The following is a 60,948-nucleotide window of genomic DNA, read 5'->3' on the forward strand; positions in this document are numbered from 1 at the left end:
ATTATATCGAGCTGGTCTAAATCCCTTATGTGTAGCTGCAATTGATAATGTTCCCAAGACACGAAAGAGTAAAATAAAACCCTCTACTCTTAAGTAGGAGCTCTCTCTCTCGTTCTCTACGAGCATCTCCCTCCCTTAGGTCAGTCCTAAGGGTACTATTTTCCTTTTCTTTTTTTCTTAACCATCGAATATGGCGGACGATGTGATTCACTGCTTGGAGAACATGAGGTTAACGGCAGATGAAGAAGAAGTTATTGCAATCTCAGACGAAGGAAGAGAGGCTAAAATAGAGAGTTGCAATTTGAGCCTTATAGGAAAATTTCTTACGTGCAAAACCTTCAATAAAAAGGCAGCTAAGGGCACTTTAAGGAAAGCTTGGGGTTTAGAAGACAGTCTGCAGATTTTAGAGGTTGGTTCAAATCTATTTCAATTCAAGTTCCAGTCAGAGTTCGATATGATACGAATCCTGAGAGGTGGCCCATGGACTTTCAATAATCAACTGTTGATGCTTACGAAGTGGCAAAAAGGAATGAGTGTAGCGAATGTGAAACTTGATCATGCATCTCTATGGGTCCAAATATGGGGGACTCCCTTTGACATGGCAACCCCTCAGGTAGCAATGGAAGTAGGGAGCCGGTTGGGAATAGTCGAGGAAGTAGAGATGAGGAAGAGACCAGATGACCTTAATCTCTTTCTAAGAGTCCGTGTATCCCTACCTATCACCAAGCCGCTACGTCGAGGTGGATTCATAGTAGGTTCGGATGGTCAGCGCACTTGGGTGAAGTTTAAGTATGAAAGGCTCCCAATGTTTTGCCATTTTTGTGGGCTTCTTGGACATGACCTGCGCCACTATGCAAGCCACTTTGCACTAGAGAAGAATGGAGGGAAGGTGGAGTATCAATATGGTGACTAGTTAAAAGCTATGGGTGGTTATCCAAAGGCATTAGCTACAAGGGAGTCGAATCCAGCATCTTTTTCAAGCGACGATCTAGGGGACAACTTGAGGAATGTACCGAGAATGCAACCGGAGATGGGGAAACAGTTGGCGATGGCGGCACAGCAAGGAGAAAACCCTACTGTAACTGATCACGGCATTTTTGGAAAGCCCGTGAATGCTGGTACAATCACTGATTCTCAGCCGTTTGAATCCGTTGATGACAGAATTAATGATACAAACAAGGAAAGTAATGGAGCTAAAGTTACGGTAACAGATAAGGAGGATTTAAATTCAAATTTGGAAGCAAGTGCAGAGCAATTATTGGATGAAGGTGGGCAGGCCGTGGTAAGGAGTGGGCCTAACTCAACAAGGCCCAAGTCAACGTGGGTACGAATTAAAAGAATGGACTGTGGGTCCAGTTTGCATGAGAAGCCCAGCAACTCAACTACGTTAGGAAAGAGAGGTAATATGCAGTCTGAGGAGTCTGTAACGTGTGGGGACAATGAAGTGCAGAATTTCAAGCGTGGGAAGATGGAAGCACAGGCAAGCTTTGATGGTCAGATATCGGCGGGGGTGGTGGACCACCCTTGCTGGAAGCAATGAAGCTCCTAAGTTGGAATTTCCAAGGGCATGGGAACCCTTGGACAGGTCGGAGCCTTCGCAAAATTGTGAGGGAACAAGCTCCCACGGTGTGTTTTCTGATGGAAACTAGACTAGATAAAGAAGGGTTTGAAAATCTTTATGGTGACTTACCTTTTCCAAATAGGATTGTGGTGAAATATCCCAACTCCGGAGGAGGTTTGGCGCTTATATGGAAGAGAGATGTACAGTTCGACGTTTTTAATTTTACTGCAAACCATATTCTAGCCAAGGTGGTGGAGGACGACGGATTTGTGTGGTGGCTAACTTGTTTTTATGGCTGGCCAGAAGCTGCACAACGAGCTAAGTCATGGGCGCTTCTAACACATCTTCGATCTTTTGTACACGGACCGTGGCTCTGTATTGGCGATTTCAACGCAATCTTACACTCATCGGAGAAACTAAGTAGAAGACCAGCCCAATGGAGTCAAGTAAATGATTTTCGTGCTGCTTTGGAAGAATGTGAACTGGAGGACTTGGGCTTCAGGGGATACCAATATAACTGGAATAATAAGAGACCCGGTACCGCAAACACAAGGCAGAGATTGGATAGAGCGGTTGCTACTAGGTCCTGGAGAGATAAGTTTCAATTCAGCACGGTAAACCATCTCACATCCCATGCCTCTGACCATTTGCCCATAATTCTTCATTACCAGATTTGCAAGAAGCATGCAATAAAGGGAAGCTGAGGTTCTAAATTTGAGGAATCCTGGCTACTGTGGGATGATTGTGAAGAGGTGATTAAAGAAGCATGGGCTAAGGGTGGTGAGGGTGCAATGCGGTTAACTCTTGCAAAGGAGAAGATCAAAGTCTGTGGTGCAGAATTATTAGCGTGAAGTTCTTCAAAAACCAACCCAGACACTGAAGAGATCAAACACTTACAACAACGGATTGAAGCACCGAACTCGGCAGAGGCTACAATTGAGAACAGAGCAGAATTTCTAGAAGTTAGTAAGAAAATGGATGATTTACTGAGGAAGCAAGAGATTTTTTGGGCTCAGAGGTCAAGGATTCCTTGGCTTAAACATGGGGATAGGAATACAAAGTTTTTTCATGCAAAGGCATCTCAGAGGAGGCGAAAGAATTACATACAGAGAATTAAAAAAGCTGACAATGAATGGGTGGATGGTTTGGATGGTATAGCACAAGTTGCCAACGATTATTTTGAGAATTTATTTTTGGCAGGAAGGTGTGACTAGAAGGAAGAATGTCTGAGTATAGTACCTCATAAGGTGACTCCTGAAATGCAAGCAGCTTTGTCCAGTGATTTTAGTGCTGAAGAAGTAAAGGCGACGCTGTTCCAAATGGGACCCACCAAGGCTCCTGGACCTGACGGTATGAATGCTCTATTCTACTAAAAATTTTGGCATGTTGTGAGTAATGATGTAGTCAATGCTGTGTTGGATTTTCTGAATACTGGTAATATGGTGCCTGATGTTAATCACACTAATAATGTCCTTATCCCCAAGATTAAGTCCCCTGAAAAAATTTCTAATTTCCAGCCTATTAGTCTTTGCAATGTGATATATAAAATAATCTCTAAGGTTTTGGCGAACCGGTTAAAGCAGATTCTTCCCCAAATAATTTCCCCAACTCAAAGTGCCTTTGTCCCTGGGCGGCTTGTTACGGATAATGTATTGGTGGCCTATGAGACTTTACATGCTATGCATTGCCGGAATAAGGGCAAAAAAGGCTCACTTGCTTTGAAATTGGATATAAGTAAAGCCTATGATCGAGTGGAATGGCCTTTCTTACATGGGGTCATGTCTAAACTAGGCTTCCCTGAGAAGTGGATCAGTAGGGTGATAGAATGTGTCACTACGCCGTCTTTCTCCATTCTTATTAATGGCAAACCCTATGGTAATATTTCTCCATCTACAGGTCTCCAGCAAGGAGATCCTCTTTCACCTTATTTGTTTCTCTTGTGTGCAGAGGGCTTTACTTCACTATTGACAAGAGCAGAAATGGAGGGAAGCATTACTGGAGTATCTATTTGTAGGAGAGCACCCACAATCTCCAACTTACTTTTTGCAGATGACTCATTGCTCTTCTGCAAAACCGCTCAAAGAGAAGTTGAAGAAATTACTAAAATCCTCCAAGTTTATGCAGGTGCTTCAGGCCAAAGCATTAACATGGATAAGTCATCAGTCTACTTTAGTAGCAATACCCCAGAAACACAGAGGGCTTGGGTCAAGTTGACATCAGGGGTGAAGGAGGTGGAGAAATTTGAATCCTACTTAGGCCTTCCTACTTTGATTGGGAGAGCAAAAACCCAAACTTTCTCCTTTCTGAAGGATAGTGTTTGGAAAAAATTGCAAGGTTGGAAGGGTTTGATGCTCTCTAGAGTGGGAAAGGAGGTACTTATAAAAGCGGTGGCCCAATCGATCCCAACTTACACGATGGGTGTGTTTCAATTGCCCAAGTCTCTGTGTGATGATCTTGAAGCCATGTGTGCAAAGTTTTGGTGGGGACAAGTGGGGAATGAGAGGAAGATTCACTGGAAAAGCTAGAGTTCATTGACTATTTCTAAGAAAAAGGGCGGCATGGGGTTCCGGGATTTGAGATCATTTAATCTTGCAATGTTGGCGAAGCAAGGCTGGAGGTTGATACAATAGAATGGGTCACTATTGTCTCAATATTTCAAAGCAAAATACTTCCCAAGATATCACTTTCTTGATGCAGCTGTACCCCCAAATAATAGCTCGTATGTGTGGAGAAGCATTATGGCAGCAAAGCCAATTTTAGAGAAAGGTTGTTGTTGGCAGGTTGGTGATGGCTCTTCCATCAGGATTTTTTCGGATAAGTGGCTCCTAACCATCCCACAAACAAGGTTTTCGGTCCTTTGTATGAAGAAGATGAGGGGAGGACAGTTTCTGAGCTTATAGATCCGGAGCAAAGAGAGTGGAGGAGAGAGTTTATTATGGCAAATTTCCATAATGAGGATGCTAATGCTATCTGCCGTATTCCCCTAAGTCGTAGGAGTGTCACAGATTCCATTATTTGGCTTGATAATAAAAAGGGTGTGTACTCTGTCAAATCTAGGTATCATGTAGCTAGGCAGATTATGCGAGATGGTGATGTGGCTAAAAGCTCCTCAGGTCCAAGGGGCCAACTTGTCCGGGCTAAACTCTAGAATCTTCATGTTCCAACCAAGATAAAGGTTTTTGGGTGGCGAGCATGTCAAGATATACTACCAACCAGAGTGAACCTAGCAAGAAGAAAAATAGTCACAGACAACACTTGTGAATGCTGCAAGAGAGCTCCAAAGATTGGGATTCATGTTTTGTGGGAATGCGGGGTGGCTCAGGACGTATGGGCTGGAAGTCAAGTCAGATTACAAAAACACACTAGAGATCAAGGTGACACTCTGCAGTTATTTGAAAGCTTGCTTGACCGACTCCCTGTAACTGAGTTCGAATTGTTCTTAGTACAGGCTTGGTTAATTTGGAACCAAAGGAATACAATAATTTATGGGGGAAAATTAAAGGATCCTAATTGGCTAAACAAAAGAGCAGTGGAGTTTTTGCAGGACTTTCAACAAGCCCAGGACCAACTGAATATTCCAGCAACGCAACCAAGTGTGACCGTGTGGCAACCTCCCCCCACATCAGTTTTTAAACTGAATTTTGACGCTGCTATTTTTGCTGAGCTAAAGTGTTCAGGCTTTGGCACAATTATTCGAAACGAAAAGGGAGAGGTGATGGCAGCTATGACAATCAAAGGACCACCCGTTGCGAATAGTGAAGAGGCCGAGGTTCTAGCATGCTTAAAAGCCCTGGAGTTCGCAATAGATGCTGGGTTCACGGACTTGATCATAGAAGGAGATAATGTCAATGTGATGCGTTCAATCTCTTCCCAGGTTCCCTGTCTTTCCTTGCTCGGAGGTATATACGGTGATGTCCTCTGTTTAATTCATGGCCTGCACTGGAAGGCTATCAGCTATGTCAAACGGGAAGCCAATACAATAGCCTACTCTCTTGCTAGATTTGCTAGGAATGTCCATGATGAACTGTACTGGATGGAGGAGTCCCCCCACCAGCTTTACATGCTTTGTACAATGACTTTTTATCTAGTGAATGAATGAATGTTGATCCCGTTTTCAAAAAAAAAAATCCCTTATGAGTAAGTCTTACACATTTGAGATACGCATATGTTTGAAAGATTTTTATAACTATCTCATAATATATTTTACCATGAGATTGGTGTGTATCACACGGCAACAAAATTAAACTCCAAAAACAATAATTAAAACTAAACAAAAAAGGCAAAAGAAACAACCTCAATAAAAAAGACAATCTAGGAAGATTACGTCTCCATTTTGGGAACTTAAGTCAACACCCCATTTTTGGTGTTACACGTGCCAAAAGAAAACACTTTTTTTTTTTTTTAGAATAATCAAAAGTAAACTTTAGAACAATATTTTTGTAATAGAATCAGGATTATATAAATTCTATTAGTAAAAAAATAAGGAAAATGCTAACGAATGCCCTTATGGTATTAGTTAATAATCTATTTAAAGAAAGTTTTTATGGAAAAAGAAATAAAACAATTAATATTTTGACAACTTTTTTCATTTCCCATAAAAGTAATATCAAAACTTTCTTAAAATGAATTATTAACCAATACCCTAAGAGCACTCGTTAGCATGACCCAAAAAATAATTTAAATACATTGCCTAACTTAATTAAGTCTCTCCATTTTCCAATAGGAAATGTTAATTTGGTCTGGATTCATTTGATCACTCAACTCTATGTAAATTAAACTCCATCAAATTCACCTAGACTTGATGCATTAAATTCCTAGAAAATCCAACTCTGCCTCTATTTATCTATCTATAATATATTATAAAAGTTAGATCTCAAAACTGATGAATGCATGCTATGATGACACACATTAATTTTCAAAACATACTACAATGACACATGGCAACTTCCTATATTTAATTGGTATGATTAGACAAACAATGCAACATGTTAAAATATTATTTGTACATCTTAATTAATATGTTTGCCATTATACTAGACAAGTGGCATCTATAATTAAAATTTTGAATGAAATAAATGCATTTCTTCAATATGGTATTTAAGTTCACATTTTTATTATTATTTATGGTCACTAATTCTTAATTTGTCATTTGTCTAAGGAGCCGGAGGACGGCGAAGATAGCGAATCTCAGATAGGGGTCACTCCGAACGTGGAAATTGATTTTGGTGGGGAAGACATTGCTGCACACGTTACATACATTACTCATGGTGAAGTTACAGCTAATTCGTCCAATGCACAAGTGTTGAAACACAACAATGACACGGAATCATTGGCATAGCTGGAGGGTATTAATCTTGAATTACTGGAGTCAAATTTGGAAAGATTGAAACACGGCATTAAAGAGCCCAAGGTGATAAGGTCTGGTAGTGATAAGGGGAGTTTGGAGGAATTTAATGTGGAATCAATTACCGGGTCTCCTGGAATTAAGGAGTTATCCGTTAAGCCAGCCACCTTTCAATGCAAAGTAATTTCAAACGAAAAATCCCTACAAGCACCAGCTCAAGTCACGGAATCACTAAACCCTAGGGTTTTAATTCAATCATCACAATCAATGACTGAGATTGAAGAGCAGCCAACAAATGGCAGAACGTGGAAGCAAAGTACCATTGAAGTGGTCCCTTCAGAATTTTCACACAAACACATGCATGTCTCACAGGAAGTTCAATACTCAAACAAACCAGTGGTGGAGGTTGTTAAACAGCCTCGCCAAGAGCCATGAGTTTCTTAGTGTGGAATTGTCACGGGCTTGGGAACCTGGTGACAGAGAAGGAGCTTGGGGACTTAATCCGGGAAAAAGATCCCTCCGTTGTGTTCATGGCCAAGACATGGACGGATGAAGCAAGGCTAAAAACAATAAAATGCAGGTTGAATTTTGATTATATGTTCTTTGTTCCTTGGATTCACAGAGGGGGAGGACTGGTTCTTTTTTGGAAGGAGTTAATGGGCTTAAGAGTGGAGACATCTTCAAAAAATCACATTGAATGTATCATTAGGGGAGGCAATGAAGGAGCATGGAGGTTTATTGGCTTTTATGATGAGCCAATCACACACAAACGGCACGAATCATGGTCTCTACTCTGCCAGTTAAACAATCAATTTGATCTTCCTTGATTGTGTGCAAGTGACTTTAACGAAATATAGAGGGGATCCGAGAAAAAAGGTGGGTCAAGTAGGAGTCATGCCTAGATGCAATTGTTTAGGAATGCTATTGACGAATGTGGCTTTCTTGATATGGGGTAAAAGGGAAATCCTTTTACATGGAAAAAATTCTATCAAAGTGGGCAAACCATTTGGGAGAGGTTGGATAGGAGTTTCGCAAACAATGAGTGGCTTGTATAGTTTGGAGGTTCCTCGGTGCATCACTTGACATGTAGCACTTCGGACCACTCTCCCATCCTAATCCTACCTGAAATTTTGGATCCAGTAAACCTAGAGAAGCCCTTCCAATTTGAAGAAATGTGGGTGGGTGATAAAGGTTGTACAAACACTATTAAGGCCGAAAGGGGTAAGAGGGGTTTGGCTTAAGAGGGTTTGGGTATTGTATCAAAGATTGAACAGTGCGGGAAGGCTTTGAAGCAATAGAGCAGTCGGCATTTTGGGTGCATTAGAAAGGAATTGAAATTAAAGCAGAAGCTTTTATCTAAGGCAGAGTTGGAAGCACTCACTTCAAGTATTAATTTCCGAGTAAGGTAACTCAAATGTGAGGTCAATGATCTACTTGACAAGGAGACAAGAATGTGGTTTCAAAGATCTCGGGCATTGTGGGCAATTCATGGGGATAAAAACTCTGAATATTTCCATAGTCGTGCTACACAACGGTTTCAAAAAAATAAGATTGAAGGCATAAGGGATGAGGCGGGTTAGTGGAGATCAGACCCAAAAATTGTAGCTTCTGTGATATTGGAGTTTTACAGGAACCTATTCTCATCTTCTAACTCTGTTCAACCCGATTTGGCTTTGGATTCAATTCAAACCACAGTGACCGAAGACATGAATAGGCAATTGTTGGCAGAATTTTCAGAAGGTGGAGTTAAGATGACGCTTAATCAGATGGCTCCACTAAAGGCACCTGGACCGGATGGCATGCCACCCCTCTTTTATCAACACTATTGGGACTTGGTGGGTAAGGAAATCACTACTTCTGTCCTATCTTTTTTAAATTGTGCCTCTCTACCTGAGCATTTGAACCATACTTTCATCACCTTGATTCCAAAGGTTAAAAATCCCGAACTTATATCTAAATTTCATCCCATAAGTTTTTGCAATGTGTTGTATAAAATATTCTCAAAAGTCCTTGCAAACAGGTTGAAAAAGATTCTCCCCCAATCATCACTGAGCACCAAAGTGCTTTTACAAAAGATAGGCTCATCTTAGACAATATTCTTGTGGCTTTCGAGTCTCTTCTTTGTATGAAAAATCACAAATCTGTCAAGGGGGGGTAAATGGCTCCCAAGTTAGATATGAGCAAAACCTATGACCGTGTGGAATGGCCTTTTTTAGAGTGTGTAATGAGAAAAATGGGGTTTGATGAAAGATGGATCACACTCATGATGCTTTGTGTGTCAACGGTTTCTTATTCTATACTCATCAATGGTGCACCAAAGTGGTTCATTAAACCAACAAGGGGGATAAGGCAAGGAGACCCCCTATCACCATTCCTATTCCTTTTATGCATCGAAGGGCTTCATGGGTTAATCACCCAATCGACCTTGAGAGGAGACATTCATGGCTTCTCACTTAGCAAAAGAAGTCGCTCACTAACCCACCTTTTATTTGCAGACAATAGCTTATTGTTTTGCAAGTCTAATGTGGAGGAATGTCAAAAAAAAAATTGGAGATCCTTCATATTTATGAGAGGAGCTCAAGTCAACAAATAAACAAGGTCAGGACTACCATCTTCTTTAGCAAGTCTACTCGTGAAGAAGAAAAATTGTTGATTAAGGACACCTTGGGAGTGGTGGAGATTCGAAACTATGAAGCATATTTGGGATTACCCTCTTGTGTGGGGAAAAATAAGAAAGCTAGCTTCAATTATATCAAGGAGAGGGTTTGGAGGAAGCTTCAAGGATGGGAAGAAAAATTGCTATCTCAAGCAGGTAAAGAAGTGCTCATCAAAGCGGTGGTCCAATCTATACCTACCCATAATATGAACTGCTTCAAACTCCCTATTGGTTTGTGCAATAAGATCAAGGGTCTAATCCACAAATTTTGGTGGGGACAAGGTGGAGATCATAGGAAAACTCATTAGGTTAGATGGGAGGAATTATGTAAACCAAAGAATGAAGGAGGGATGGGTTTCAAAATTTTGGCTCTATTCAATGATGCTTTATTAGCAAAGCAAGCATGGAGATTATTCCAAAACAAAAACTCACTTTCCACAGAGTGTTCAAGTCTAAATTTTTCCCTTATTGTTCCTTCATGGAGGCAGCTGATTCTCCAACAGCTTCTTATGCATGGCGAAGCATTTTAAAAGGGAGGGAAGTGCTTAAGGAGGGCATGAGATGGAGGGTGGGGATGGAACTTCAATCCGGATTTGGACTGATCCCTGGCTGCCCTCTCAGTTTTTGCCATTTGTTTCCTCACCTGTGGCACAAGCTTTAGAGGAAGCCAAGGTAGTGTCCCTCATTGATCCAGACACCAAAGAGTGGCTCTCGGCCACTATACAGTCCACCTTTTATCCCCGTGATGCTGAGTTGATTTTGTCCATCCCTTTGAGCTCTATTCCTATGGCAGATAAGCTAGTTTGGCCGTTCTCTCAAACAGGTGTTTACACAGTCAAGTCGAGGTATCGGTTTCTATGTCGATCACAAAGTTTTGAGGACAATGATTATCACCCCATTGAGACAAACTTATGGAAGAAGGTATGGGGTTTACAGGTTCAGCCAAAGGTCAAAAATTTATTTTGGCAGGCCATTAAAGACTCGATCCCGTCAAAAGTAAACCTCAAGCAGCGCATGGTTATTCCTGAGGACTTGTGCAACCACTGTAAAAGCTCTCCTAAAGACACGGTGCATACACTCTGGTCATGTCCACTCCTCCAACTGGTGTGGTCCCATGACCCAAGCTGGAACTTCAGAGCATCCCAGCCATTCACGACTTTCAAGGACCTGGTTGAGCATTTAATTGAACCAGGGGTGGATTTGAATTACTTTGCAAACGTAGTTTGGACGATCTAGCATCGCAAGAATGCTCTTCGGACTAGTGACAGTCCATTTCCAATTCTACGAGTTCTGCAAGATGCTCGGTTTGCACAAGCATCTTATGTTCGTTCAATTCCTCCAAAACCTCCAGACCGTGGCAGCCTTGCTCCTTAACACACGGGGTGGACTCCTCCAGTCAATCACATGTTCAAGGTTAACTTCGACAAAGCTATTTTTAGAAAGGAGCAGAAGGCAAGTGTTAGGGTAATTATAAGGTATGAGCATGGTAGGGTAATTGCATCCATGGAAGATAGTTTTTCTCTACCCTTTTCTGTTAACGCAATGGAGGCTTTTGCAGCCAAGGAAGCACTTAAGTTTGCCTAAAAGCTTGGTCTATCAGCCGTTGTTCTCGAAGGTGACTCAAAGCGCACTATTGATTCTCTGTTGTATGAGGACATATCCCTAGCAGATATAGGACACCTCATAGATGAAGCAAAGATGTATATGAAAGTTCAAATAGTGTGTAAAACACCTATGAACGTTTAGACCCTCAATTCACAAATTACCAACACAAGTTTATAATCAAACAATTTATGTGCGGAATATGAAAATAAGCTAAAATAGAATTGGTAAAACAATCTTAACCGAAATTAATCACAACCATAGCAGTAATTAAAAGGTAAAGACTAAGGGAAGAGAGATGCAAATACAAAGACAACACAGCGATATGTTATTGAAGAGGAAACCGAAGTTCTCGACGAAAAACCTCTCCGCCGCCCTCCAAGCGGTTAATAATCCACCAGAGAATAAAGTTGGGATACATGAATAGCAGAAGACCCTCCAAGCCTAATCTACCCAGTGCACCTAAACCCTCCAAGCTTCTTGCTCCAACAAGGTTACGCCGAACCTTGTCTTCTCTAACTTACCGAATCCCGCAATCACCCATTGCATCAACCAAAATGAATTGGTCCCTTCTTAACTGCTTCCCAAGTACCAAAAATTCTTCTCACATATATGGGTATGGTGAGATAACGATTTGGCTAATGTACTTCTCAAGGATATGTCAATGGAGAGGGGGAGAGTAGAGGAATTTGGAGAATCAAATGATGAAGATTGTGGATGAGTCAATCTTGTTTTTCTCTAGGGTTTCTCTCTCAAAATTCTCTTTGGAACCTCTCTACATTTCGTGGGTATAAGGGTATTTATAGTAGGGTGTGTATGGAATACGAAGAGTCACTAATAACCAAACAAGGCATTCTGGTGACTCGAGCTCGCGACTGGAACGAATCGCGAGTTTGAGTCACGAGCTAACTGCCTGGCCAGCCGAAGGTTTTGTCCTATAGTGCAACAGCTGGCATGAACCTTCAGCTTCCCCTGCATGCTTCACACGTGTGCCTTCTTTGGCGACTCGCTAATCGCAAGCTAGTCGTGAGGCTCTTCTTGAGTGCATACTTTTGAGCTTTTCTTCACACTCTCTCACACACTACCCTTATATGATTACCACCTAAATACAGGGTTTCTAAATGCTGAATTATAAGCAAATTTGGCACGAAATAAAACCAAAAAAATGATTGAATAAATTCAACCTTATAGTATGGACGTCAGTTTGATGTAATAGAATTTAGGCATGTTAAGAGGGAAGGAAATAAGGCAACCCACAACATTGCTAGACATGCAAGACATGTTAGCGAGTTATCGATGTGGATGGAGGATGTTCCTCCACATCTTGTTGCTGTAATTCAAGTCGATTTGGCTTTCATTGATTAAAATTACAGTGTTCTTTCTCAAAAAAAAAAAAAAAAAAAAAAATCTATTGAGATTTTTAAAAAAAAACTTATTATGTGGAATCATAATTGAATACACATCACAATTAGAAAGGAAGCCTAGAAGTCATTTAATTTTATTTTTTCACTTTTTTGAAATATGAAATTAAAATGGTACTTATGGCAATAAAATGTATACAAAATTCTCCTAACTTTTAGCTTTTGATTTTTTTTTTTTTTTACACAAAGGTGTCTATATATATATATATATATATATATATATATATTTGCTTTGGATATTGATAGGAAGTGTTTTTGCTTGCACCATTATTTTAGCAATTACAATTAGATTTACTTCAATTATTACATATTTAATATTTCATCATCTTCTCCAACCTTTCATCTTCCTCATCCCTATTTTTCTAGATATAAATATATTCTCTCTTTATCCCTCTTATAACCAACAAGCTTAGGAATTTTGATGAAAATTTTGTTTTAAAATTGCATTTTTGTTTTTGTTCTCTACTATTAGATGCACCTCTCTCTCTCTCTCTCTCTCTCTCTCTCTCTCTCTCTCTCTCTCTCTCTCTCTCTCAAACATTTTGCTATTAATCCCTAACCTTATTCTCTAATTTGCTTTTAACACTTTTCATATCACATATTGTTTTTTGTATAAGGAATTAAAGATTGAACGATATTTGAGGCAAAATATTGATTTACATATTTTAATTTTAAAAAATTGTTGTTATTATTTTGATGTTGATACAAATATTTTTTTTTCTTTTGGTGTTTTGATTAGTGGGTGATTTTTTTTTTTTTTTTTTTTTTGGAGAATCAATTAATAGATGATGTTTGATTTTAATATTTATATACATTTTGTCCAATTGTGATCCAACTGTTTATTCCTATTTTCATGATTGTGGAATTCATTGTGTATATGAAAGTTTCTAATAGTTATGTCAACATTTTTGTATCCAATATTGGGTTAGAATTTTTTATATTCATCCTTAAATTATACAACTTTTTCCTTTCGTGATTTATCTTAGGGCAAAACTTATGTATAGTACCTTAGGTGATGTTCCTTAAGTTCTCTTAAAATTTTGCCATGTGGTGACTTAACTAAAAAATATACCTCTATCCCTTAAGAAAAAAACCATATGGTAGAATCTTAAGATGGAAACCTAAGGAATAGTACCTAAGTCTTGCCCGATGGGGCCAGAGAATTTGTGACCCCGGCCCACTTTGCATTAGGACCCAAGGCCCGAGCCGAGGAGAGACATTGCCGAGAACATACAACGGAAATCCAAATGGCCTAGAGATATAGCCGAGGACGATTCTGTCCTCGGCATCCCAAAGCGCTCATGGAAGAAAGGGCAAGTACAGTATAGGAACAGTTCACGGAAAAGCTAAACACCTCTGCATTGATGGGGAAAGGACCCCTGAATAGTGTGGCAACAAAGGACAAGGGAAGGGCTACCATTACTGCAATTAAGTACTCTGTGCCTGACAAAGTAATGCTTTTCAATTTTTACAGCCACTCCCAACCACTTTGGGTATAGGCTGATAAGACAAATATCAGTCCCAGAAAGCTGAGCCTACACGTGGACGTTAGGGAGAGGATAAAGACTAGTATAAAAAGGAGAGGAAAGCAATCCAAAAGAGGGGGCTGGGAAAAAAGGCCAAGAACCCGAGCCTCCCAGTCCGTGCCGAGGAGAAAGACTTCTTGGGCAAGTGCAGTTCACCCTTGTGCGATTATCATGAACACCATGACCAATCACTGTCCGGTGACCAACGCCTAGCCTTTCAGTCCACTCTCTACAAATTTATTATTTAGGCCTTTAACGTACGAACCCAACATTAGTTTGGGATCATTACAAATTGAATCCTTACAATTGGCACCGTCTGTGGGGAGGCTTGTGCGTTGCCACAACGGTAGTAGGATCAAGCCCCTGTCAAATATAAAGTCCCACTAGGGGCTACACTTCGAAGTGCCCGTGGCACTGGCAGTTCTAGGGGCTTCCAACCTCAAGTCAACGTCCCACACCTTGGCCGAGGGGCTAGTCCTTGAAACTTTAAGCAAAAAATTTAAGTTTTGGATAGAACCAAGGTATTGCATAGTTCTTGGACTCAAACCTATGGGGAAACCAACTACTTAAAGAAAATCTAAATTTTGGACAGAACCAAGGTCCAAAATTTAGATTTTGCATGGTCCTCAGACTCAAACCTATGGGGAAACTAACTATTTAAAGAAAATCTAAGTTTTGAACAGAACCAAGGTATTGCATGGTCCTCGGACTCAAACCTATGGGGAAACCAACCAACTACTTAAAGAAAATCTAAGTTTTAGACAAAATCAAGGTCTTGCATGGTCCTCGGACTCAAACCTATAGGGAAACCAACTACTTAAAGAAAATCTAAGTTTTTGACAGAACCAAGGTCTTGCATGGTCCTCAGACTCAAACCTATAGGGAAACCAACTACTTAAAGAAAATCTAAGTTTTTGACAGAACCAAGGTCTTGCATGGTCCTCGAACTTGCATGATCCTCGAACTCAAACCTGTAAGGTTGAATTTAATCAACCATTTTATTGGTTTTATTCCGTGTCAAATTTGCTTGTATTTCAGCATTTAGTAACCCTGTATTTATGTGGGTTTGTTGTAAGGGTAGTGAGTGAGATAGAGTGTTGATTGTTCAAGAGTGTGCAAGAAAACAGAGACTCGTGGCTTGATTTCGCGGGTGGCTCGCGGCTGCAAGCCGCCAGATGCAGCATACGTGCCAAGCATGCCAGAACGTGAACAGTCATGCTAGCTGGAGTACTACAGAACAAAACAGGACAACTGGCCATACGGTTATCTCGCGACTTAGTCAAGTCGCGAGGCCAAGCCGCGAGCTACCCTTGTTTTGAAAAACCTAACGTTTCACATTCTCCTTTCACCCCAGTATAAATACCCTTTATACCCACAAAAAAAAAAGAGCTTCCAGAGAGAATTTTGAGAGAGAAACCCTAGAGTAAAACAAGATTAATTCATTTACAATCTTTACATAAGAGTCTCTTCAAATTCCTCAACTCTCTTTCTCTCCATTGTCAAATCCTTGAGAGGCATTTTACCAAAACCTTGTTCTCACCATATTCATTACTGTGAGAAGGCTGTTTGGTGTTCTGAGAAGCAGTTAGGAAGGAACCAATCTACATTGGTTGATGCTACGGTCTAGTAGCGGAATCCGGGAAGTTAGAAAAGAAAAAAGTTTGGCGCAACCTCGTTGGAGTAAGAAACTTGGAGGGCTTAGGTGCACTGGGTAGATTAGACTTGGAGGGTCTATTGCTGTCCATGTATCCCAACTACATTTTCTAATGGATTGTTTACCGCTTGGAGGGTGGTGGAGAGGTTTTACGCCGAGGGTTTCGGTTTCCTCTTCGATAACACATCGTGTGTTGTCTTTGTGTTTGCATCTTCCTTCCCTTTTATCTTTGTCTTTTATTATCTGCTGTGGGTTGTGATTTTAATTTGGCTTAGATAGTTTTTCCTATTCTATATTATAGCTTATGTTCATTTTCCGCACACTAGTTGTTTGACATAAAGCTTGAATTGGTTAATTTGTAAATTGGGGGTCTAAACGTTCAAAGGTGTTTATACACATATTTGAACTTTTAATTGGTATCAGAGCGAGTACACTTGTTTTGGTTTTATTACCTAAGTGTGATCCTTGACCCCTTGTGTGTTTTGCCATGGATAATGCTTTGTATGCTTCTATGGATATTGTTGATTGTAACATGCCATATGTTTGTGAAAATGCCTCTATGAGTGTTAATCCTCATAATTGTGATGACATGTTACTTGAATCTATGGGTGTTGTTGACAAACTCTTGAAGAAAGGAGCTAAAGAATTTCAAAAGAATTTGAGCAAGTTAGTTTGTGAAAATGATGATTTGATTGCTAAACTCAATGAATCCAATAAATTGATTGAGAAATATAAGAATCTTGCTGAAATTTCTCTTGAAAAGCTGAAAGAGTTTGAATGTTTAAATAAGGACTTGGATGCTAAATTTGTTTTGTCTAACAAACTTGTTGATTATCTTAAATCTGAAAACGAATCTCTTAAGATGCATGCCAAGTGTTTGATTGTTGAACCTGTTGCTAAAATGGAAGAAAATATATGTTGCAATCATGTTGTGGTACCCGACTTTGTACCTATTGTGTGTTCTACCTCAAAGGACAAATCGGTTTACATTCCTCCACACAAAAGAAATCAAAAAGTGGAGAGAAAGGCTCTTAAGCCTAAGCCTAAGCCTCTGTTTAGGTCCCAATCTAGGGAATTGAGTGGATCTAAGTTTGTTCCTACTTGCCACCATTGCGGTGTGATCGGTCACATAAGACCCAAATGCCCCAAGTTAAAAAGAGAACAAACCTTTGTTGTTAGATCCCTTCCCAAAAAGCCTAATGGACCTAAATACATTGTTTGTCACCATTGTGGTGCTTTTGGTCATCTAAGACCTCATTACTCTAAGTTTCAAGCTCTTAAGAGAATCAAAAGAAAAGAGAAACTTGAGCTTTTTGGAAGTTGTGCTTTGAAAGCTAAACCGGATTGGATGGAAAATGGTAAGTTGTTGAAGAAAGTGGTTAATGCTTTTACCTCCTTGTCTATGTGCATCTCCGGTTTTCATTCTTCCAACCCTCGTCTCACTTCCCATTAGACACTCATTCCAAACAATCATTCCGTTTGGATGAGGAAGGGTTCCTATGGTTGAGCTTTTACTCTTTTGGTCATTGATCTAATTCTTTCGATCTTTATAGGACCCTTTATGCATTTAATGTCATATTTTCATGCATTTTGTGCATCTTGCATTTATTTGTATGCATTGTTTTGTTTTTTATCTTACTTTTATATTTCTGATTTGTGTAAGTAAAAAATCCAAAACCACATAAAAAGTGAAAAATTCAAAAAGTTTGATCATATATGTTTAAGCACATATCACATGTGAATTTGGCCTTGTACCTTTGTACAAATGGCTTTGTACATTTACGAGCTTAGCGTGTTCTTTATGAACTTATTTCTTTGTAGGAAAAATCTTGATATCTTTGTGTGATTGTTGTAAATTGATCTTCAAGCTTATCATGAATGATTAGTCAATAGTCATGTTGGTCCTTGATCTAATTCTTTCGATCTTTATAGGACCCTTTATGCATTTAATGTCATATTTTCATGCATTTTGTGCATCTTACATTTATTTGTATGCATTGTTTTGTTTTTTATCTTACTTTTATATTTCTGATTTGTGTGAGTAAAAAATCCAAAACCACATAAAAAGTGAAAAATTCAAAAAGTTTGATCGTATATGTTTAAGCACATATCACATGTGAATTTGGCCTTATACCTTTGTACAAATGGCTTTGTACATTTACGAGCTTAGCGTGTTCTTTATGAACTTATTTCTTTGTAGGAAAAATCTTGATATCTTTGTGTGATTGTTATAAATTGATCTTCAAGCTTGTCATGAATGATTAGTCAATAGTCATGTTGGTTTTGATACATGCGTAGACTTGTGCTTATATCTCTTCCCACTCTTTTATTTTTATTACTTAAAGAGCTCAATAAATGTAAATCTCAAAATGAAAAGAGATAATGAGCTGCAAAAGCCGTCGCACATACTAGTATTTGACTAGGAAAAAGGGAAAGCAACTTATATGAATATGTATGATGCCCAAAAAGCCAAAGGCTTGTTCATCAATTTCAAATATCACAAATTTCAGGCATCAATCTCAAAAATGAGATGTATTGCTCAAAATGAGTTGTATTGATTCAAAATGATCAAATGATATGAATTGTAAAAAGCCAAATGAAAAGCTTCAATCTTATGTAATCATTTTCTTGTGGGAGGTCATATATGTTCATTTCTATAATTGAGATAGACCACTTGACTTAGTACTAGTTGTGTATGACTTGATTGAATTTATCATTGAAGCTTTACTCTAGACTAAGGACTATTCCACATTTGATACACACACACAACACACATGCCTAATGTTCAATGAATGTCTTATTCATTGGTTAGATTGTACTTGTCTAAATGTGATGTGTGTGTGCTCAATCATATATGGTTCAATCCAAAAAGATTTTTGATCATTTTATATGTTTTTGGAAGTGATTTTTATCACTTTTTGTGTTCATGTTTAGTGTTTACTTTGTTTTTCATTGTTTAAACATGTTCTGTATTGAAAAAACAAGTGTTAGAGTTTTTCGCGGCTCAGCTGGCAACTCGCCAGTCGCGAAACCCCAGTGGCGAGTTCATCCAAAAACTTTTGGCGACTCACTCGCGGCTTGCTCGCGACTCACTCGAGACTCGCGAAAATTTTTGCGACTGAACCTCGCGACTCGCCTAGTCGCGAAACGCCCAGAAATAGCTTTTTAAAGGGCTTTTTGTGGGAAACCTGTTTTAAACTTCTCCCATCCTCTCTTAAACCCCTCTTTCACTATTTTTACATCAAAACCCAATCAATTTGAATGACTTTTCATTCCATTAATATCTCTAAGGTAATTATAAACTCTTTTCATTGATTTTGATCCTTAGATTATGTTTTGGAGAGTTTTGTGCTCTTGTTTGGGATTTTTATCATAGGGGTTGGGAAAACTTAATTTTTGTCAAATTTTTTTTCATGGGATTGGTTTCTTTTGTTGTTTTGTATTGGATTTTGGCCCCTTGTGGCAAAAAGAACATGTATTAAGGGTGGTTTTCATGATGTTCATGCATTGTTTCACATTATTGTTCATAGTGTGCATGCTAGGTGTTTGATAAAATGCTTCTTAGACATTTTCTCGCTTATTTGGACTCCGATAAGTACCAAACTTTGGGGTTTCTCATGTTTCCTCATTAGGAACATGTTTGGTTTATTGGTTGTGTAAAGTTGAATTTATTCAACCATCTAATTGGCTTTATTCCTACCAAATTTGCTTGTAATTCAGCATTTAGTAACCCTGTATTTAGGTGGGTTTGATGTAAGGGTAGTGAGTGAGAGAGAGTGAAGATTGCTCAAGAGTGTGCAAGAAAACAGAGACTCGCGGCTGAGACTCGCGGGTGACTCGCGGCTGCAAGCCGCCAGAAGCAGCACACGTGCCAAGCATGCTGGAAGGTGAACAGTCATGCAAGCTGGAGCACTACAGGACAAAACAAGACAACTGGCCATACAGTTATCTCGCGACTAGATCTCACGACTTAGTCAAGCCGCGAGGTCAAGTCGCGAGCCACCCCTGTTTTGTAAAACCTGACGTTTCACATTCCTCTCCCACTCTAGTATAAATACCCCTTTTACCCACGATTGTGAGAGAGTTTCCAGAGAGAATTTTAAGAGAGAAACCCTAAAGAAAAACAAGATTGATTCACCCACAATCTATACCTTAGAGTCTCTTCAAATTCCTCAACTCTCTTCCTCTCCATTGTCAAATCCTTGAGAGGCATTATACCAAACCTGGTTCTCACCATCATCATCACTGTGAAACAGTTGTTTGGTTTTCTGGGAAGCAGTTAGGAAGGAACCAATCTTCATTAGTTGATGCTACGGTCTAGTAGCGGAATCCGGGTAGCTAGAAAAGAAAAAGGTAAGGGTGTGCAGAAAACCCACCGACCCGCCAAACCCGACCCGACCCAACCCAACCCGACCCGCCGGGTTGGGTCGGTTTTTAAGGCTTGGTGGGTTGGGTTGGGTTACAAAAAAAAATTTTATGGCGGGTTGGGTTGGGTTTGGGTCATAAAATTACAAACCCGCCAAACCCAACCCGACCCACCCATATTTAATATATATTTAAAATATATTTTTATATTTAATAATTTTTTTTAAAATCAATTGTAGGACACTTTTATATATATATATATATATTTAAATATATATTATATATTTAATAATTAAAAAAAAAACAGTTGTAGAACAGCATTTCCTTAGTTTCTCCTACTAATACTAATTTAATATATATATATATATATATATAAAATATATTATATAATTAATAAATTTTTTTAAATAGCCAGTTCTTCCTATCCTATATAAAAGCCAATTAGTTCACACAAATCCTAATAAATTACTATGGTTGTTTAGTCATTAATGTTGTTTGCCTTTAAGGAGTTACATTGATACTAATCTTTAGGTTTTTTTAATATTTTAATATTTTTTTTCTACTCAATTTAATAATAATAATAAAAATTTTCAAACCCATGGGTTCAACTCGACCCAACCCGACCCATGTGGGTTGGGTTGGGTTGGGTTGGACTTATGTGATGGGTTGGGTTGGGTTGGGTTTTTTTTTACCCACCATGGTGGGTTGGGTCAAAAACTCCCCTCAACCCGACCCAACCCGACCCATGCACACCCCTAGAAAAAGGTTCGACGCAACCTCGTTGGAGCAAGAAGTTTGGAGGGCTTAGGTGTACTGGGTAGATTAGGCTTGGAGGGTCTATTGCTGTCCATGTATCCCAACTGTATTTTCTAGTAGATTGTTTACCGCTTGGAGGGCGGCGGAGAGGTTTTACACCGAGGGCTTTGGTTTCCTCTTCGATAACACATCGCGTGTTGTCTTTGTGTTTGCATCTTCCTTCCTCTCTATCTTTGCTTTTTATTATCTGCTGTGGATTATATTTTGTTTTGGCTTAGATAGTTTTTACCAATTCCATATTATAGCATATGTTAAGTTTCCGTACACTAGTTGTTTGACATATTGCTTGAATTGGTTAAGTTGTAATTTGGGGGTCTAAACGTTCAAAGGTGTTTATACACGTTTTTGAACTTTCAGGTTGTGTATTTAACACACCTTACCCCACATGTGCATTTTTCATGCATTGGTCATGCATTGCACACAGCCACCTCTTGCACACACCTTTGCTACCCTTGTCATGCATTGGTCTAGACCTTGCTTCTTCATCCTAGCATGTCATGTCTACCTTATGCTCTGTAGCATTTTACATTGTCTTAGGTTTGTGCTTCATTTTCTCATTCTTCTCGCACCCCTTATGCATCATTAGCATTGTTCGTACCTTCATCTCTTGCCCTCGTTTCTTCTTGACTCTTTGTCTATTCCTGACAAAAAGGGGGAGAGTATACTCTAGAGAGTATACCGGAGTGTTTTGTCATTTCTATATGACTCTTGTGCACATCCTTAGAGGGAGAAATTCTATTTCTCATGCACATTAGTAGGGGGAGAGATATTCCATAGGAGAGATGCATATACCAAGGGGGAGAAGATATTGAGATAATAAGAAAACTTTGTTTTGTTTGTTTCTCTTTATGTTTGTTTTCTTGTATTGCATCATGTTTGTGTTTTGGACATGCATATATCCCTATGCTATTGTGCTCCATTGAATGCATGTTCAGATGATCATTTGATTTGCTATGTGATCATTGTAGTCATTTCTATATGACTGTTTTGGTGTTTGATCAAGTTGCTCACATGTTTCACATCATTTTTACTTGATCGCAATTTATTTGGTACATTATACTTGTCCTTTTATTACTTGCTTTACCTTGAGAGTTTAATGTATTTTGTGCAAGTATTTCGGGTTACAAGTATATATGTTTCAAGTGTATCACAGCTTCTCATCACTTTGAAGGGGAGAAACTTTAAGCATTTTTAGTTTATATTGTTTAAGTCTATATTCAGTATTTTGTGGTTTGTACTCATATTGCTTTTGTAAGCTTTTAGGGTTTATATCTGTAGGCTTTATTGTCTGTACCATGCTTTTATGCAGCCTTTTATACTTTGTTAAATCAGTACTGTTAACTAAATGTCATACATTTTCTTGTCAAGTACTGTCACTCTTGTGTCCTTGTAGGATTGTTCCTAGATGCATATACTTAGTGTATTATGCATTGGTTGAGTGTTAGGCATACAAGTAACTTGCTTTGTTCTTGTTAACTTGTATGTTCTGATGTTCATTCCAAGTGTGAATGAGCACTGTGATCACTACCTTATGGTGATTACTTGGTTGATCAAGCCATGATTTGATACTTCACTTCATCTTTGCTTGATCACCTTAAGCCTGTTTCATATGCATTTCATACTTTTCTGCATACAATGATCATGGTGTATTGTTGTGTTTCAGGAGTTTCATGTTCTTATGATTCAAGTGCTTCACAGCTTCTAGAGTTAGGTGTGAGTGAGTTTTGTTTAACTGTTCCCAACTCACATGTTAAGTCTAGAGTCTGTTTTAGGGTTTTGTCACGGAATAGCCAAAGGGGCAGATTGTAAGGTTGAATTTAATCAACCATCTTATTGGCTTTATTCCATACCAAATTTGCTTGTATTTCAGCATTTAGTAACCCTGTATTTAGGTGGGTTTGTTGTAAGGGTAGTGAGTGAGATAGAGTGTTGATTGCTCAAAAGTGTGCAAGAAAACAGAGACTCGCGGCTTGATTTCGCGGGTGGCTCGCAGCTGCAAGCCGCCAGATGCAGCACATGTGCCAAGCATGCCAGAACGTGAACAGTCATACTAGCTGGAGCACTACAAGACAAAACAGGACAACTGGCCATACGGTTATCTCGCGACTAGGTCTCGCAACTTAGTCAAGTCGCGAGGCCAAACCGCGAGCCACCCCTATTTTGAAAAACCTGATGTTTCACATTCTCCTCTCACCCCAGTATAAATACCCCCTATACCCACAAAAGAAAGAGAGCTTCCAGAGAGAATTTTGAGAGAGAAACCCTAGAGTAAAACAAGATTGATTCATCTACAATCTTTACATAAGAGTCTCTTCAAATTCCTCAACTCTCTTCCTCTCCATTGTCAAATTCTTAAGAGGCATTTTACCAAAACTTTGTTCTCACCATATTCATTACTGTGAAAGGGCTGTTTGGTGTTCTGGGAAGCAGTTAGGAAGGAACCAATCTACATTGGTTGATGCTACGGTCTAGTAGCGGAATCCGGGAAGCTAGAAAAGAAAAAAGTTTGGCGCAACCTCGTTGGAGCAAGAAGCTTGGAGAACTTAGGTGCACTGAGTAGATTAGGCTTGGAGAGTCTATTGCTGTCCATGTATCCCAACTACATTTTCTAGTGGATTGTTTACCGCTTGAAGGGCGGCGGAGAGGTTTTACGTCGAGGGCTTCGGTTTCCTCTTCGATAACACATCACGTGTTGTCTTTGTGTTTGCATCTTCCTTCCCTTTTATCTTTGCCTTTTATTATCTGCTGTGGGTTGTGATTTTAATTTGGCTTAGATAGTTTTTCCAATTCTATATTATAGCTTATGTTCATTTTCCGCACACTAGTTGTTTGACATAAAGTTTGAATTGGTTAATTTGTAAATTGGGGGTCTAAACGTTCAAGGATGTTTATACACATATTTGAACTTTCAAAACCTATGGGGAAACCAACTATTTTAAGCAAAAAATCTAAGTTTTGGACAGAACCAAGGTATTGCATAGTCCTTGGACTCAAACCTATGGGGAAACCAACTACTTTAAGCAAAAAATATAAGTTTTGGGCAGAACCAAGGTATTGCGTGGTCCTCGGACTCAAACCTATAGGGGCTAGGAATATTGTCAGGAACGTGGCAAAACCTCCTAGTGCTCGGCGATCCTCTCGGATGGTTCATTTTAGGTTACCCATCCTCAGGTGATCACCCTATATGCAATACAGAGCATTTAGCAGTTATTTCGGTCAGTCTCATATGGCTAACCTACTTCAAGTCGGCATTATTGTGCCTGTCAGTTTTAATAAGTTCAAAGCGATAGCTCTTTGTTAACAAGGGTTTTGGCCCCAAGTATTGTTCAAAAGAAAAGGGTACCAACACATCTATTTACAAAATAATTATGGAAGAAATGAAAGAACACACAAAATGAGATAAAGTCATCTTTTATTAGACAAAGAAGTAGTACAGTGTACAATAAGGGACTTAAATAAGCCTATACCAGAAGCTAAATACAGAAGCAAAAAGAAAAGCAAAAAGAAAAAGAACACAGGGAAACGATAAATCCTTCAAAATTTTGCCCTAGCAGTAACTAAGCGCGTCAGAGTGGCCCTAGTGATGGAAGAGAAGAAGAAGCAGAGGCACCTCAGTGGCCCCAGTGATGGAAGAGAGGAAGAAGCAGTTGAGCCTAATCCCCATACCAACTCTGACTGCAATCAAGCAGGTATCATATTAGCAGCGCTCGAGAGAGAGCGGATGGTACCGACGATGAGAAACCTCAGTGCTGTCGCACCAAAAATTTGATGCAACCTTCACCTGCTTCGGATTTTGGCTAAAGGAAGAAGAGGCTCCTTTCTTGCCTTGTCAAGAGGAAGAAGTGTCTTGAGTTTTTGTCTTCCTTGCCCTGACCGGGCCATCTTGAGCCTCGGGGAAACCCAATGCTTCTGGAGAGGGTGTAGTCCCTTTGCCCTCATCCCAAACTTGACCATATCACTCCCTAGGGCTCAGTCACACTGGTAACAGGGGCTATGGGCACAACTGGAAAGTTAGGGATTTGGAAGGTTTAAAGGGTCTACGAATAAAGAAATTGACCTCCCACCGCACTTCTTATATGGGGGGCAAGTCTAGTGGCATTTACTCTATACAAATCACTTAGAAAAGCTACAAACGAGATAAGTCCCACCCAACTCCCAACGTCGTCTTCAAACCGTTGGATTTGCGTCGCCTTGTAAAGGGAACTTATTAAAGATGCGCCTCGTGCACCGAAACGGCAAGAACGCGGCGTGAGTAAAGCTAAGGGAATGTCTCATAACCAAGAGCATGTCCCAAGCAAATGAAGAGGCACCGGCATTGATAAAGGACGAGGCTTGGCAAGCCGTGACATAGGTCCGACGTCACCAAAACCCTCATCTCCGTCCGAGGGGCCGGATAGCAGGATTTTGAGGGGCTATTGTGGGGCCAGGGAATTTGTGACCCCGGCCCACTTTGCATTAGGGCCCAAGGCCCGAGCCGAGGAGAGACATTGCAGAGGACATACAACGGAAATCCAAATGGCCTAGAGATATAGCCGAGGACGATTCTGTCCTTGGCATCGCAAAGCGCTCCTAGAAGAAAGGGCAAGTACGGTATAGGAACAGTTCACGGAAAAGCTAAACACCTCTGCATTGATGGGGAAAGGACCCTTGAACAGTGTGGTGACAAAGGACAAGGGAAGGGCTACCATTATTGCAATTAAGTACTCTGCGCCTGACAGAGTAATGCTTTTCAGCTTTTACAGCCACTCCCAACCACTTTGGGTATGGGCTGATAGGACAAGTATCAGCCCCAGAAAGCTGAGCCTACACGTGAACGTTAGGGAGAGGATAAATGCTAGTATAAAAAGGAGAGGAAAGCGATCCAAAAGAGGGGGCTGGGAAAAAAGGCCAAGAACCCTAGCCTCCCAGTCCGTGCTGAGGAGAAAGACTTCTTGGGTAAGTACGGTTCACCCTCATGCGATTATTATGAACACCATGACCAATCACTGTCCGGTGACCAAGGCCTAGCCTTTCAGCCCACTCTCTACAAATTTATTGTTTGGGCCTTAAACATACGAACCCAATATCAGTTTGGGATCGTTACAAATTGAGTCCTTACATGCCCTTTATCTTAGTTTTTATGCAAATGTAACTTCCTAATTTTTTTTTTTTTTTTTTTTAGGGAAAACCTCCTAAAAAATTATTACATATTTTTTTAATATTCTTATTGAAACTCACTACTCACATATATGGTAAAAATTAACATTCTACATTTAGTGGAAGAATAATGCTAGAGATACAAATTATTTTACAAAAAATTTATAAACTGCTGATGTGGCAAGTAATTATTGATAAATGAAAAGGCAATATTAATGATGGGTTTAGATGAAAACCAATAAAAATTTGACCACATCAATATTTTGTAAAAATGTTGCAAACTATTTTGTGGTTGTAGCATTACTCTTAGAGGAAAACATTTTCTTAGATGTTTCATTTTCCCCTAATTTGTATCTCATTATAAAATAAGTTTTACTATCATATCTTTTTCTTTCCTTCACATTAAGAATGATATAAATATTGTAAAATTAGTATTTTATATATTGTAGTATAGTCTCAAATTATATATAATAATATTTCTAAGTGTTTTTTCTCCAAGATTATGATTATATTTCTATTAAATTGTTACTTTTATCTAATGTTTTAAATAGAAATACTTATGAGTTTCTATGCATAATAATAATAATAATAATAATAAAAAAGTGCTACTCATGGACTTATCACCAGTATATATATATATATATATATATTTTTTAGGGGAATCACCAGTATATATAAACATCCCCATGTAAACAAGAGGCACATTTGTTTCAATTATTTCCACATTATAAAAAACTAGGTACTTACAGTTCTGCAATAAAAAATGGGTAACTATGAAATTGAAATAGATGATGCAAAGTATTAAGCAAGTGTAATCAATGATTATCATGTGATCTTCATCAAAAAAAAAAAAAAAATGATTATTATGTGATCAGTTGGAAGATTGATGAATTAAAGTCTTTGTTACAAACTTCAAGAAGCCGTGTTGTAGCTCTAGTCGTTAAGAGTGTATATAACATAACCAACAAGTCATACTAACCTGAAATGGATTGAATGGACCGAACTGGACCAAATTGGATATAAATGGCCAAATTGAACCGAATTAGATTAAAGTGGACTGAATGGACTGAACTGAACCGAAATGGACCAAATTGGACTGAACTGGATCAAAATGGACCAAATTAGACCAAATGAACCTAAATGGACCGAATTGGACCGAAATGAGGGTTTATTATCTCTATCTCTTAAAGTTTATGAAAATGACATATGATTCACTAAGTAGTAGCAGAACGGGACCCTTCAATCTAAACTTAACTATTACATTAGCAAACGGATATGAATACAATTATGGAATATGATTTATTTTAGGGTAAGTATAAACTAAAAATAAATAAATGGTGTCTCCACCCAAGCTATTTGTATTATATGTATTTTCTATTAAAAATTACATTTAAGGTTAAGAATGTGTGAAATTATGGTAGTGAAAAGTAATGGTCCTATCATGATTGGTAAGTTACAATTAGTTTTGAGAATATATACAAGTATAATGCATTATATATAAATGATGACATGGTCATTTCTAATGTGACTCAACAGAAATATAATAACAATAAGTGTTACATTTCAACTTTTAAATATTATATAAATAAGATGTTTTAAGTGGTATCTATCACTTTAACAAAACAAAAAAATTACAATGTACCATATAGTTGTTGTATTGACTCGTTATGTAATACACTTGGCCCAAGCATTATACCTTTCCATACAATATTTTACAAGTAAAAAGATTTTTAATTTATTTTTTTAGAGAGTTTTAACTATCAAAAACTTTACCGATTAAATTAACTGGAACCCACAGATCTCTAAATTTTTCTTCTTTAAATACCATACAACCACATTAGTTTCAGCCTTTGAACAAACGTGAATATCATATTTCCTAACCAGCAGTGAATAAAAGGTTCAAGCCAATAAATCTATATCAATAGATCTATGAGGGTTTCTAGGTGTCTCTTAGGCAGGAAGTGGAATAGTTTGGCTAAAGGATGAGACACCACCTCCTTTCATAAAAAATAAAATTAATTAAAATAATTTAAAAAGTGGAGTATATTTAACGTATTCTGGCATGAATAACTTCAAATGGCCCTTTTCTTTGTTATAAAAATTGACCCTATTTTTTTTTTTAGAGATTCGAATGACCCACTGATATTATAATTATAAATAATTTTGTAACAAGGAAACAATATAAATTATATTGATATGGTTGCAAGAACTTGAATATATATATATATATATATATATATTTGGCTGAAATAAAAATTTAATGACCTACAATTTAATTAGTTTTGGTAAGGAATCAAAATATACGGTAATGCTATAAAAATGTACCTTACGTAACATAATTACTGTCCTTTTATATATGTTAAATACTAAATTTTACTTGGAAAAAATATTAATGCACCTTACATATATGCAAAAAAATATTCAAAAGTTCAGATTATTCACTCCTATAATTACTTAATTACTATGCCGTCAATTGCACGAGGCATGCACCTGCGATAGATACATTTATAAATGCCAAGGTGCAAGAGGAACTATTTCTAAGGAATTTTTTTTTTTTTTAAAATAGTTACAATATACTACTAACTTCACATCTCAAACCCTTTCTTTCTAAACCATCAAACACTTTATGCATAAAGAGATGTAAATAGCCAGTTTAACATCTCTTTCAACCATGAAAGTTTTTCATTATATTGATGTGGCCTTATAGAGTATATCTAGATGACATTGGTCCATCAAATATTGGATTAGTGATTTACCAGATTTGTATGTTACCTCTAGAACAAAGACTAACAGGGGAAGGCTTGAATATAACGCAGTAAGCCTTCAATTGGGTTTGTAAATCCATAATTCTTCTTCTTTATCTCGTTCAAATTATCAACACTGGAGAGCTTGTTTAACAAATCAGATTGGAGGATCCAATTCTCTCACTGAGATAGACTTTTTTTTTCAAGAAGCCCACGATGTTGGCTTGTTAAACTTGTGGTACCAAGGTACTGACCATTGAGCAATTAAGTATATCACTACTGCAAGAGCCTAGCTTGTAGCTCAATTGGTTTGCACTTTGCACTTCTTAGTATTTTTAATTAAGATATCTAGAGTTTAAATTCTTCTTGCTTCAATTATTGATTTATCAAAACAAAAATGGAGTATGCCACTGCTATTGCCTATGCAGCTGTTTATATGATTGTCATCAAGTTATGCCATTAAAACTTGATGAAATGCACGTGTTACACAAGAGAAAACTAAACTTTAGTACCACACTTGTATAACTAGATATCAAAAGTTTTGGTGTATATATTAAAATAATGATCTTTGGAGATTAAGAAGAATAATCACAATCAATACCTTGCCTTTGCCTCAATATAAAAATCCCCATGCAACTATGCAAGTGCTTTTCTTACTATAACTCTTGCAAGTACAAGAAGCATTGGTTTGAAGATGTTCAACTTCCACAAACTACGGCACTATCTTTTAAAAAGATGTATATCGGTGTATGTGTATTTGCAATACATGGTGCAAATTTAAAGTTAAGTTTATTCAATAATTCTGTTGTGGTTGTTGCTAAGGTAATTAAATGAGTTGAAGTCTTCATTGCAAAACCATATATAAAGACCAAGGATGACAATTTCGTACCATACCAGCTGGTACATAATACTAATGTTTCGTACCGATTCATATACTGGCTATATCGGACTCATTTAGGCTGTACCGAAAAATATATCAAATTTCGGCCGATAAATGCATACAGGCCAAAATTAGACAAACACTTTCCTTTGTATTTTTCTTACCTTGATATCAAATTTGTCCCCCATTATCAGGATCTAATCCCTCTCTCCTCTTCTTTTTCTTTTTTTGTTCTCTACTTTTTCAAATTTCCAACTCTGCATGTTTCTTCCGCATTGCACTATTGCATTTTCTCAATGTCTCTCTCACTGTCTCTTCAATGTTTTCTTTTCCTTTATTTTATTATTTTTTTAGAAGATTCACGTCAAAGATGCTAAAATAGCTAAAATGCATTTTAGCACACAAAAAACTAAAAACCCACTATTGTTGCTTTCGCACTTTATTGTTGCTGGATGGTAAACACTATATATATATATATATATATATATATATTTTTTTTTTTTTTTTGTTGGGGGAAAAATTCTAATCCCCTCTTTGTCTATGTGTGAATTAAAATATATAACTACCAAACAATAGCAATATTATAGAAACAAAAAAAATTCAGCAAGCACCACATAAATACAACCACACAAGAACACCAAATCTTACGTGGAAAACCCTCCAGTGTAGAGGGAAAAACCACAGGGCAACTTCGAAAAATATCCACTATGAAATAGAGATTACAAATATCAATTTTATACTAAACTTGAGTTCACAATAAATTGAATATACAATAAATAAATCTCAATGAGTAAATACAATCTCACCACAAAGCCAGTAGCAAAATCTTCCTTTGAATATTCCAACTCTCCATGGTTGTAGCACTCAAAAACTCCATGAGAACTCCACTAATTTATCTTCCTTGTGTGTAACTTGAGCAAAGAAAAATGTCTCATTTTTTTTTTTTCACTTTCTCACACTCTCACTGTGTTTCTCTCTATCTCTTCACACGGACTGCACCACAAATGGCTGAATATCTCTTTGTGTTTTTGCTTTCTCTGAAACTCACACACAATGGCCAAATATGGCTCCCTGTTTTTCAGATTTTCACACAAGGCCGAATGGCCTTAGGGTGAGTTTGGTTCAGTTTTTTGAAAAAGTACATAATGAAAAAGTGGAGTTTTGTAAAAGTGCATAATGAAAAAGTGGAGTTTCAAAAAGCTGAGTGTTTGGCAAAAGCTGTTAAAAAGTGCATAATGAAAAAGCTGAGTGTTTGGTAAAAACTGTTAAAAGTGGCTTTTTGAGGGGTAAATGACCAAAAAGGAAAATGTATATATAAGGGAATTTATTTCAAACTTTTTTTTTTTTTGTGGATGTGAGTTTATTTCATACTTATTAAATCATCTATTTCATATACTTACTAACAATAATAATAATAATATTAATTAAATCTAAATAATTTCCATCAACATGAAGCACAAAATAAAAATGTAAAAAGATGATAAAATATACACCAACAATCTAAGTTTAAATTGTACTACATAAAAATGTAAAAACCTATAAAATACATATCAATAATCTCAGTTTAAATTGTACAACACAAAAATGTAAAAAAGATGATAAAATACATACCAATAACCCAAGTTTAAATTGTACTACAGGATATTATATATATAAAATAAAAAATAAAAAAATAAAGACAACTACTAATTATTATCCCCCCAAATGGAATTAGCAATGGAATCATGAAGAACCACCATCGCAGGGTCTGTTAAAGATCCTGAATTCTGCTCATAACTGCTGTCTGCTTCATTATTATTTCCTCTTCTAGAAATTGAATCTCGATTGGCGTTTATGAAGCCCCTATCATCCCTATCATTTAGTCTAACAAAATTATGAAGAGCCATAGTAGCAGATACAATAAGCATTTGGATATGAAATGGAAAAGATGGGACCTTTTAACACATCCTCAATTGTTCCCACAATCTCCAATCACCTTTTAACACATCCCACATACTTTTTAATTGCTCCCTATCATAATTTTGACAGGTCTCATCACAAAATTTGGTCACTATAGTGGTCCAACCTGTGGGACTAAAGGCAGCACCTTTATTCCTATTCCCAAGTTGAATCTGTTCCACACAAAGATTACAAAAAGTAGTGGTCCAGCTTGAATTATTATCCCATAATGCTCTAGCCTTTTTTGCCTCAGGGTTGGAAGTTGTGTTTTTACCCATCTATAAAGTTAACCAGTGAGGTTGAAGCATATAAGCAAAACCATAAATTTTTTATTAAGATCAAAACAAACAGGTACAAGGACTAGCAGGTCCAAACAGAATTACAAAGCAGAGTTAGGCTCTTTCTACGGAGAGTTAGTCATGCATATATACATATTACAGAGGTCATGAACATCAAACATATCACAATCAGGGTAATAGAAGGTATGAGAAAGCATATACATGTATGATAGAGAGGGACAGAACTAAATCAAGTTCTGATGCATGGTTTAGCGAAACAGATTGGCAGAATCTGAGTGTTAGTGCCTAAATAAATGTAGTAAATGATATCCACTACGTAGTAGTATTATGTATGTATTTTTCTATATTATATTATATGGCATATAAAAACATACGTACTAAGTTTTGAACCTTTATAATGTGTTATATATACAGCTTCTTTTATGGGAGAGCTTAAATTAAGATAATCCACTAGGGATAGTAACAAGGTAGGGCAAGGTTTGATTAGGGATGCCACCTCTCTTCAAGGAAGGGAAAACTCACATGGGAGAAGAGTGGGACGGTTTTGAGATAGTTTGCTATCTATAATGAAGTGGCTTCGATATTAATAAAGTTGAGATAAAAGAGAAAAAGAAAAGTAGTAGTGAGGGTGCTAAAAGCAAAAAAAATTAAATATTTTGAGAGATAGTAATAATATGTACAAAAAAAATAAATTACAGATATGATTTGTATAAGAAAATAGGATAAAATTTAGGTGTAATACCTAAGCGCAATACATTAGATTTCCCCGGTAAATTTAAACACCTAATTGCATGTATTGACCAATAAACTTTGACACACACACACACACATATATATATATATATATATATATTTGTGTGTGTTTGTCTAGATGCTAATAGTATGATAAAAATTTTAACCACTTGTTTAACAATAAATGGCTAATACACAGTAGAGTTATCCTAAAAAGTTAAAAGAATCATAAACCAAGGAGCTTAATATCATACAGTTTCATTGTCTGTAGTTAAGGTTGATATATAACCAAAAAAGACAGTACTTAAGGTTGATATATAACCATCCTGGACACCATTCTAGAGAAGGCTAGCTCAAATTTACCCCTATTGCTTAACAAGCAAGATGTTAAGCAAAACTGAACTTGGCATAAATGATCAGGCTTTCGGATTGGCATTAAGTACGTAAAAAAAAAAAAAAAATGGCGTACATGTTGAAACACAAATCATGGAATTATTTTCCATTAGTTTAGAACTTTTTGGGGTAACCATGTAATGACATAAACACAAATAAACATATATACATGATGATAAGGTATTGCTCCTGATGGGAGTTAAAACACATAATAAAAAGTATACACTTTTCATTATCAACACTCAACGTAGCTTAAATATGTAAACAACCATGCATCTCCGGAGTTTGGATTTAGTTTGTTGCATGAGCGAGAAACTATGATTAGTTTTGTTGAAATAATAGGAAAAAAGAAAAGAAAAAGGAAATAGGTAGAAAGAGAGAAGGAGAGAGCGGAAGCAAGAGATTATTATACATTCCCATCAGAACTAGTTAGTGTGTAAAAGACCTCCTGTCCAAATTATGTTATGATTATTAAGTTTCTCCTGACCAGCATATGTATGCCATTGACAATTCCAACTCCTAAATGTAAATGTATCAGCAAATGGAAAGATGGGGGCACATAAACAACATAATGAACTTTTCCATTTTGAAAACTTAATTGCTAACTAATACTTCAGACAAGTTATATAACCCCTTAGCCAAATGTTCATGATTACCAACTAAAGATGGCAATTCAAAATAACAGATCATAAAATGAGCAGCAACATTCTCATCAGGATCAGATAAAATCCTCTGAGTCATCAACATTCTTATCAGGTCCAACATATTTGACCTCTTGGAGGATTTTAGGTTGTGTCTATGTCATCAAAATAGCACACTCGGTAAAATAAAAAAATAAAAAATAAAAAATAAAAAAAAATTCAGATCAGTGTTAAACACTTCATTATATATTTTTACTAACTAAACACTTCATTATATATTCCAATCAGCAAAAACAAATAACAAAACAAGTAAAGGAACAATACCCATTCATAGCAAGATCCGAAATTTTTTTTCCCACACTCGGTAAAAAAAAAAAAATTCAGATCGGTGTTGGTACCTGGTTTTTGGTAGCAGATCAGTGTTTTTGGTACTTGAGAAATCAAAACCCACACACCAAAAGTGAGAAATCAACCAAAGAACAGAGAAATCAAAACCAAAAAAACCCAAATCAAACCCATGAGAATCAACCCAGGTTCGGTCCAAATCAAAACAACCCATACCCATGAGAAATCAACCCAAAGAACACACAGAAAAATCATTACCCATAAAACAAACCACAATCCAAAACTACAGAAAGACTTACGGAGAGGAAGAACCAGAAAGAAAGAAAGAAAGAAAGAAAGAAAGAAAGAAAGAAAGAAAGAAGAAGAGGAAGACGAAGCGGAAGAAGAAACAAAGAAAAAAGACAGAGAGTAGAGAGACTTACGAAGGCAGAGCAAGGCAGAGAGAAGAGATGGAGGCGTCAAATGCGAAGGGAGAGCAGAGATGAGAGATGAGGGGCGTCAAACTGCATGGGTATTTCGGTCTTTTTGGTTATTGCAACGGTAATATAACAAAACACGCATAGCGCGTTTTGATTTATGGACCGCTCAGGGTCCATTTTCCTTGCGCGTTTTGTCTTCAAAAATTATAAAAGTTCAAAACGCAACTTTTATAAAAAAAAGTTGCGTTTTGAGCTTACCAAACGCAAAACTGGGTTTAGCTTTTTTGAAAATGCCCTTTTTGGGCTCAAAAAGTGGAACCAAACGGGCTCTTAGTTTCTTTGTTTTCTTTTTCTTCAGCCGTGTCCAACACGCTTTGGATCACTTCTCATTAAGAGAAGTTAGAATTCTCACGAGTCTTGGTCATCTCTCAATAAATGAGCAAGCAAGCTTTGAAGACTTTTGAAACAAGCTCATAAATGAGCTTGACAAATATGTGTGATGGAATCCAAGGGTGTGACATGCACCCAACATATATATATATATATATATATATATATATATATAAAAGAGATAGATTTAATATACAATAATTTATGTCACATAAATCGAGAAAAGCTTAGGGAATTATTGTTCGCGGCACTGTAGCATATAGTGTGCATGTTACATGTACCGCTCAATATGGATGAATGGATAGGCTAGCATTTCATATCCAAGATCTTGAGGCACCAGTCAGTGCTCTTAGTGCCACTTTCCTAGTGATATGTTACCATGATTAATAATTGAAAATTTTCATTTTAAGTCGAATTGTTTAGCTAGACAAGGGTAAAGTATAGACTCTGTTTGGACATGGGATGGTTAATTCCTACTTTAGGACAGGAGTGCTCAATCCATAGCACTAGCGGATCCATGTTGAGTCTAGGGTGGTCATGACCACCCTAATTTGGAAAAAAATAATTATTATATATAAATTTTTTGTGTTTTTATCCTTAAAAAATATTTGGGATCACCCGAAATTTTTTTAGGCTCAACATAATTACACTTTAGACAAAATTTAACAATAAACTTGGCTGTAAACTAAGACTACAACTCCACTCAATTTTTTTTTATGTGAATTTTGACAAATTCATCATTGGATTACACTTTTTTTTATATCTTTCATACTTGCAAAATTTCAAGAAAATCAAATATCAATAGTTATATCATCAATCAAATTTTTAAATTTTGAGTTTTTGTAGTCTAAATTATACATAAATAATAAGTTTATGAATCAAATATTAAATAACATCTGATTGACATGAAATTTGACATGTATATTAAGGAACATAAAGAACATGCATTTCAAAATTTAGATTTTGAAAATGACAAAGTTTAGCTCAAAATTGGTTGTAGCCTAAATCTATAACTTTATTTAATATCTTTTTATTGGAGGTAAATTTTGACAAATCTACTATTGGATTACTTTTTCTTCCGATATCCTCCATGCTTGCAAAATTTCTAGAAAATTAAAAATCAATAACTATGTCATTAATAAATTGTTTAAATTGTAAGTTTTTGTAGTTCAAAATTATGTATAAAATCATACCCAATTAACACAAAATTTGACATGTGTATTAAGAGCGTAAAGAATATGCAATTTAATAGTTAAATTTTTAAAATATATAAAAATGTTAATGATATTAAGTAAGGTTGTCTCCTTAGGCCACAATCAATTTTGTAGTTAAATTTTGTCGTTTTCAAAATATGTAGCAAAGTTAATTTGTTTAGTAAGAGTTGTAGCCTTAGGCAACAACTTAGCATGTAGCAAAACTCCTCCTTAAACTTTGTTCTCCTTAACAATATATTAGGTCTTTACAGACAAAAAGTTTCTAAAAAAAAAAAGGTCATTACAAATAGAAGAAAAAGCCCAAGAAAATTTTTATCGCACTAAAATTTTGAAAAAGATGTAACTTGAAACATTAATAATGAAACTATCATACAAATATTTCAAAATAAGAAAATTTGAAAAGGAAATTGTTAGACTTTATGTATTTGTATGTATGTGTGTGTGTTCTTTTCTTCTTCTTTATTTATTTGGTCAATATATGAAGTTTTCTATTTTTATTAAATTTTTTTATAATTTAAGTTTTTTAATGACTATCCTAGAAAATATTCGTGAAGCATGATTTTTCTCCAATGAGTGCAAGCTCTTAACTAATAAATTAATAAATACATTGAATTGATATCAATTTATAAATGAAAAAAAATTTATTTTTTATACTATATTATAATTAATATTTTACTCATTATCCGTTAGAGACTCCAGCGGTAAAAGAGAAAAAAAAAATTTAAATGAAATTGTAAAATAATAGAGTATTTAATACTAAGTATATCATAAAACGGGTATTTTTATAACAAAAATAATAATAATGTAGGGTATAAAAATAGATAAAGTAATATTTTAAACTCAACTTTTAGCTTTTTAGCACATTTACTTGTGATATTTGTGTATAAATTCAACTTTTAACTTTTATGTATAACCTTTTAAAAAAAAAAATTGTATTTTTAAATTTTTTTTCAACAATTTTCAAGATATAATTAGACTTTAAGATATTTTTTACATTAAAAAAATTTAAATAAACTTTTCCAAACACACATTCTTGTGGATGATTGACAGATGACTCTCACTTGGTGTGACTACGGACTTCAAGTAAATATTGAATTGTCTTCAATCTGATAAAGCAGCAGAGAAACACTTAAGAGTTAAGGCATGGGAAAGATAGGTGGTGTTTGATATATGCACTTAAAAATTGAAAATTGTTGTTTGAAAAAATGTGTGAAAATATGAGTGAAAAAGTGTGTAGAAAAACGTGTAATGTTGTTTAGGGCCCGTTTGGTACATGTGTTTAAAAACTGAAAGTTGTTGTTTGAAAATATTTATGGAAATACATATAGGTGAAAAAGTGCATTGAAATACGTGAAATATTGTTTAAAAACTGAAAATAGTTGTTTAAAACATAAACCAAACACCCCCTTAAGAACTGGAAATTGTTGTTTGAGAACTAAGACGTGAATATATGGAGGAGAAAAATAGAGGTAAAAAAAGTTAAAAGATTATGAGTGTTTGGTACAATACTTGAAAATTAAAAATATGTATTTGAAAATGTTTAAAAATACATGTGAGTGAAAAAATGTGTAAAAATATATACAATATTGTTTAAAAATTGAAAAGATGTATTTAAGAAGGGGGTAAGAAACGGGCCTAAACCTTCTTCTTTTTTTAATTAAAAAGTTAAATGGGACCATTCCTTGTTTCTCTTCTTTTTAAATTGGCCCAAAGATAAGGCCACTTCGTGCTTCTTTAGTCTGTACTCTACACTCTGTACATCTCTAGCTCTCTTGCTTTCCCTATAACTTTACTCCTTAGCCAAACGCTTTTGCAGGAGCGATCGAGAAAGATAGACAGATCTCCATTCTTATCCAAAGAAGTGAGTGTCTCTGTGATCTCTCTCTCTATTTTGTGTAGTATTTTAGCTTGTGAATTGTTTGAATATCAGGTTTCACTTGAAGCATGCATATGTAGTCAGTTAAACATCTCTCATGGAAGGGTTCGTTACTCTTTCCAGTAACATGTTTGATATCTGCTACAAAATTTTGTTTATATAATGGGCACGTAATTTTATTTGATCTGCCACAGATTTGCTACTGTTGATATGAAAAAGATATTTTAGTTGCCACCAAAATGATTTACACTTCATGTCAACTTAATTTGCCCCATTGAATTGTTATTCTTATTGAGCCTGAATAAGAGAATTTGTTAATTGGCCATTTTTTAAAAAAAAATGGTATGAAAATGTAAAAAATTGTTAAAAAATTAGTTTTTTTTTTTTTTTCATAAAAGTTTTTAAAAATATAGGGGTATTTGGTAAAATACTTAAAAACTAAAAACATATAATTGAAAACATAGTGTAAAAATATATATATGAGGGAAAAAACGTATGAAAAAATATGTAATGTTACACGTAGGAACATAGTTTCTAAAACATTCCCTTAGAGCATTCTTATTCTGTTTTCCAAACTTAAAACTTATTTTATTTATTTTACTATCTAATTTTATTATTCACCCACTATTCCGGTTTTTATTTTTATATATAATTCATTAAAATAATATAAAATATAACATTAAACAATATAAACCATTCACTCATCTCTTTCCTCTCTTCCCCTTTCCTGTCTCTCTCCGGTAAAGCCACACATCCACCTTCCACCAAAAATCAGCCACAAACACCAACTCTTCACCACCAAAATTACCCCCCCAAAAAAAAAAAAAAAAAAAAAAAAACATTTGCCACCACCACCACAATCAATACCCGTCCCAAAATCAAACCCCATAAAAAAAATAAAAAAAATCAACCACAGCAGCCACCATCCCCACAGGCCACAACCACCACCACCATCACCGACCACCAAAATCATAGAGAGGGAGACCCAAACAAGACAGAGAGACAAGTCAAAAACCACTGCTGCCAAATCCACCACCGCTGCCAAACCCAGCCACCACCACCACCTCCAATACACAATAACCCACAAAATTGACCTAACCACGCTCAAACAATCTACACCAATCTACAAAAACCCACAAAACCGATCTTTACCGATCTAAAAACCCACAAACCTTGCTCAGCCCACGGACCCACCTCACGCTCAGCCACCGCTGATCTCCACCCTTCTGAGGGTGAGAGCAAGGTCTGAGAGAGAGAGAGAGGAGAGAGGGAGAAAGAGAGAGCAAGGTCATAGAAAGGGAGCGAGAGTGAACAGTTGGCAAGAGAGAGAGAGATGAGATAGAGAATGAGGAGAGAGCATGTAATTTTTTTTAATTTATATGGAGAGAGAGAGAGTGAGAATAAAATATTATTTTCGGTTTGAGTGAGAATAAAATATTATTTTCGGTTTTACATCCATTGCTAAAGTAAGTTCTATATTTAAGAACTGACTGTTCATGGGTTGTAAATTTTTTTAGAAATGTATACCCGGATGGAGCTGTGTTTTGGCTGGTTGGTGGGCAAAATAGCAACTGGGGGTGTAAACCCCCCAATGCTAATGCTTAGCGCATTTGTTAGATTTTTCCTTTATTACATGAGTTTCTTTTTATGCACAGGCAACACTGGTTTGAATTAGTTCAACATGATGAACCTCATACCACTATCATTCCTGTCAAAAATGGGCATTTATGACATTGAAATACACGGTGCAAACGTTAAGGTAAGCATAGTCGAAAATCCTGCTTTGGTTGGTGCTAAGATGGATGAGTTAAGATCTTCGTTACAAACTTCAGAAAGGCTAGTTGTTGGACTCGACGTTAAGTTTGTCAAAACTTTTGAGAATTTAAAAGATATAGGCAAGTTTTTGGTTCTTTGTGTTGGGAGTCATTGCTTGATGATCCAAATACCCGACCCGGAGAGGATATCTGAGACCCTTGGGCATTTTCTATCTGATGAGACTATTTGTTTTCTGGGTACCGGAATGAGCAAAATAGTTTCAGAGCTGGGCAGCTTAAGTTATTTGTCACTGGTTGCAGGCTCTATAGGAGCTTTCACCTGTCGACCTGTAAATTTTAAGACAGGTGTTGAAGTAGGCTTTTTGGCTGCTAAAATTCTGAAGAAACCGAATGTTGAGAATCATGGATTAGCGGAGTTGGCAGGTGAAGTTGGAATGGATATAAAGGAACCAATTGGTGAATGTCCTGACTGGGATGCTAAGGTGTTCTCAAATGAAGAGGTCAAGTATGCGGTGCACAATGCCTATACTTCTTATGTTATTGGGAATAAGCTCTTTGATATGCTCTAAGCCTCTAAAGGCCATCTTGTCTATGGGTTTGACTGCTTTAATTCTGTGTTGTTATATATGCTATATATGCTAATGTTGCATGTGATTTGTGTAATTCGAACTACTTTAATGAAATTTCTGGTTGTGTTTGGTTTGTCCTAAATCATATATAATAATTTATTCTGCTTCAATCTTCTCATAGAGAAACGTCTCAAAATTTCTGAGTTGATGGTTATTTGTCTTGGGATTTCTCCAAAATTGTGGAAGAATAGAAATTCAACTCGATTGAAATTTTTAATGAGTGTATCAAATCATCATTGATTATCATTTTGACAACTTGAAATTTCAACTTTTGTAAGCTAGTTTAGCACATAGTAGATTGTCAATGTTTGGCTCCTAATCTCTCATATGGACATGCGCCAAACATTTCTCTCTTACTCTATACCAAAATCAATTTTGGAAATTATATTTCAACTTGCCTTCACCATGTATCACTTTACTCAAGGTTAATTAAATGCATTTTTTTTATTATCTCTTTTTGTTATATTTTATACATGAACCATGTATTTGATTCTCTGTGCAAAATTAATTTAAATTTTGTTAGTATTAATTCATTGAGTTATGCGTTGAATCTGTCTTCATTTGAGCAAGTTGAGACTATTAGGTGAATATAATAAAATTGTAATGGACTAATAGTACATAAGATAAATTAGATTATATTGTTAAATGCTTTAAACTTTATATTATTTTTTCCCCATTTTAATTTTATTTTGTAGATAATGTTTCTTTTATTTGTAAATAGTTTTTAGTTAGAAGTGTATTAGAAAATATCAATTTGATTATGATAAATGGGAGGGGGGGGTGTGTGGAGGGCAGGAAGAGAGAGAATAGAGAACTACTTGAATATGATAAACTTGTTACTTGGAACATTAAAATGTAAGATAAAATTTATATGAAAGCTCCAAGAATTCATTAAAATAAAAAATTTAGAAAATAATGAAATATGAAAAGATCATAATAAAAATAATCATAATGATATCTAGGCTTTTGATATAATCATTCTAAATTCTTTTTCCTAAATGCATGTCACTTACAAAATTTCAGTAAACTACGAATGGAAAATATCGCTAAATTACAAGACTCATTATCTTTCATGTGAGTTAAGAAAGTAACAATAGACCATTGACATGATAAATTATGCTTAGTGTTTCATTAAACAATATTTCAATTTGTGGTATGAACAAAAATAAACATGAAGTTTTAAGGAGCTCAAGCTAATAAAATATTTTCTTAATGAATACAAAGTTTAAGCAATCACTGATAACCGAAATTTCTATGAATTCTCAATTGAACATGAGTTTTACTTGGGTTGGGATAGAATTAGTATACCATATTCTTACAGAACTTCCATCACTTGTAATAGCATCAGCTCATTACAATCACTCACCCTCCAAGTCATACTTTTACCTACCATATTTAGCAATTAAATGCAATTTATACCATGATTTTCGTAAATATTTTCCACTGCATATTAACTTAGTTGGTGATTTGTTTGTGCTACCACGCGTATTGCATGTTAATTGAATTAATTAATTAACTTGACTAATTAATTGGTTAATTTATCACAAATGATCAATACATTCTTGGCCTATCAAGTGTATCAGAGCAGGCATACTCTGATTAGGGTTAATCTTTGCTGTGTGATCCATTGACCCCTGTTTGTCATGGATAGAGGACAGTCTCTAATTATACCTCATTTATTTGATGGCACTAACTATGCATACTAGAAGGTACACATGAGTGCTTTCTTGTAGTCATTAGATGAAAAAGTGTGGCAAGCTATGGAGATAGGTTGGACCAAGCCAAAGGAAGTGCCGGCCGATTGGGATGATGTTAAAATCAAGGTGGCTAACTTCAACAGCAGGGTATTGAATGTTTTATTCAGTGCGGTCACAAATGAGGAGTTTAAGAAGATATCTTCCATTGAAACTGCAATGGAAGCATGGACCATCCTCCAGACAACTTATGAAGGAACTAAGGTTGTCAATGATTCAAAACTTCAAAGGCTCACTACAAGCTTTGAAGAGATTAAGATGGAGTTATTCGATGAGTTCTATGCCAAGTTCAAGGACATAGTGAACTTAGCCTTTAATCTTAGAGAAACCATTCACAAACCCAAGATTGTTAGAAAGGTGCTCAGATCTCTACCCGAGAGATTTCATGCCAAGATCACAGCAATTAAGGAATCAAAAGATATTGACAAAATTCCTTTGACAAAGCTGGTTGGCAATCTGCAAACCTATGAGTTGGATTTGACAAGGATTGGGAAATCGAGTAAGGGAAAGAGCATGACAGTAAAGGCCAAGAGCAGTGACACTGATGAGTCTTCAGACGATGAAGATTCTAAAATGAAATCCTACATCACAAGGCAATTCAAAAACTTCATGAAGAATGCCAATGGTAAAGGATTTGACAAAGACCGCAAGCAGTCCAGTTCGTCTCAGTTCAAGAGCCAAGACAAAGGAAAGAAAGATGCTAGAGATGGCGGTCAATACATTGTTCCCTTAGGACCAAAGTGCTTTGGGTGTCAAGGGTTCGGACACATGAAACAAGAGTGCCCAACTTATCTTAAGACCATTGGGAAAAGCAAGGCACTTGCTACTACTTTGAGTAACACTGAGCCTGAGGATGATTCAGATAACGAGGATGATGGAATCCTAAATGCCTTCACTACCACTGTAAATCCTACTGAGGGGATTGTTGAAGAAGTAGATGGAGAAGAGAAGTTGGTGGAGTCTAAGTTTGAAAAGATGGATGAATAAGATGACATCCACACAGCCTATGCAAAATTATACAAGGTCTCGGAAAAGCATGAGAAGTTGTATAGATTGGCCACCAAGAAGCTCAGTGATGTGGAGCTTGAACGAGAAGAAATCTCCACGAAGTTTGATGAAGCCAATCAGACCATTGGAGCACTGAGATTTGAGAATAATTTCTTGGCTGAGAAGACCAAGAAGCTTGAAGCGAAGTTATTTCAAGTTAGAGCTCAGCTGGAGAGGACTTCAAGTGCAAAGCTTGACGAGATGCTCAGCTTTTAGAAATCTACTTCTGATAGAACCGGTTTAGGGTATGATTTCTCTTCTCCTAGTATTGCTTCTTCTAGTACTACTGTGTTTGTTTCTCCTACTAATAATGTTGAATCTGAGAACTATGATGTCAAAATTGCTTTAACTAGTGAGAACATAGACAAGGGTAAATCTATCTTAGAAGCACCTCCTTGAGCTTGATAAGAAAAAGACTAAAAACCTTAGGGCTAAAAAGGGCAATACTCAAAAGTCTAAATAGGAGAAGCAACATCTCTGCCATCACTGTGGAGTGATGGGTCATACTCGACCTAATTTATATAAGTGGTTAGCCACTCAATAGAGCAACAGTATGACCTTATTGGGAAACCAGAATCAGTTTCTATCCTATCTTGCTCCTCTTGGAGATCTTCTCAAAGCCTCATGTTCCTTTCGAACTTGAACAATTTCAATTCTTCCCCCTCACTGCCGGATCAATGGTTCGCTAAAGGGAAAGGTTCTTCCAAGGTGTGGAAAGAAAAATGCTCAGAGTGATTTAGTCACTTTTCTCTCTCTCCCTCTATTTTGCTTACATTACTTATGTGTTTTGCTTTCCTGTTTTGAGTCAGTATGGTTTTATGCTTTGCTTTGTTTAACATGTTTTTGTTTGTTTGTTTTCATTTTTGCTTAATTTGTTTTTCATAAAAAAAAATAATAAAAAAAAATTGAAAAAAAAATACAAAAATAGTGTGTGTTTTATGTACCTTGGATGACCATTGAAACAAAGTTTTCTAAACTTTGTATCTTTTGTAGCGTAGATGAGCATCTTTATGCACAACTAAGCAAGTGAGTTTTGTGGCTCGTGTTTGTGATAAGTAACATTAAGTAATCTCTTGTACTTAACACTCGTATCACTCTCTTTGATGGGAAGAACTAGAAAATTCTAAGAGAAATGCATAAATAACCATCTCACCACTGTTACCCATCAATCATGAAATAACATATGTATGCTTCAGCATAGCAAAAGTGCAATGTTAATGACATCTGTATGCTTCAGCATAGCAAAAGTGTAATGTCAAAAGCTTATCATTATTGGGTATTTCTTTTCTCTCTCTTATATACCCATGCATGGTATGCTTTACAAAAGAAAACATGCAAAGAAAAATAAAAGCAAAAAGAATCAAAATGTTTTATATATGATTGCAAGCGTGTCTTCTAGGAGATGTGGAAGTTATAGGATGTACTTCGAAAGTGATAGTCCCCATCAAGCAGTTATGATTGTGTGTGAGTTAAAGTGATTTTCTCATATCTCAAATTGTCATAACATGTAGACACTTATGCAATCTTGCGATGTTTTCTACACACAACACACAATACACAATATTCTTTACTACTTTTGATACATGTGCAGGTACAATGTGATTTGGCCATCACAAGGAATACATGTGTTAATGTATGCTCACTAAACTGTCTTGACTCATTTTTTAAATATAAAATTGGTTAAACTTGTTTAGTGTGTGTGTGTGTGTGTGTGTTTGTGTTTTGGATCTAAATGCTTGTCATTTTTCTTGTTGAGAGATGTTTTTGAGAGCTTAAAATGTTGTTTGGATCTTTAGTTAAGTAGCATGCTTGATTGCATTCATATCCATGTTTTTCTCTTCTTTGAAAAACTATTTTTGAGCATCTCAACATATTCTCAATACCTCTCGACAGCTAGACTATCTATTAAGTCTCTTGATCTTCCTTTCTCAATAGCTATTAATGCAATTTCGATCCATCAAAGTTTTTGAGAATTTGTCTCAATAGCTTCTCAACAGCTTCTCGATTCATTGAGAAAGTTTTTGTCTTCTTGATAGATGCTTGATAGCTTCTCGATCCATCAAGGTCACTTTGCTATGGACACCTCTCGATAGCACCTCGACAGCTCCATCTGTCGAGATTTAGTGCTCGACACCTTTCGATCCATCGAGATTTGTATTGTTCTATATATAGCCTTAGTACGATTTTTCTCTCATTTTTCTCAATCTCTCTCGATTGTTTCTGACTCTTCACCTCCCCAAACACCCTTCTCTCACTCTAAACCTCTTCCCCACTCAATCTTCGGCCTCAAGAGTGTTTTCTTCCTCTAGTATGATCTTCTTTCTCACATTAATCGTGCATTTCACTCTTCTTGACCTAACTTTTGGGGGTTTTGATAAATTTTGTGGTTTTTCAAAATTGATGAGGTTTTTGCAAAATTTTTGGTTTGGGTTTTGTTTAAATGATCTTAAATGTTCATGCATTGCATCACATTTACATTTTAACAATGATTCATGCATTTTAGATATGTGTTTACTATGTTGAAATCATGTGTGCTGATAGGATTGGATTGGGCTGAGCCCATGATGTTTTTATTGTTGCATGTCACATGCTCATGCATTTTTTTATGCATACGTACCATTTTCTTCTTTATCTTTTTTATATTGATCTGTGCTGGGTACTTTTCTGCTTGTCTCTCTCGCTCTCTCTCTTTCTTTCGGTTAGTTTGCTCTATGGCACCTAAGCACGAGTCTACTCCATCCCAGAACCCTCTTCGTTCCGAGGTAGCATCCTCTTCTCCCTCTGCTGATTCTACCCCCTCTCATGTTCTGTTCCATAATGAGAAGGCCCATACGGACTTCTCGGAGAACTTTTCAAGACGTAACATTCATTCGAAACGCCAAGTCATCCTATCAAACTTTTCTAATACTGACCTTCCAACTATCATCTACAGTAGGGGTTGGGAGTCACTATGTGACATCCCAGTCACTTGTCCCTCCGTGATCATATAGGAGTTCTACTCCAATATGCACGAATTCGATTACTCTATACCTCTTTTTATCACTCGCGTTTGAGGTACACGCATCGTAATCACTCTGGATCTTATATTCGATGTGCTACACATACCGAGGATAGCGCATCTTGACTACCCCGGCTGCCATCATCTTAAGACTATGTCTAAAGACGAACTCATGTCCCTATTCTGTGGGATAACATCTTCTTGAGGTGGACTTCAAAACAACCCTTGCTCGGCCTTTGCTAAAGGTCCGAGGTTCCTGAATATGGTGATGATATTTGCCTTACATCCTTTATCTCACTATAATTCTATTACGAAGCCTTGTGCTTGATTTTTGTTATCCCTACTTGAGGGACTCACTATATATTTTCCCTCTCATTTTATACTCTCCCTTATGGATGTCTATAAGGATACAACGATCCGTAATAAGCTCATTTTTCCTTCTACTATCGCGTGAATTCTTCACCATGCGTCTGTCTCCTATCTTGAGTCTCCGCACTTCTCTGTCATGTTTGCCATAGATGCAGCGACCGTTAGACGGAGAGAGGCCCAGCTTCGACCGAAGCGGCCCCAAACCGAGGCGGTGACTCCTTCAGCTTCTTTCGCTTCTTCTTATTCTGTAGGTGGTGTGACCTTCGAGGTGCTCATGGCGCAGCTTCAACGTATGGATGATTGCCTTGATACACTCACTACTGAGATATATCAAGTGAACACCCGTGTCGGTCGTATTGCTAGACGATAGGCTCGCCTTCGTCGCGTCTCCCTCTCCTTCTCTAGAGGCACCTGAGGACGAGGACAATGGTGGTGACTCTGGTGGTGCTACTGATAGAGATGAGGCTTCTAGCTCTTCCAGTGATGATGAGATGACTACTTCTCAATAACTTACCCTTTGTTATTCATGACAAAAAGGGGAAGTAGTTTTGGGTATGAGAGTAGTCATGTACTTAGGGAAAGAGTTAATATATGAGATATTTTTGGTAGGGAGAGTGTTTTTCTTTTGAGGAGGGATGTAGTGAGGAATTTTTGTATCTTTTCTAGATACATTGTTCTTACTTTGTGACAGCAAACCTTGTACTCTTTTGATATATATATTGAGGTTGTTATTACATTCTTTCACCTATCTCTTTATGTGTTGTTTCTTTTCTTTCTTTATGTACATGCTTCTTATTAATTGTATGCAATCTTTTATTTCTGTTTTACACTAAGATGCCATGATGAGTTTTGTTTAAAGTGTTTCAGAAATACAAGTTGTTAAAGTCTTTCTTGCCATGAACTCCCTTCTTGCAAATTTTTTCAAGAGTTTGTGTTAGGATAGATTTTATTGTATTCAACAAGTGAGTATGAGTTGAGTGATTTATGACTTCTCTCATATGTTCATTTTTTTATTGTGGTTTTGTCACGGATTGCCAAAGGGGGAAATTGTTAGGACATATGTGAATCATGTTAAGAACATATGTCATTTAGAATTGGCTAATCCTTTGACAAAACGCACTTTACTTGTAATTGGGTAGACCTAGAATGTATTTAATACTTCAAGGAACAAGAGTTCAAGTCCAAGTGTTAAAATCATGCAAATCTGTCCAAGAATCAAGTGAAGAAGTGCTGGATTTTAAAACTCGACAGCTAGCTCAATAAATAGCATCTATCGAGGTTTAAAAGGGATCTTCAATCTGATGCTCGACAGCTGCTCGATAGATAACCTATCTATCGAGAATTATAAAAATTAGTTTTTCAAATTTCATTTCACGCATATCCATGTGTATGTGTTTAGGCTTTCTTTTCTCACAACCCTACACATATATAAGGGTTGTTTTAAGGGCCATCTCAGCTGATGAAACTTGATGCAAAGGTTTTGTTCAAGCAAATTGTGACCAGAGACAGAATTTGCCCTAGTTCATCTTTCTCTTGAAGAAACTGCTACGTTTGTACGCCGTAGGGTTTTGTAACCAAGGAGTTTCATGATCTTCATCGTGCTGATAAACTGAAGAACTTTGTAGCCAACATCGTTGGTGGTTAGTCACATATTTGGATCCGTGCATCGATTGGTTAGTCACGTACTGGGAGCTGTGCATTGAAAATGAGAGACTGTCACTACAGAACAAGTCCAATTGTGTATTGGGGTAAGGGTTCAACTGTTGGTTGGTATAAGGTACTGAGATTCCTTTACTTGTAGCCGCTTCTTATGATAATAATGGATTCTCAGAAGTTGTGACCTTAAATCACCATGTGGGGTTTTTACCTTAGAGGTTTTCCCCATTCGTAAACAAATCGTCGCGTCAACTTTATTTTTCGCTGCATATTAACTTAGTTGGTGATTTGTTTGTACTACCACGCGTATTGTATGTTAATTGAATTAATTAATTGGTTAATTTATCACAAGAGGTCAATACATTTTTTGCCTATCAGAGAAGGTAGCTGAGAAGATTTGAAGGACAATGGCCTGTTTTTGGCTGTCTAGTGACAAGAAATTGTACCGACGTTCATTCGGGGGACCTTACCTACTGTGTTTGTCTTCTAATGAAGCTACCGAGTTACTGTTTGAGCTTCATGAAAGAGTCTGTGGCATGCATTCGAGAGGAATATCCCTCGCTCACCGAGCCATGACTCAAGGATTTTGGTGGCCCAACATGCAGAGGGAAGCGGTAGAATATGTGAGAAAATGCGATCAGTGTCAGGTACAGGCGCCCATACTACACCAGCTTGAGTTAAACCAATTTCTAGTCCTTGGCCATTTGCTCAGCGAGGCTAGACATAATTAGGCCTTTCCCGAGAGCTTCGGGGAATCAACGATATGTGATAGTGGCCACAGACTACTTTATGAAGTGGGTGGAAGCTGAGGCCTTGGCTAATATCAAAGATGTGGACATAAAAAGGTTCGTGTGGAAAAATATTATCACTAGATTTAGTGTGCCCTGAGCACTTGTGTCTGACAAAAGGTTGCAGTTTGATAATAAGGTTTTTCGAGATTACTGTAGTGGCCTTGGGATAAGTAATAAGTACTCAACACCCGCTTACCTACAAAGCAATGGACAAGCCGAAGCGACGAATAAGACAATCGTCGACGGTTTAAAGAAGAGGTTAGAAGGAGCGAAAGGAGGATGGGTTGATGAGTTGCTGAACGTCCTATGGGCCTATCAAACAACCCCAAGGAGGTCCACCGGTGAAGCACCTTTCTCCATGACTTATGGTACCAAGGTAGTAATACCTATAGAGATTAATCTATTGAGCCCAAGAGTGACCTATTTCAAGCAAGGGAGCAATAGTGAAGGGTTGGCCGGCAGTCTGGATATGTTGGAAGAACGAAGGGAAATGGTATTCGTACGGCTGGCTGACTATCAGCAGAGGTTAGCTCAGAGGTACAATAAGAATGTAGGGCCTCGGGACTTTGTATCAGGAGATCTTGTTTTATGTAAAGCTGTCAGGAATATGAGAGACTAGAATGCGGGTAAGCTAGCACTGAACTAGGCAAGTCCCTATCGAGTGACTGTCATGTGTACGTTTTTAAACCCCTTTAAACACAATTTTTTTAACCTAATTATTTAGCCGAGTGATTACTTAGGTAAATTATTCAAATCTAGGTCAACACAAGTAAATCATATCAAGTAAACAATGCAAAAAATGAAGAACACAACGATTTGATAACCCAAGAAAACCAAACCGATAAAAACCCTAGGGAGGATTTAGCCTAGCTATCCTCAAGGTAAAACAAATCCACTATGAAAGAATTGAAGTTTTACAATAGCGACTTAGACCACTAACATCCTATTTCTACCTCGAGTAGAAAACTTACTACCATGACCACGTGACAGCTCCGAGTCCACGGACTACTTCTTTCCTTAATCCACAGCAACCACAAGTGCTCCCACTTGTCTTTTTCTTTAAGCTTTTAAAATAGCAAATGAAGAGATCACCAAGCTCTCGACATCAATCTTGATCTTGATAACTCTAAGTATGTATGAAGGTAAACACCTCTAGATCTCACAAGAGATTCACACATACAACATATCAACAACCTCTAAAACATGGCTATGGTTTTTCTTTCTATACTTAAGGCAAAATATAAAACCCTGCACGTCATATGGGCTTGGACTAAGTTGGAAAAATCTACAAAAAAACAATCTGTACGAGCTTCGATCGATCGAGTTTAATTTTTGATTGATCAAGCCTTGCAGAAATTGAACAGTAATTTCCTACAATTACTCAATTCCAACTTTACACATAAACATACTTTGAGCAGCCTAAATCTAGACTAAATGTTTTGATCATGGTTTGCCAACATTACACATTGAAGTTCTAATACATTAAGATCCTAAAGTCTTAGAACCTAACACTATGGTAGGAGTGGGCGCGTATTATCTAGAAGACTTGGAGGAGAGGCCTCTGCCCTGGCCGTGGAATGTTTAAGACCTGAGAAAGTACTATCAGTGAATGTAATGTGTCTCAAAAATTGATCACTCACAGTTGTAAGATGACGTGGGTAATGAAATGGAATGAATGTTCAGCGCATTATCCTTGTATAAGATTATAAGAATGCATAATTAGACGTATGTGCCCTTACAATTTTCTTCTCTAAGGATAGAAGTCTGGCCTTGGCCTGACCCCGGTCACCGACCAAATGGAAACCTAGATTTTTCTCTAAGCACAGAAGTCTGGCCTCGGCCTAACCTCGGTCATCGACCAAACGAAGTCTGGCCTCGGCCTGACCCCGGTCATCGAACAAATGGAAACCTAGATTTTTCTCTAAGGACAGAAGTCTGGCCTCGGCATGACCCCGATCACCGACCAGATGGAAACCTAGTCCATTCCCCTAAGTACAGAAATCAGGCTTGGCCCGTCGTTGACCACTAACCGAATGCTAACCTTACGTTTCTTTTTCGTATTAAAGAGGAATGGAACTCTCAGCTTTTTCGTGAGGGTATGCTATGAGTCTAAATATTACATTGCATTGGTGATGTAATTATTACATTGATTCAGTTATGGATGCCTTAAACCTCTTTTAACTAGTAAGTGCATGGTTGGAGTCTTCAAGTGTGACGCCTAGTAATAACACTTAGGCAAATTCTCATTGCAATTTTCAAATTTGGCTTATCAGTCGGATATTAAGATCGGTGTCGAGCATCTACACTTAAACAAATGGGAAAATATTCGTATTTAAACAAGGGGAATATACAGAAAATAGATAGAAAGCCCCATCTAATATAACATAAGTTTAATTCATCAAGAAACAAAAATCAAGTGTTTTGATCTTAAAAAAAAAAAAAAAAAAAAGAAGGGGAAGACAACAAAAGCAAAACAAAGCAATCAAAACATCTTAATTATCCACAGGACTAAGCTCCCAGGTTAGCTGTGGGCGTAGGATTCGCGATAGGGGCGTCCAGAGTTGCTGGAGGGTTGCTAGGCTGAAGGTCAGTTGCTTGGACAGTTTGATCCGAAGCTGGAGCCTCAGTCCATGGCTGCTCCTCATCGAGCACCACCACATGGGAGTCTATTTGCTTTGACAGCTCTCAGGACTCGAGGCTCTCGCTGCCTTCATCATCATCGGAGCTGTCCTCTTCCTGCCTTTTAGCTTAAGTGCCAACTGCGGGGTCCTCGGGCAAGGGCACTTGATCAGTTTCTCTAAACGGGGATCCCTCTAGAAGCCCGATAGCATTAACTGCTGCCATCCACCCCTCCATGAATCCAAACTTCTGAGCTTGGAAGATGACGGGGCCTATCGAGTCCTCGGCGTGCTTAAAACCCTTGTTGTAGTAGTATTGCTTCCAGGCCTTCTCTTTTGTCTTGTAGTCGGCAAACTCCTTGTTTCTGGCCGTGAGGACACTGGCGGTCTCAACAAGTTTGAGCTTGGCCTCCCCGAGCCTATTAAAAGCATTAGTGGCCTTCTGCTCAGCCTGCTCCAATGTTGTCTCGGCGATCGTGGCATGCTGTTCCATCACGTTCAATCCTAGGAATTTCTCCTTGAGGCTAGCCTTGGCCATTTTCTTGAGGGCCTTTTCCTTGTCGGCATCTTCTTGGGCATCCTTCAGCCGACCCTCCACTACATGGGTTAGTTGGGTAGCCTGGGCAAAAAAAAAAAAAAAAAAAAAAAAAAAAAAAAAAAAAAAGAAGAGAGAGAAGAAAAGGTCAAGTCAAAATGGGCTCCAACCAACAAGTAACACTTGTTTTTTCAATAAAATAGACTCGGGAGAACCAAAACCTACCGCAATAGTGTGCCACTTAAGTTTAAGCACCAAATCATCATCCTGACAGCTGGCGTAATGCTCCATGTCGGCTAGGAGTAGGAGGGCATGCACCAAGCTGTCAGATATTTGGCCTCCCTCACCGCTTCGCCAGGTTCGGATGTAGGCGCTGGAAGGCAGTGCCTTATCCCCCAATTGGAATGTGCACTCCCACAGGGTAGCTGAACCCAAGAAGGATGACGTGACCTGTGCACCGATTATAACCGGCTGGCTGGCTGGCTGGCTACTTTTCTTTGGGAGTTTTGCTGGCCGGGGGCACAAAAGACCAGCCAGAGGAAGGGGTCGGTAACTAGCTGGCGGGAGGAGTGGTCTCCTGAACAACAATAGCCCTGCCCACACCATTTTGTTGTTTGGGGGTGGGAGGAGTAGTGTGCGGAGGGGTGGCCTAGGAGGAAGCCTGACCCCCTAAGGTCGGGGCATTTGGAAACCAACGGTCCAGGGTCATCATCCATTTCTTCACCATCTTTGCTGTTGGGATGTTTTCTTCAGCAGTTAGACCCTCTTCTTAGGGATTCTCTCAGGGAGGGGCATCCACGGGAATATGTTCTAACCGACCCTGGAAGACAGAGTTCCCTGAACCGTCTTGAATGGGTTCAAGGGAGTTGTGCCTGGCCAATCGGGGACCTAACTCTCTGGCCTTCCCGGAAGTGAGCCTTGGTGGCAGGAAACCAGGTAGCCAAACGTCTAGATATGATAGTAGGGGGCTACCGAATGAAATAGCACTTGATGAATCCTCATAACTGGTGTATGAGGGGGTGCAGCCCTGGATCTTGTGGGAAGCCCTTAGTCGTCTGTCGTAGTGCCCGAAAATCTCGAAGTGGAGTATAAAGTTGAGTTCCTTGACTTGCACGGCGTTGATATCTGGCTAAAATTTCTTGGAAACTACAACCGAGAGGAATCAGAGGTTAATAAAAATGAGCAGTAATAATAATAAGTGGTGAACGAATCGGTAAATAGCAATAATAATGAATTAATTGTGTATCTACGTCAATCGGCGCTATTTAAGTGTATAAACAACTTTAGAGGTGGTAACAAGTCAATGGTGTCAGGAGATGGGGAAGGAGAAACGGACCTATTTTGCGAGGTGAGGTTAGGCAAGTAAGCTCTTCGTTTAGCCAGTTGCCACTCACCTTTACGAATTCCCCTGCCAAGTTCTATTGGAATTAGGAAGGCAAGATATCAACCGGACCATGGTGCTTCGGGTTTGGGGGTAATACCCGAGGTTCAAACTCCACTGAACAAAGTACATAAAATTAATGTCATGGTAGGTCAAGCTCAAGCCATATATTTGGTTTAGACGAGACACGCAGTTCATTACCCTGTAAAAGTTAGGTAGACACTGGTCGGGGTTTAAACTGTAGAATCTAAGAGTCCTAAGCAAAAAGGGATCTACAGGAAACCTAACCCTGCCCTCTAGAATGGACATTAGAGGGAAGAACACTACGTGTGGGCGCCTTTGGTCTTATATATCACCCTCATCACAGTACGAGATTTTTACATCGTCAGGGACGTTATATGTGGCCCTAGGTATAGCTAAGTTTTCCCTATTCTGTAAAAGATGACAAAAAGGCATTTTGATGAAATGTGAGTTGAAATGGGAGAGTAGAGAAAGACTTACAGGATTCTTACTTGAGGGAAGGGAGTGAGATCACTTAAGGAAGATAGAGCTTGGGAACGTGGAGAGAACTACAGCGCTAGAGTAAGTAGAAGATGAAGGGAAAGACAAAATAAAGGGATGAAGTGGGAATGAGGGGGTATTTATAGGGGAAAGAGGGCCATTAATGGTAATTGTCACATTGCAATAAATGCGGGTAATTATTACACAACACGCGCGCTTCAGTAAACGTAGCGTCAGATCATCTAGACCGTTGAATGCATCAAGCCTTGCCACGCTCTTTTCTTGGCGTGGTAGGCTGTCCAATCCATGGCATTAAAAGATGGTTTGTTGAACTTCCCGAGATGTGCACACTCCTTCCCAAGAGAGTGAGAGAGAATCAACACCCCGATCAGTATTAGACAGTACACGATCCTATTCCTACTTCGTAAAAACAGGATTGTAGGGGGCTATTGTGGGTGGACCGGGTCTGGAGGATTGGGCCAACCATATGAGTAAGGGCCGATATGAGGCCTAGAGCCCATTGAGTGTGATGAGCCCGGGAAACAAAAAAAGGACCTTCTTGGGGATCTTAGCATTAGGCCCTGATAGGTCAGAAACGAATTGACCCCTTGTGATGAATTAATTGATTAATTAGCCAAGTTTATTAATTAACCAAATTTACATGCAAACGCATGGTAGCACAAACAAATCGCCAATTAATCTAAGTGTAGCAGAAATTAAATTGACACGTTGATTTGTTTACGAATGGGGAAAACCTACATGGCAAAAACCCCATCGGGTGATTTTAAGGTCACCACTCTCGAAATTCCACTATTATCATAACAAGCGGTTACAAGTAAAGGAATCACAGTACCTTATACCAACCTACAGTTGAACCCTTACCCCAATACCCAATTGAACTTGTTCTGTAGTGACAATTTCTCCTTTTGATGAACGGCTTATAATACGTGACTAACCAATTGCGCGGATCCTAGTATGCGACTTCAATCACCAACTAGAGAAGGTTGTTAGCTGCAAAGTTCTTCAACTCATCCCAATGATGAAGACCAAGAAGATGCTTGATCACAAAACCCTACGGTGCACAAACACAGTAACTTCTTCACAAGAATGATGAACTAGGGCAAAACTGCGTCTCTAGTCACAATTTGTTTGAACAAATTTTGCTCAACACTTGTGCAACTTGTGTCCACTTTGACGGCCCTTAAAATAATCATTTTATATGTCTAGGGTTGTGAGAAAAGAAAACTCAAACACATAATCACGGATTAGAGTCAAAACAGAACTGAAGTTCTGTTTTTCATAAACCTCGACAGATGCCTATCTGTCGAGCTGCTGTTGAGCCACAGGGCTGGAACAGCTCTTCAAGCTCGATAGATGGCTAGCTGTCGAGCTTTAATGACAGGCACTTTTTAGACTTGAATCTTGAACAGACTTGCATGGTTTCAACACTTGATCTTGAAACAAAGTTTCTTGAAGTATTAAACACATCCTAAATCTACCCAAATACAAGTAAAATGCGTTTTGTCAAAGGATTAGCCAATTACATAAAATAGTGACATATGTTCCTAACAAGTGAATCACATATGTCCCAACAATCTCCCCCTTTGGCAATCCGTGACAAAATCACAACAACCAAATGAACATATGAGAGAAGTCATAAATCACTAAACTCATATTCACTTGTTGAATACAATAAAATATATCCTAACACAAACTCTTAAAAAACTTTGCAAGAAGAGAGTTTATGGCAAGTAGACTTTGACAACTTGTATTTCTGAAACACTTTAAACAAAACTCATCAATGCATCTTTGTGTGAAACAGAAATATAAGATTGCATACAAGTAATAAGAAGCATGTGTAAAAAGAGAGAAAAGAAACGACACATGTACGGGTAGGTGAAAGAAACATACATCAACATATATAAAGAAGATAAGTACAATGTATGTCAATAATAGTCACAAGACCCATGTACAAGAATAAATATATCTAAAGTAGAGAAAAGAAAAAGATACAAATAATCCTCATTACATCCACTCAGATATCAACACTCCCCCTAACAAAAATGTCCTATACTAACTCTCCTCTAAAGAATGACTACTCTCATATCCAAAACTACTCCCCCTTTTTGTCATGAGTGACAAAGGGTAAGAGTGTCAAGTAGACATCTCATTGGTAGAGCTAGCATCTCCATCATCATCATTATCAGAAGCATCATCGTCATCACCATCATCATCATCATCATCCTCAGAATCAGAATCAGAAGCCACTGAAGGAGGTGGAGGAGAAGCCTCAGGAGCGAAGCCACCCATGACCACCTGCCGTCGTGCAATACGGCCAACACGATCGTTCACCTGATACAACTCTGTAAAGAGTGTATCAAGACGAGCATCCATGTGTTGAAGCTGCGTCATGATGTCTACGAGTGACACATCGCTCGTAAAAAAGAGGAAGGAGCGGATGTGGATGGAGCAGATCGAGATAGAGCCGAACGGGAGGGAGGAGCTACTGACACAGACTGCCTCGACCTAAACTGCGCCTCGCTACGTTTAATGATAGTGTAGTCTATGACACATATGAAAGAAAAGTGGTTGGATGTTAGAAAGAGAACAGAAAAATGGCATAAGATCTTCGTGATAGTCGAAGGAAAGATGAGCTTATCACGAGACGCCAAATCCCTATAGACATCTAAGATAGACAGAATAAAGTGAGAAGGAAAATTTATGGTAAGATGCTCAAGGAGAGACAACAGAAATTGAGCACGAGGTTTTGTGATAGAGTTATAGTGAGAAAGAAGGTAAAGAACGAATGTCATAACCATGTTAAAAAACCGAGGACCTTTTGCAAAGTCCGAACAGTAAGTGAACTGACATTCACCCCAATCAGAAGGGCGCTCACAAAAAGCAGATTTAAGCTCATCTTTGGACACAGTCCTTAGACGCTCACAACTAGGGTAATCAGGGAACTCTACCCTAGGAACATGAAGCACATCCGCAATAAGCTGCAGTGTGACAGCAATACGCGTACCTCGAACACGAGTGTGAAATAGAGGTACGGAAAAATCAAATCCATCCATGTTGGAGTAAAACTCCTGGATCAGCACGGATGGACATATAACTGAGACGTCACACAGTGACTCCCAACCCCGACTATGAATGACATCGGGTAGGACGGTATCGACAAAGTCTGCCAGAATGACTCAGCATTCAGAATGATTGCCTCGTTGAGAAAAGTTCTCCGAGAAGGCCTTACGGGCATCCTCATCACGGAACCGAATATGTGAAAGAGTAGGATCAGAGGAAGTGGATGCCCCAGAACAGAGAGGGTCTTGGGACGGAGTAGACTTACATTTTGGTGTCATTGACATGACTAACGTAAACGAAAAGAGAGAGAGAGAGACAATCAGAAAAGTTCCAAGCAGTTCAAATATATCAAAATATATTGAAAAGAGAGTACGTATGCATGAGAAATGCATGAACATGTGACATGCAATATAAAAGGCATCATGGGCTCAGCCCAATCCAATCCTACCAACACACAATCAATTTGCACACATCTAAATGCATGATAATACTATTATAATGCTTATGTGATGCAATGTATGAGATTTTAAACTCATTTAAACAAAAACCCATCCCAAAATTTCAACAAAAACTCATCAATTTTGAAAAACCCCAAAATTTTTCAAAAACCCCAAAACCTAGGTTTCAAAACATGAAATGCATGTAAATGAGAGATTCGAAACTTACCAAGTGAAGAAAAACTTGTAAAAGCTTGAAGAAACCTTGAGGAAGCAGTTTGGAGTGAGTGAGAGAGGTTTGGGAGTTGAAAAGACAAAGATATCGAGAGAGAGATCGAGAGAAATGAAAATCGGATCGTATAGAACCTATATATAGAGGTTCAGTAAATCTCGACAGATAGGTGTCGAGAGGTGTCGAGACATCTGTCGAGCCAGGTGTCGAGAAAACAAAACGTCGACAAATGCAACTGTCGAGGGACAAATCAACAAAAGGCTAAAGGAAGCTCGATCGATCCACTAGCTGTCTAGAAGCTATCGAGCATCCAGAAGAAATCTTGATCGACCCACCCAACTATCGAGAAGCTATCGAGATTGCGATAAAAGGAAGGTGAAGAGCTCGATAGATAGCCAAGTGTCGAGGAGGTGTTGAGAAGCTGTCGAGATTGCTTAAAAACAGTTTTTCAAGAAGGGAAAAACACAGATATGAATGCGATCAAGCATGCAACTCAACCAATGATCCAAACAGCATTTTAAGTTCTCAAAATCATCTCTCAATAACAATTTTAAGCACATAGATCCCAAAAAAACACACACACTAAACAAGTCTAACTAATTTTATATTTCAAAAACAAGTTAAGACAGTTTAGTGAGTATACATTAACACATGTAAACCTTGTGATGGCCAAATCACATTGTACCTGCACATATATCAGAAGTAGCAAAGAATATTGCGTGTTGTGTGTGAAAAACATCGCAAGATTGCATAAGTGTATACATGTTATGACGATTTGAGATATGAGAAAATCACTTTAACTCACACACAATTATAATTGTTTAATGGAGACTATCACCTTCGATGTACATCCTATAACTCTCACATTTCCTAGAATATACGCTTGCAATCATATTTAAAGCATTTTGATCTTTTTGCTTTTTATTTTTCTTTGCATATAAAAGAGAAAAAAAAAAATACCCAATGATGTTAAGCATTTGACATTCCAATTTTGCTATGCCGAAGCACACAAATGTCATTGACATTGCACTTTTGCTATGCCGAAGCATACAAATGTCATTTCATGATTGGTGGGCAACAGTGGTGAGATGGTTATTTATGCATTTCTCTTAAGATTTTCTAGTCCTTCCTGTCAAAAAGAGTGATACGAGTGTTAAGTACAAGAGATCATTTAATGTTACTCATCACAAACAAGAGCCATAAAACTCACTTGCTTAGTTGTGCATGGAGATGCTCATCTAAACTACAAGAGATACAAAGTTTAGAAAACTTTGTTTCAATGGCCATCCAAAGTACACAAGTACTAATGTACGCAAAACATACACTGTTTTTGTATTTTTCTAATTTTTCAAAAAAAAAATTTATTTTTATATCAAAAACAAAATAAACAAAACTGAAAACAAACAAAAACATGTTAAACAAAGCAAAGCATAAAAACTAGACTGACTCAAAATAAAAGCAAAACACACAAGTTATGCAAAAACAAAAACACAGAGAGAGAGAAGAAAGTGATAGAGTCACTTGGAGCCATTTTTCCTTCCACACTTTAGAAGAACCTTTCTTTTGATTAAACCCTTGAATCAGCGGTGAGGGGGAAGAATTGAAACTGTTCAAGTTCGAAAGGAACATGAGGGCTTTGAGAAGATTTCCAAGGGGAGCAAGAGAGGATTAAAGCTGATTCTAGTTTCCAGATGCTATCATGTCGTTACTCTGTTAAATGACTAACCATTTATAACAATTTGGTCGAGTATGACCAGCAACTCCACAATGATGACAGAGATGCTACTTCTTTTGTTTAGGCTTTTGAGAGTTAGCCTTCTTAGCCCTAAGGTTTTTAGCTTCCTTCTTATCTTGCTTAGGGGGTGCTCCTAAGATAGATTTACCCTTGTCTATGTTCTCACTAGCTAAATTAGTTTTAATATCATTGTTCTGAATTTCAACATTATTACTAGGAGGAACAAAAATGGTAGTACTAGTAGAAGCAATATTAAAAGAAGAGAGACCATACCCTAAACCTGTTCGATCAGAAGCAGATTTCTGAAGACTGAGCATCTCATCAAGTTTTGCACTTGAAGTTCTCTCCAATTGAGCTCTGACTTGAAACAGAAACGCTTCAAGCTTCTTGGTCATCTCAGTCAAGAAATTATTTTCAAACCTCAATGCTCCAATAGTCTGATTAGCTTCATCAAATTTTGTGGAAAGCTCTTCATGATCAAGTTCCACATCACAAAGCTTTTTGGTGGCCAGCCTATAAAGTTTCTCATGTTTCTTAGAAAGATTGTATAATTTCTCATAGGCTGTATGGATATCATCTTGTTCATCCATCTTCTCAAACTTGGACTCCACTAATTCCTCTTCTTCATCCACATCTTCAACAATCCCCTCAGTAGGATTGATAGTGGCAGTGAAGGCATTCAAGATTCCGTCATCCTCATTGTTGGAATCATCCTCAAGTTCGATGTCGCTCAAGGTAGCAGCAAGTGCCTTGCTCTTCCCAATGCTCTTGAGATATGTAGGACACTCCTATTTCATGTGATCGAAGCCTTGACACCCAAAGCACTTAGGTCCTGCGAGAACAGTGTACTGACCGCTATCCCTAGCATCCTTCTTCCCTTTGTCTTGACTCTTGAACTGAGAAGAACTGGATTGCCTACGGTCCTTGTCGAAGCCCTTCCCATTAGCATTCTTCATGAACTTCTTGAATTATCTGGTGATGTAGGACTTCATCTTAGAATCATCATCGTCTGAAGACTCATCCATGTCACTGCTCTTAGCCTTCAAGGCCATGCTCTTGCTCTTGCTCTTGCTCTTGCCCGACTTACCAATCCTTGTTAACCCTAGCTCATAAGTCTGCAAATTACCAACCAGCTCTGTCAAAAGAATCATGTCAATGTCCTTTGATTCCTCGATTGCCGTAATCTTGGCATGGAATCTCTCAGGTAGAGATCTGAGCACCTTTTTTACGATCTTGGGTTCAGGAATGGTTTCCCCAAGATTGAAAGATGAATTCACGATGTCCTTAAGCTTGGCATAGAACTCATCGAACGACTCATCCTCCTCCATCTTAATCTCTTCAAAGCTTGTAGTAAGCCTCTGTAGCTTCGAATCCTTGACAACCTTAGTTCCTTCATAGGTTGTCTAAAGGATGGTCCATGCTTCCTTTACAGTTTCAATGGAGGATATCTTCTTGAA

At 37.6% G+C, this 60,948-nt stretch overlaps 1 protein-coding gene across 1 annotated transcript; it reads left to right on the forward strand.

Moving 5' to 3' along the window:
• Positions 1-37,790: 37,790 nt before the first annotated feature.
• On the forward strand, positions 37,791-40,466 carry LOC115979398. Its single transcript, XM_031101424.1, has 2 exons — positions 37,791-37,937; positions 39,608-40,466. The coding sequence occupies exon 2, from the start codon at positions 39,634-39,636 to the stop codon at positions 40,294-40,296; it is 663 nt and encodes a 220-aa protein (XP_030957284.1). The 5' UTR covers positions 37,791-37,937; positions 39,608-39,633; the 3' UTR covers positions 40,297-40,466.
• Positions 40,467-60,948: the final 20,482 nt, after the last annotated feature.

This window comes from Quercus lobata, chromosome 3, assembly GCF_001633185.2.
Source record: "Quercus lobata isolate SW786 chromosome 3, ValleyOak3.0 Primary Assembly, whole genome shotgun sequence".
Taxonomy (NCBI): domain Eukaryota; kingdom Viridiplantae; phylum Streptophyta; class Magnoliopsida; order Fagales; family Fagaceae; genus Quercus; species Quercus lobata.

Coding starts and splice junctions, on each gene's coding strand:
- LOC115979398 (XM_031101424.1), top strand. CDS start 39,634: ATGATGAACCTCATACCACTATCATTCCTGTCAAAAATGGGCATTTAT.